We start from the raw sequence: 69,753 nt of genomic DNA, 5'->3' as shown, positions 1-69,753 counted from the left end.
GCACAAACCATATGACGGGGGAGAAGATGTTCACCTCCTACGTCAAAAACAAGGATTCCCAAGATTCAATCATATTTGGTGATGGGAACCAAGGCAAGGTGAAAGGTTTAGGCAAGATTGCAATTTCAAATGAGCACTCTATCTCCAATGTGTTTTTAGTTGAGTCTCTGGGATATAATTTACTATCTGTTAGTCAATTGTGCAATATGGGATATAACTGTCTATTCACTAATATAGATGTGTCTGTCTTTAGAAGATGTGATGGTTCACTAGCTTTTAAGGGTGTATTAGACGACAAACTTTATTTAGTTGATTTTGCAAAAGAGGAGGCCGGTCTAGATGCATGCTTAATAGCTAAGACTACCATGGGCTGGCTGTGGCATCGCCGCTTAGCACATGTAGGGATGAAGAACCTTCACAAGCTTCTAAAGGGAGAACACGTGATAGGTTTGACTAACGTGCAATTCGAAAAAGATAGACCTTGTGCAGCTTGTCAAGCAGGTAAACAAGTGGGAGGAGCACATCACAGCAAGAATGTGATGACCACATCAAGACCCTTGGAGCTGCTACATATGGACCTCATCAGACCTGTCGCCTATCTAAGCATAGGGGGAAGTAAGTATGGTTTAGTTATTGTGGATGACTTTTCCCGCTTCACTTGGGTATTCTTTTTGCAGGATAAGTCTGAAACCCAAGGGACCCTCAAGCGCTTCCTAAGGAGAGCTCAAAATGAGTTTGAGCTCAAGGTGAAGAAGATAAGGAGCGACAATGGGTCCGAGTTCAAGAACCTTCAAGTGGAGGAGTACCTTGAGGAGGAAGGGATCAAGCACGAGTTCTCCGCTCCCTACACACCACAGCAAAATGGTGTGGTAGAGAGGAAGAACAGGACGCTTATAGACATGGCAAGGACGATGCTTGGAGAGTTCAAGACCTCCGAGCGTTTTTGGTCAGAAGCCGTGAACACGGCTTGCCACGCCATCAATAGGGTCTACCTTCATCGCCTCCTCAAGAAGACGTCGTATGAGCTTCTAACCGGTAACAAACCCAATGTATCTTACTTTCGTGTATTTGGAAGCAAATGCTATATTCTAGTGAAGAAGGGTAGAAATTCTAAGTTTGCTCCCAAAGCTGTAGAAGGGTTTTTGTTAGGTTATGATTCAAATACAAAGGCGTATAGGGTCTTCAACAAATCATCGGGTTTGGTTGAAGTCTCTAGCGACGTTGTATTTGATGAGACTAATGGCTCTCCAAGAGAGCAAATTGTTGATCTTGATGATGTAGATGAAGAAGATGTTCTGACGGCCGCTATACGAACCATGGCGATTAGTGATGTACAACCACAGGAACAAAAGGAGCAAGATCAACCTTCTTCCTCAACTATGGTGCATCCCCCAACTCAAGACGATGAACAGGTTCATCAAAAGGAGGCGTGTGATCAAGGGGGAGCACAAGATGATCATGTGATGGAGGAAGAAGCTCAACCGGCACCTTCAACCCAAGTTCGAGCGATGATTCAAAGGGATCATCCCGTCGACCAAATTCTGGGCGATATTAGCAAGGGAGTAACTACTCGATCTCGATTGGTTAATTTTTGTGAGCATTACTCCTTTGTCTCTTCTATTGAGCCTTTCAGGGTAGAAGAGGCCTTGCTAGATCCGGACTGGGTGTTGGCCATGCAGGAGGAGCTCAACAACTTCAAGAGGAACGAAGTTTGGACACTGGTGCCTCGTCCTAAGCAAAATGTTGTGGGAACAAAGTGGGTGTTCCGCAACAAACAAGACGAACACGGGGTGGTGACAAGGAACAAGGCTCGACTTGTGGCAAAAGGTTATGCCCAAGTCGCAGGTTTGGACTTTGAGGAGACTTTTGCTCCTGTGGCTAGGCTAGAGTCCATTCGTATTTTGCTAGCATATGCCGCTCACCATTCTTTTAGGTTGTTCCAAATGGATGTGAAGAGCGCTTTCCTCAACGGGCCAATCAAGGAGGAGGTGTACGTAGAGCAACCCCCTGGCTTCGAGGATGAACGGTATCCCGACCACGTGTGTAAGCTCTCTAAGGCGGTCTATGGACTTAAGCAAGCCCCAAGAGCATGGTATGAATGCCTTAGAGACTTTCTAATCGCTAATGCTTTCAAGGTTGGAAAAGTCGATCCAACTCTTTTCACCAAGACTTGTGACGGTGATCTTTTTGTGTGTCAAATTTATGTTGATGACATAATATTTGGTTCTACTAATAAAAAGTCTTGTGAAGAGTTTAGCAGGGTAATGATGCAGAAATTCGAGATGTCGATGATGGGCGAGTTGAACTACTTCCTTGGGTTCCAAGTGAAGCAACTCAAGGACGACACCTTCATCTCTCAAACGAAGTACACGCAAGACTTGCTGAAGCGGTTTGGGATGAAGGATGCCAAGCCCGCAAAGACTCCGATGGGGACCGACGGACACACCGATCTCAACAAAGGAGGTAAGTCCGTTGATCAAAAGGCATACCGGTCTATGATAGGGTCTTTACTTTATTTATGTGCTAGTAGACCGGATATTATGCTTAGCGTATGCATGTGTGCTAGATTTCAATCCGATCCTAAGGAGTGTCACTTAGTGGCGGTGAAGCGAATTCTTAGATATTTAGTTGCTACGCCTTGCTTCGGGCTTTGGTATCCAAAGGGGTCTACCTTTGACTTGATTGGATATTCAGATTCCGACTATGCTGGATGTAAGGTCGATAGGAAGAGTACATCGGGGACGTGTCAATTCTTAGGAAGGTCCCTGGTGTCATGGAATTCTAAGAAACAAACTTCTGTTGCCCTATCCACCGCTGAGGCCGAGTACGTTGCCGCAGGACAGTGTTGCGCGCAACTACTTTGGATGAGGCAAACCCTCAGGGACTTTGGCTACAATCTGAGCAAAGTCCCACTCCTATGTGATAATGAGAGTGCTATTCGCATGGCGGAAAATTCTGTTGAGCACAGCCGCACAAAGCACATAGACATCCGGCATCACTTTTTGAGAGACCACCAGCAGAAGGGAGATATCGAAGTGTTTCATGTTAGCACCGAGAACCAGCTAGCCGATATCTTTACCAAGCCTCTAGATGAGAAGACCTTTTGCAGGTTGCGTAGTGAGCTAAATGTCTTAGATTCGCGGAACTTGGATTGATTTATAGCATACATGTGTTTATACCTTTGATCATGTTCCTTATGCATTTCGTTGCTTATTGTGGTGCTCAAGTTGTACAAGTACTCCTCGGACCTCACAAGTCCTTATGCATGTGATGCACGAATTTAGGGGGAGGTGTGTTACAACTTGACCCTTTGAGACTAACCATGTGCGTGAGTTTGCTTGATTTAGTCTCGAAGGTGAATTGAAAGGGAAAAGGTGGACTTGGACCATGCAAGACTTCCACTGCACTCCGATGAAAAGAGTAACTTTTCCAAGTTCATCTTTATACTCTTATTGCCTATTTGCTCTTCGTTGAAGATTTTGGTGAGGCAATGGGGTTAAAGGGCCAAGATTAATCCCGTTTTGGTGCTTGATGCCAAAGGGGGAGAAAATAAAGGCCAAAGCGATAAATGGATCAACTACCACTTGAGAGATTTTGAAAATAGTAGAATAGAGCTTTTGGTTTGTCAAAACTCTTTTATTATCTCTCTTGTCAAAAGTTGGCTTCTTGTGGGGAGAAGTGTTGATTATGGGAAAAAGGGGGAGTTTTTGACATCTTGAATCAATTTTTTCTTGGAATGACTCTCTTTATGTCTTAACATGTGTGTTTGACTTAGAGATAGAAATTTGAGTTTGATTTGCAAAAACAAACCAAGTGGTGGCAAAGAGTGATCCATATATGTCAAATTTGAATCAAAACAATTTGAGTTCTTATTTGAATTGATTTTGTATTTGTTCTACTTGCTTTATATTGTGTTGGCATAAATCACCAAAAAGGGGGAGATTGAAAGGGAAATGTGCCTTTGGGCCATTTCTAAGTATTTTGGTGATTTAGTGTCCAACACAAGTGCCTAAGTGTAAAATGGTGGACAAAGTACAAATCAAGGATAAAGGTATGTTTCTCAGACTTAGTACATTGTTTTAGAGACTAATGTATTGTGTCTAAGTGCTGGAAACAGGAAAAATCGAATTGGAAATGAGATGGCTTTGTTCAGCCAAAGTCTGCTCAGTCTGGGAGCACCGGACTGTCCGGTGGTGCACCGGACAGTGTCCGGTGCGCCACGCTGGCTCGAGCGAACTGGCCGCTCTCGGGAATTCACCGGCGACGTACGGCTATAATTCACCGGACTGTCCGGTGTGCACCGGACTGTCCGGTGAGCCAACGGTCGACCGGGCCAACGGTCGGCCGCGTGATCTGCGCGGGACACGTGGCTGAGCCAACGGCTAGAAGGGGGCACCGGACTGTCCGGTGTGCACCGGACTGTCCGGTGTGCACCGGACATGTCCGGTGCGCCAATGGCTCTCTGGCTGCCAACGGTCGGCTTCGCCGTAGAAGGAAAGAAATCGGGCACCGGACACTGTCCGGTGTGCACCGGACTGTCCGGTGCGCCAGACGACAGAAGGCAAGATTTGCCTTCCAGGAATGCTCCCAACGGCTTCTAGCTGCCTTGGGGCTATAAAAGGGACCCCTAGGCGCATGGAGGAGAATATCAAGCATGCTCTAAGCATTCCTAAGCACTAAGACATCGATTCCGCGCCTTTGATTCTTTACGATAGCAATTAGAGCTCTAGTTGAGTTGTGAACTCATTGAGTTGTGTTGTGAGCTCTTGTTGCGACTTGTGTGCGTGGTGTTGCTGTGATTTCTTGTCTTGAGTGTGTTGCTTATCCCTCCCTTACTCCGTGCTTCTTTGTGAACTTCAAGTGTAAGGGCGAGAGGCTCCAAGTTGTGGAGATTCCTCGCAAACGGGATTAAGAAAAGCAAAGCAAAACACTGTGGTATTCAAGTAGGTCTTTGGACCACTTGAGAGGGGTTGATTGCAACCCTCATGCGTTGGGACGCCACAACGTGGAGTAGGCAAGCGTTGGTCTTGGCCGAACCACGGGATAACCACCGTGCCATCTCTGTGATTGACATCTTTGTGGTTGTAAGGAAAATGGACCCCGGGCCATTTGGCTAATTGAGTTTTGGTGTTTGATGAACAACACAATCTGTGAACTAATAAGTTTTCTAGTGTTTGTGTTTGTAGTTCACAGGATGCGAAGAGAATTGGACCAAGGCAATGAGGATGCAACACCTCAAAAGAAGACATAAAAAGATGCACAGGAGTCCAATACTCAAGAACAAAGAAGCCCGAAGAAATCAGCGAAGAAATCCAAGATAAGGGCTGTCAGCCAGCGCCTGGTGGCGCACCGGACATTGGTGTCCGGTGTGCACCGGACTGTCCGGTGAGGCACCGGACAGTCTGCGCAGAGAGGCCGCAGACAGGCGCTCTCTAGCTGCAGCACCGGACTGTCCGGTGTGCACCGGACTGTCCGGTGTGCCAACGGGCAGACGGCAACGGTCGGATCCAACGGTCGACTGCTACAGGCGCCAACGGTCGGCTGACGTGGCGTGCACCGGACATCTACTGTGCAGTGTCCGGTGGTGCACCGGACTGTCCGGTGCACCCGACGACAGAAAGCTGCTGCTTTCTGTCCAACGGCTAGTTGGGGGTGTGGGGGCTATAAATACCACCCCAACCGGCCATTCTCATGTGTGAGAGCCCAAGAAACATACCAAGACACATAGTGCATATTTCCAAGAGCTCAAACACCCAAGTGCTTAATAGAATCACTTGGTGATTAGCGTAGGTGCTTTGCGAAGTGCTTAGGTTAGTTAGACCGCTTTAGCGCTTGCTCTAGGTGAACCCTAGATTGTTGAGTGAGTTTAGATAAACCTCACAACCCCTCGGCTCTTGCGTGAGTCGTTGTAATTGTACCGAGTGGGGCGAGAGTCTTGCGAGACCGTGACAACCGCGTTTGTGTCACGGCCGCCACCGTGTACCGGAGGGAACGAGGCCCGCGGCGTTTCGGCCGGAAGCTCGATAGTGGAGACGGCGGGGAGCGTCCGAGAGGAGCCGGAAGCGGAGCACCACTTGCGTGTGGAGAAGGCCCGCGGCTCTCTACGGAGTTACTCGACCGAGGTGCTTGGCCCTCGCGTGGGCTTCCCTTCGCGTAGGGGCACCAACGAGGATTAGTCGGGACCTTGCACGGTTCCGGATACCTCGGTAAAAATACCGGCGTCATCCACGAGAGTTTGCTTCTCTACTTTGCTCTTTAAGTTTCCGCATTTATATTAAGCATTTAAGTTTCAATCTTGTATTCATACATATCTAGTGTAGATTGAAACTTAGCCTTTGCGGTAGAGATAGCAACACTTAGACAAAACCTAGTTTGCACATTCTAGTTTGACTATTTGCATAGGATTTGCTCTAGGGATTTAATTGTGGCCTAGTTTAGCGAAAGTTTTAGAAGTCCTAATTCACCCCCCCCCCCCTCTTAGGCGTCACCCGTTTCCTACAAGTGGTATCGGAGCCCGGTTTGGCTCATTTGAAACGCTTTAGCTTCACCGCTAAAAGAGCCGACGCTTTTTGGAGGAAGGGATGGATACCCATAGGCCACCACACTTCGACGGCACTAACTTCCCATATTATAGTGCTAGAATGGCTTGTTACCTAGAGGCTGTTGATCTAGGTGTTTGGAGAGTCACTCGTGACGGGATGAAACCCCTCAAGAATCCCGAGAAACCCACCACGAGTGAGGAAAAAGAAATTCATTTAAATGCTAGAGCCAAAAATTGCGTGTATGAATCTCTTAGCATGGATATTTTTAATCAAGTATTTACCTTAAAAACTGCTAATGAGATTTGGCTAAAATTGCATGAGCTCCATGACGGCACATCCAATGTCCGTGAGCAAAAACATTGCCTTGTCTTAAATGATTATAATTCTTTTGCTATGAAAGATGATGAGCTTGTTAGAGACATGTATTCTCGTTTGAATCTAATTATCAATGAGCTCAATTCGATTGGCATTAATAAGCTAGGTGATGCGGACATTGTGAGGAAGATTATTTCCCTGCTACCACAACAAAGATATGGGAGCATCATCACCATCCTTCACAACATGGAGGACTTGAGCAACATGACCCCGACCATTGTGATTGGGAAAATCGCGGCTTTTGAGATGTCGCGAAAAATGAGTCGGGGAGAGGAGCCAACATCCTCAAGGCCATATGCTTTTGCATGTGATGAAAGGAAGGGCAAAAAGAAGGCTCCCACTCCAAGTTCCTCAAGTGAAGAAGAGGAAGAAGAAGAAAGTGATGATGATGAAGATAATCAACCATGCACATCATCCTCCGAGGACGAAGAAACAATCTGACGCGTCGGAAAGGTAATGAGGATGATCCGCAAGATTAATCTAATGGGTGTGCCCCTGCAGGTCGAGGATCTTCTCTTTAACATTGACAGGAAAAAGCAAAGGAAGAGAGGATATGCTTCGCATGTGGGGAGAAGGGCCACTTCAGGGACAACTGTCCAAATATGGCCAAGCCCAAAAAGGAGAGGAGCAAAGGCAAGGCGCTAACAAGTGTTAGAACTTGGGATGATTCTTCAAGTGGAGATGAACCTCCAAGGACGCGCAGCCACCGGTCCTCGTCACGATCATCACGGTCATCACACAAATGCCTTATGGCAAGAGGTAACAAAAGCATTCCATCCTCTAGTGATGAAAGTAGTAGTGATGATGAAGGTGAGGGAAAGCCCTCTCTAGATGAGCTTGCGGAAGCCGTTGAATTTTTCCAGGATGTTTGCACTAAGCAAAAAGCTCAACTTAAAACTTTGAAAAATAAGTTGGTTAGCTCTCAAAATGATTACAAAGGTTTGCTAGAAAAATTTGAAACTTTTGCAAACTTAAATAGTGAGCTATCAACTAAAATTGAGCTATTAGAATCTAGTGCTCCATCCACTGCTACCGATGACAGCCTTATTAAAAAGAATGAAAAACTTAAGGCTAAGTTAGCTAGCTCCCAAGAAGCTATTGAAAATTTGCTAAAGAAAATGGAAATTCTTAGCATACACAACAATGAGCTAACTATTAAGCTAGAAAACATTGGTAGCACCCCAGCAGCATCTTTAGTTGAAATACCTGAAATAATTAAGAAAGATGCCTCTACTTCCTGCTTTGATTTAATTGATGATTCTAACCTCTGCAACCAAGTCGTTGTTGAGAATATTGTTGTAGAGACATGTACGGATGAGGTTGCAAAGGAAAATGAACAATTAAAGCAAGAAGTGGCTCGCCTTGGCAAGGCTTTGTATGACAAGAAAGGCAAAGCCAAACAAATCCAACCTCCACAGGATAACACCACTGCGGGAGTGAACAAGCCTATGGAGGGAGAAACTGTGATTTGTAGGCTATGCCACAAGGAAGGCCACAAGTCTTTCCAATGCAAGGCGATGACCGGGGATAAACAAAGACAAAAGCTCAAGCAAAAGCCATCAAGCAAAATCTCAAACACCTACATCAAAAAGGTGAACAAAAAGGATGCTACACCATATTTGATCAAGAAGAAAAATAACGAAAAGGTGATAGCAATCAAGGCCAACAAGCAAGCCAACAAAGGAAAGGGGGCCAAACGCATCTGGGTGCCAAAGGAGATAATTTCAACCATGAAAAGCATCAAGAAGGTTTGGATCCCGAAAGGGAAGTGAGTGGACCGAAGGTCCTCGGGAAATTTGGAGACTTGGCTAAATTGGGATGTATATCATGGGATACATCATATTGGCTCAAGTTTATTGCCAAGTGGGTTAGTGAAAATTTTGGACCCAAATTTCCCACCCATGACTAAGGTAACTAGTTTTATTGTATTTCTCGTTTTTAGATATGCGTATCTATTTATCTTTTATCTAGTTTACCTTTCTTGCCTAGTATTACATTTGTTATGTACTTTTGTTCAAAATCATGCATACTAGGTAAATCATATGGTAGGATTGCTAGTTTTTAATTCATATACTTAAGCAAACCTACATGGCTTAAAATGTTTAGTTAAAGCACGGCACATAGCTTTTATATCACACCATAGTAAATGATGCATCAATTGAAAATTTTGATTCCTACAAGTTGCATCATTTAACTTATATGTGCCAAAGTTTGGATTATGGATAATTTGCCCCTCTTGATATCAAATCAAAGTGCATGTCTCCTTCAAGTATTCACAACTTGTATGCACACCTTTAGGGGGAGGTTACTCTATAATCTAACACTTTGAGACTAACACCTTTTCAAGTCTATTTCATGTGATAGTCTCATTGTAAGGAAAATGAAGTCCCCGGAGAAAGACAACAATCTTCCACTGCAAAATCTCCAAGAACTCTCATGTCTCTCAAGCTTGCCATTGATCTTCAATTGGTATCTTTTGAGACTACATTCAGTATCATTTACATGTCTTCTCCAAAATTTGATTAGACTATATCTCATATCATTTGCTTCCATGTTGCTAAAAATGCATAAGTAGTTAACTCATATTCTGTTACCTATGCATAAGGGAAGTTAGTCTTTTCAAATCATGTCTTGCACCTCTAATTTTCACATGCTTTTTCCTAAGTAGAGGATCTCTGTCAAGGGGAGTATTTCTTCATCTCTAAAGGGGGAGAAAAACTCTTTCTAAAGGAGACAACTCATTTAGGGGGAGTAATCTTTTGAGGACTCATACAAGTGGTATCATTCACATAGTTTAATTTAATATCCTTCTAGTGATATCATTTGATACAATTCTTGATGAGGGCAAGCTTTTATTTACTTCCTTCATGCTTTTAATGTCTTCCTTTTCGGTGGTTGATGCCAAAGGGGGAGAAGTTTAGGGACCAAAGCAATGAAAACTATATCAAACACCAAACACCACCAATTTAAAATTTTATATCTCCAAATGACTTTTTCAAGTGGTTTTGGTTATTTGGTCCAAAAATAGGAAGTAAGTGAATTATGGAGTTAGGGGGAGGCTTAAGTCCATAATATCACATTGTGGGGACAATCATGCATCTTAGCAAGTAGATTGCATATTTTCACTCAAATACTTGTATTATTTGCTTGCTTTGGTTGTGTTGTCATCAATCACCAAAAAGGGGGAGATTGTAAGGAAAATGGACCCCGGGCCATTTGGCTAATTGAGTTTTGGTGTTTGATGAACAACACAATCTGTGAACTAATAAGTTTTCTAGTGTTTGTGTTTGTAGTTCACAGGATGCGAAGAGAATTGGACCAAGGCAATGAGGATGCAACACCTCAAAAGAAGACATAAAAAGATGCACAGGAGTCCAATACTCAAGAACAAAGAAGCCCGAAGAAATCAGCGAAGAAATCCAAGATAAGGGCTGTCAGCCAGCGCCTGGTGGCGCACCGGACATTGGTGTCCGGTGTGCACCGGACTGTCCGGTGAGGCACCGGATAGTCTGCGCAGAGAGGCCGCAGACAGGCGCTCTCTGGCTGCAGCACCGGACTGTCCGATGTGCACCGGACTGTCCGGTGTGCCAACGGGCAGACGGCAACGGTCGGATCCAACGGTCGACTGCTACAGGCGCCAACGGTCGGCTGACGTGGCGTGCACCGGACATCTACTGTGCAGTGTCCGGTGGTGCACCGGACTGTCCGGTGCACCCGACGACAGAAAGCTGCTGCTTTCTGTCCAACGGCTAGTTGGGGGTGTGGGGGCTATAAATACCACCCCAACCGGCCATTCTCATGTGTGAGAGCCCAAGCAACATACCAAGACACATAGTGCATATTTCCAAGAGCTCAAACACCCAAGTGCTTAATAGAATCACTCGGTGATTAGCGTAGGTGCTTTGCGAAGTGCTTAGGTTAGTTAGACCGCTTTAGCGCTTGCTCTAGGTGAACCCTAGATTGTTGAGTGAGTTTAGATAAACCTCACAACCCCTCGGCTCTTGCGTGAGTCGTTGTAATTGTACCGAGTGGGGCGAGAGTCTTGCGAGACCGTGACAACCGCGTTTGTGTCACGGCCGCCACCGTGTACCGGAGGGAACGAGGCCCGCGGCGTTTCGGCCGGAAGCTCGATAGTGGAGACGGCGGGGAGCGTCCGAGAGGAGCCGGAAGCGGAGCACCACTTGCGTGTGGAGAAGGCCTGCGGCTCTCTACGGAGTTACTCGACCGAGGTGCTTGGCCCTCGCATGGGCTTCCCTTCGCGTAGGGGCACCAACGAGGATTAGTCGGGACCTTGCACGGTTCCGGATACCTCGGTAAAAATACCGGCGTCATCCACGAGAGTTTGCTTCTCTACTTTGCTCTTTAAGTTTCCGCATTTATATTAAGCATTTAAGTTTCAATCTTGTATTCATACATATCTAGTGTAGATTGAAACTTAGCCTTTGCGGTAGAGATAGCAACACTTAGACAAAACCTAGTTTGCACATTCTAGTTTGACTATTTGCATAAGATTTGCTCTAGGGATTTAATTGTGGCCTAGTTTAGCGAAAGTTTTAGAAGTCCTAATTCACCCCCCCTCTTAGGCATCACCCGTTTCCTACAGTGGTTACTGTGTTTTGTTGAGACTCCTCTCTAGCCACTTGGCGATTATTGTGCTAACACTTAACCAAGTTTTTGTGGCTTAAGTTTCAAGTTTTACAGGATCACCTATTCACCCCCCCCCCCCCTCTAGGTGCTCTCAATCTCTAAGATTGGAAATTGAATCATCACAAACATTTGAATCAACCTTAGCAATTAGTCTAGCATTCTCATTTCTAAGGTTGGCAATAATATCATGGCACGTGCTTAGCTCACTAGATAATTTTTCACATTTTTCTACCTCTAGAGCATAAGCATTCTTAACCTTAACATGCTTCTTATTTTCCTTAATTAGGAAGTCCTCTTGGGTGTCCAAGAGTTCATCCTTCTCATGAATAGCACTAATTAATTCATTTAACTTCTCTTTTTGTTGCATGTTTAGGTTGGCAAAAGGGTGCGCAAATTATCTTCCTCATCACTAGAATTATCCTCATCACTAGAGGTTGCATATTTAGTGGAGGATTTTGATTTTACCTTCTTCCTTTTGCCGTCCTTGGCCATGAGGCACTTGTGGCCGACGTTGGGGAAGAGGAGTCCTTTGGTGATGACGATGTTGGCGGCGTCCTCGTCGGAGGAGGAGTCGGTGGAGCTCTCGTCGGAGTTCCACTCGCGACACACATGGGCATCGCCGCCCTTCTTCTTGTAGTACCTCTTCTTTCCCCCCTCTTTCCCTTCTTGTCGCCGCCCCTGTCACTGTCACTTGATAATGGACATTTTGCAATAAAATGACCGGGCTTACCACACTTGTAGCACACTTTCTTGGAGCGGAATTTGTAGTCCTTTCCCCTCCTTTGCTTGAGGATTTGGCGGAAGCTCTTAATGATGAGCGTCATTTCCTCATTGTCGAGCTTGGAGGCGTAGATGGGAAGTCTACTTGATGTAGACTCTTGCTTCTTCTCCTCCGTCGCTTTGAATGCGACCGGTTGTGCCTCGAGCGTGGAGGAGTCGCCTTGCTCGATGATTTTCTTTGAGCCTTTGATCATTAGCTCAAAGCTCACAAATTTACCTATAACTTCCTCGGGAGACATTAACTTATATCTAGGATCACCACGAATTAATTGTACTTGCGTAGGATTAAGAAATACTAGTGATCTTAGAATAACCTTGACCATTTCATGGTCATCCCATTTGGAGCTCTCGAGGTTGCGCACTTGATTGACCAAGGTATTTAGCCGGTTGTACATGGCTTGAGGGTCCTCGCCTTGGTTGAGTCGGAACCGACCGAGCTCCCCCTCGATCGTCTCCCGCTTGGTGATTTTGGTCACCTCATCTCCTTCGTGCGCGGTCTTGAGTACGTCCCAAACCTCCTTGACGCTCTTCAACCCTTGCACCTTATTATACTCCTCTCAACTTAGAGAGGTGAGGAGTATAGTGGTGGCTTGTGAGTTGAAGTGCTCGATTTGGGCCACCTCGTCCTCATCGTAATCTTCATCCCCTACGGATGGTACCTGTACACCAAACTCAACAACATCCCATATACTTTTGTGGAGTGAGGTTAGGTGATATATCATCATATCACTCCACCTAGAATAATCTTCACCGTCAAACGTCGGTGGTTTGCCTAATGGGACGGAAAGTAATGGAGTATGTTTAGGAATGCGAGGATAGCGTAGGGGAATCTTACTATACTTCTTGCGCTCTTGGCGCTTAGAAGTGACGGACGCGGCGTCGGATCCGGATGTAGAGGGCGAGGAAGAATCGGTCTCGTAGTAGACCACTTTCTTTACTTTCTTCTTCTTCTCGCCACTCTTGTACGATCGAATGTGTGAAGGGGATCCATCCTTCTTGTTGTTGGCGGACTCCCTTGATGGAGCCTTCCCGTGGCTTGTAGCGGACTTCTCACCGCCGATCACCATCTTCTTGGCGTGATCTCCCGACATCACTTCGAGCGGTTAAGATCTAATGAAGCACCGGGCTTTGATACCAATTGAAAGTCGCCTAGAGGGGGGGGGGTGAATAGGGTGAATCTGAAATTTATAAACTTAAGCACAACTACAAGCTGGGTTAGCGTTAGAAATATGAACGAGTCCGAGAGAGAGGGTGAAAAACAAATCGCGAGCAAATAAAGAGTGAGACACAAGGATTTGTTTTACCGAGGTTCGGTTCTTGCAAACCTACTCCCCATTGAGGTGGTCACAAAGACCGGGTCTCTTTCAACCCTTTCCCTCTCTCAAACGGTCACTTAGACCGAGTGAGCTTCTCTTCTCAATCAAACGGGACACAAGGTCCCCGCAAGGACCACCACACAATTGGTGTCTCTTGCCTCGGTTACAATTGAGTTGATCACAAGAAAGAATGAGAAAAAGAAGCAATCCAAGCGCAAGAGCTCAAATGAACACAAGTCACTCTCTCACAAGTCGCTATTTGATTTGGAATGAACTAAGGACTTGGGAGAGGATTTGATCTCTTTGGTGTGTCTTGTATTGAATGCTATAGCTCTTGTAAGGTATGGGAAGTCAGAAAACTTGGATGCAATGACTGGTGGGTGGTTGGGGGTATTTATACCACCAACCACCAAACTAGCCGTTTGGTGAAGGCTGTTGTCGCATGGCGCACCGGACAGTCCGGTGCGCCACCGGACACTGTCCGGTGCACCTGCCACGTCACCTGGCCATTGGAGCTTCTGTCTTCTGGGCCACTGGACAGTCCGGTGGTGCACCAGACAGGTCCTGTAGACTGTCTGGTGCGCCTTCTAGCGCGTGCCTGACTTCTGCGCGCACTGTAGCGCATTGAATGCCGTTGCAGGTGACCGTTGGCGCTGAAGTAGTCATTGCTCTGCTGGCACACCGGACAGTCCGGTGAATTATAGTGGACTGGCTCCCAGAATTCCCGAAGGTGAGCAGTTCAGAGTTAGAGTCCCTGGTGTACCGGACACTGTCCGGTGGTGCACCGGACACTGTCTGGTGGTGCACCGGACAGTCCGGTGCGCCAGACCAGGGCACACTTCGGCTGACTTTAACTCTCTATATTTGAATCCTTCCTCGGTCTTTTTATTGGTTTGTTGTGAACCTTTGGCACCTGTAGAACTCATAATCTAGAGCAAACTAGTTAGTCCAATTATTTGTGTTGGGCAATTCAACCACCAAAATCAATTAGGAAAAGGTGTAAGCCTATTTCCCTTTCACATTCCCTCCGCCGGAGACATGGGGTCCATCTGTCATACTGTCGGTGGGCAGAACAGGGACCGACCGAGACGAGGCCTCGTCAGCGGCGATGGTGGCGTTGAGAGCGAGAGTGCGGGACGGTGCCGAGACAAAGTGTGGAGAAGAAGGAGAGCGCAGCCATGAGATTCACCAAAAGTTAGGGTCTTAGCTCTTGGCCACGCCCATCCACGCTTGGCACTTGCGCGATGGTGGGCCTTCCTTTGCCTGGCGGACTGTGGAGGTAAGAGGTGACGCCATCTGCCATGCCTTGCTGTGACGGAGCTGCTGCATCACGGTGGCTTGGTGAGATGACCTAACCCTAGCCGAGATGTGAGAGAGGATGAAGAGAGGCAGATGGAGAACGATATTTGGGATTCATGTGGGAGCGCTCGGAGATGGGATCGCCGATCGTGGGTAGTAGCGACATCAAGCAGGTGGATGAGGGAGAGGTTGCGTCTGCGGGATTCGCGGAGGCGGGCGGTCCGCGTTCGGTAGTGGCGGGATTCGCGACGGCGGTCGTGCTTCGTGCGGGCGCTTCGCGACGTGTGGCGTGCAGGTGGTAGGCGAGCGGTTCGGTAGCGACGGGCATGCGGGAGTCGCGGCGGCGGGCGTGCGGGATTCGCGGAGCGTGCGCTGCGGCGGGCAGCGAAGCGACGGATAGGCGGGCGGGGGCAGTCTACAGTACCTCCTTATTAGTTAGTAGAGATAAACAGAGGCTATAATACCATAACAACTATTTTTTTACTATCATATATATCAACTAATTAAATAATTGGATGTACCATAACAACTATTTTTTACTATTATATATATATATATATTAACTAATTAAAATAATTGGATGTATCATAAAAAAACATGAACAGTAAAAAAATAGAAGTAAGATTATTATTTTAAATAAAATGTCTTCTAACATTTGTAGATGCAAAATTATTAATGATGGTTTTAATATTATCATCTAACAATTTCTTCTTAATATATAAAACCTCATTTAACTTTTTTTAAACATTGTTTGAAAGTTGATGACATAGTTATTAGTATTATAAATAATATCCGATAAGCAATATATATGGGAAGAATCTTATACCCATAATAATATTATGGTAAAAGAATAAAAGAATGGAGAATTGGAGATGTGTATAGTTAATAGTTTTATAGAGATGGGGATGTGGCGTCAAAATCTCTGGTGGGACTACTCAAGACCGTTAATCCTCCGGACCCACACCCACAGCCTCGCCCGGGAAATAGCCGTTGCGCGCAGGGCGCGTGCGGCGTGAGCCCACGGCCCACACCCACCCACCAGGGCAACCCCTCTATGAAGCCTGGGCGCGCAGTGTTCAAACCTCCCGACCGTTGGAGACCCCAACCCCTAAATGCAGTAATGCTCACCCGCAACGTTCTTCTCCCAATCGGTTCCACCTGATGCATCCCCCGCCGACTTCCTTCTTCTTCATCATCGTCTCTTCATCGCTTCAGGAGGCCGCCGCATAATTAGAGATAGGACTTAGAGATATAATAACCCCCAGCTCCTGATCCCCAAGCCCTAGGCGTAGGATTCCACGTCCATCGATGGCGCTGGACACGGGGACGGCGGCGGGTATCGACGAGGCGTACGAGTTCTCCGCGCCCAGGTTCTTCGACTTCGTCGTCGAGGAAACGGAGGAGGCCGTACGTGCCGCCGAGAGCTGGTTCGAGGCTGCCCGCAGCCACGCCCCCTCGCGTATGTACTCGCGCGCTGCCGAGGCCTTCCTCGTCGATCGCCGATTGTTTCCTGATCTTTTTTCCCTGTTCTGGATTCTAGCGTTCAACCCAAGGATCAAGGAATCGAGGGCGGAGGTCAAGCTCGCGGTCCTCTGTGATTTCGCGCAAGCCGAGGAGCCGGCTCCAGAGGTAAATAAACAGAAGGAGCCAGCTGACGAAATGTCGGGGCCGCCTGCGGCTCAAGAAGAGAGAGATGAATCGCCCCCGTCTCTGGAGTTCCTCTCGGCGACGGACCTTTCTGTAAAATGTGAGCTGCTAATTGCTAACTCTGTCTTCTTTGATTACTTCGGGTCCGAAATTGCGGTATCTTAGTTCTCACTTCGACAATGTCATGACTTCAGCAGCAGATGGTGGTTCTACCAGCACGCTTAAGATGCAGACGCGTTATCCTGCCCCTCCTACCAATGTTGCCCCTGCGAGTTCGACATGTGACAGCTCTTCAGTGAATACTGATGCGCGCACGCCGAAGATGCAGGTAAACATGTGCAGAGCAGGTCCTACGGCTGCTTCGACGAATGTCAAGAGGAGCGTGATGATCAAGTAAGATTCAAGCTCGTTTGTGCATAAAGGAAAATCTTGAGATTGTTTCTGTTGTCTGAGTTGTTGGCTTTTCAGGGGTGGCCGTGATTTGGTGGGGACTGGAAAGGCAGCCACTGCTGGCGCTGAAATTGCTCAAGAGAACCAAGCGGTGAAGAGGCAGAAGCTCGATGATGGGAGAGCCAGACAGGTAGGGATGAAAACGGTCGGGAACGGTCGGAAAAATACCTCTACCGTTTTCATTTTCATATTTAACTTGCGGGACGAAAACGGGATACATCGGTAACGAAAACGAACGGGATAAATACGGGAATCGAAAAACGATAGGGTCCGGTCGGGTAAACACCGAAATCGGACGGGAACCGGTATTTTTGTTCGGTAAAATCACACCATGAAACCATATATTTAAAACTTAACAAAAAAATTCTAGTACACGCATAGACTATTATAACCAATGCTTATTTGCTCACATCTCTCAACAAACATAAGACACATTGTTCATGGAGAGGAGCCACTTGCTATTATCTTTATTATTCTTAAAAATTTCTAATGCGTCTTCATCCTATTAATGCACAAAATAAGTCAGCTGAAAAATTCTAGTGTTGCATCTTCATTATTCTCAACATCCTATTAGTGCGTCTTCATCCTATTAGAAAATTCTAGTGCTGCATCTTCATTATTCTCAACATCCTATTAGTGTGTCTTCATCCCTGGAGGCCTGGACGGCGGAGGCTGGCAGCCCCTGGAGGTCTGGACGGCGGAGGCCTGGCCACCAGGACGGCGGAGGTTGGGTGCCGTGTTGCCTGCTGGTGCAGCGAGGAGCCGTGGACAGCAGAGCAGACCCTGCACGGCGGAGGGCAGAGGGAGAGGTCAGAGGGAGAGGGACGACGGAAGGACCGCCGGAGGCTGGGACCTGGGACTGGGAGAGGAATGTGCTGCCGACCTGCCGTGCTGGGCGACGGGCGTTTGGACTTTGGAGAGAGGGCGGCGGCGTGTGGATCACTAGGTTAGCTGGTTAGGTTTGAGCTTAGATGGGCTGGGCCTAGTGTTCCCGAATTATAAAATATGGTAACAAAACGGGATCATCCCGATTAAAAACGGTATCCCGGTTAAACGGTCGGAAAAACAGCTCTACCGTTTCCGTTTCCGTTTACCGTTTTGTATATCTCATTTTCGTTCCGTTTTCGTTTTTTACATCGGGTTCGAAATCGATCGGGACAAAACTAACAAAATCGGTTATACGATAACGGTCGGTTCGGGATTTTCCCATCCTACTTTCATCCCTACAGACAGGTAAGGGGATGAGAATAGATACGAACTTGTAAGCTTCATGCCACTGGTGTTGTGATTTTATTTGTTAATTTTGTTGCTCTTGTGCTCAGATACTCAATGTCAAGACTAAGGTGCTGCCTCATAAGGCGAGAGCTGATTTAGCTGGAAGCGAAATGAGGAGGTCCCATGAGGATATGCGCTCTGCGAAGGTAAAAATTCCTCTCCTACTAGGGAAGTATTCCAGTAGTGGGCATTGGATAGAGGTAAAAAGGTGAAGCGTTACTAATATGAATTGTGTGGCGATTTTAGGAAGCAGATCCATATGTATCAGCTGCAGAATTGGTTAAGAAGTTTGAATCAGGGACCAGAGAGCTTAGCATCACTCACAGTAGATGTCGTTCTCATGTAAGTATTCATTTCCCATATCTGTTGTACACTAGCTTGTCATTATTACATTATTGCAACTCCATTTCACCACTCACGTGCCTATGAGATTTACCAACATGCATATATTTATTATAACTGTAATACTGAATCAGGAATTCAGTCTTGATTCTTGAACCTTGATAAGTAATTAAGTGGTTTCACACCCAAATTGCTTATGCGTTATGCAGGAGGATGCTGCATCACAGCGAAGCCTGCGAAGGCCTAAGCTTATGTTAACTAGACCTAAGGAACCTGACTTCCAGACTTCCCAGAGAGTTCGAACAGTAAAAGTGAAGAGCTCTGCAGAGATAGAGGAGGAAATGTTGGCAAAGATACCCAAGTTCAGGGCACGGCCATTCAACAAAACGGTAAAAAAAAAGATATTTTGCTTACATGAAAGAAGACTATCTTGGTTTAACTGCATGCTGACTAGTTGCTGCCTTTTGCCTAAAGATTGCTGAAGCCCCTTCGTTCCCTCCACTTCCAAGGAGAACCCCACAGATACCTGAATTCAATGTGTGTATTTTATCATAGTGCAAATTCATGAATAAATTGCTCTTTTCGTTGATAAATTCATTTGTTTATTTGCATCGACTACAGGAATTCCATCTTAAAACAATGGAGAGAGCAAGTCGATATGCGGACACCTGTTCAGAAGTTTCTTGTGCAGATACTATCCAGGTAAGTTCCTAGTTGCCTAGCTGCATCATAGGATGCTAGTTATTATTTTTCCTATAAAGTTCAACCTTTCGATCTTGCAGAGTCAAAATAAGACACTGAAATCGAGACAAGCAAAGCCACCACAACTTCATACAGCAATGAGAGCTCGGCCACCAAGGTTTGCTTTTGCCACACATTTGATAAACTAAAGTCATTTGGTTTATTCCTTTTCCACCCGAGTCATGTTGGAGCCTTCGGTGTTGGGTCTATCCTTGAGACTTGAGTCATTTTAGCAGACATAAGTCATTTTTTAATGCTAGATTCTAACATCATCTTTCAACAGTGTGAAAAGTTTTCAGGAACTTGAACTGGAGGAGCTGGAGAAGGCCCCCAAGTTCAAGGCCAAGCCATTAAACAAAAGGGTATTTATCTTGATTAGATAAATTTGATTAGGTTATGAGTTTGGAGCTTCAATTTTGGGCTTTCTTCATGTCATGCAGATTCTTGAGAGCAAGGGAGACATTGGTGTATTTTTCCATCCAAAGTCTCAGGTCACAGCTCCCAAAAAATTCCATTTTTCTACCGATGTTCGCTTGGGCCCTCCATCAGTTGCTGACTTATTTGACAAGGTATTTACCAACAGCCATATGGTATTTGGCAAGGTATTTATCTTATTAAAGCTTGTTTTCCCTATTTTGCAGCTCTCTCTTCACTCTGAATGTTCTTCAAACAGCAACAGACAAGATGTGCCCAGACGCACCATACCAAACCCTTTCAATCTACAAACAGAGGTTCGTGAGATGTGATTGTTTTTCGAGTTTCTCATCATGTTTGCGCAACAGAATAATTATCCATCCCTTGTTGCAGGAAAGAGGTCATTTAAAAGAGAGGCAGCTAGAAGCACATCTCTTACAAAAGAAGATGGAGGAGGAAAAGGCCAGGGTTCACAAAGCTAATCCTTACCCATACACCACGGACTACCCGACGGTATGCGAAAATAGTACTCTGAACATTTTCAGTTGGCACCATATCTTGATTCATCCTCTCTAACACAATCCTTGTTCAGATGCCACCGAAACCTGAGCCGAAGCCCTGTACAAGGCCAGAAGGCTTTCAACTAGAGAGTTCGGTGAGACATGAACTAGAGCAGCGAAGGCTGATGGAAGAAAAACAGAGAATGGAGAGTGAAGAGGCTCAGAGGAGAATCTTCAAAGCTCAACCTGTAATGAAAGAGTGAGTAACACATGCAACCATTTCTACGTAAGGATTCATCCTTTATTTTTCCGTGAGCGAGAGAGAGATATAGACAGCCTTTTGTAATGTTGTCACAGGGATCCTTTCCCACTTCCGGAGAAAGAGCGGAAACCTCTCACCGAAGTTGAACAGTTTGTGTTGCATGTTGATGAGAGGGCAGTGCAGAGATCAGAATTTGATACATTGGTCAGTAGGAAACCCTCCGTGCTTTTCTCGCTAGAGTATGCTTGTAGTTGTTGTATAAAAAAAATGATCGTTTGTTTTGTGTTCGATGCAGATAAAAGAGAAAGAAAAGACTTACAAAAGGTTGAGAGAGGAGAACGAATTCGCGCACAAGGTACAGACATCCTCCCTGCTCCTTAAATGCTCCAACAGTTCTTTTTACTTGCTCCTGCTGATCGACCGATGCAATCTTTTTTGTCTGAAGATCGAGGAAGAGAAGGCATTGAAGCAGCTGAGGAGAACCATGGTGCCACATGCTCGGCCGCTCCCCAAGTTTGACAGGCCATTCCGACCACAGAAGTGAGTACAGCAAAAACAAAACAAAACTCTCTCTCTCTCTCTCTCTCTCTCTCTCTCTCTCTCTCTCTCTCTCTCTCTCTCCCTCTCTCTCTCTCTCTCTCTCTCTCTCTCTCTCTCTCTCTCTCTCTCTCTCTCTCTCTCTCTCTCTCTCTCTCTCTGTGTGTGTGTGTGTCTCTTTAATGTCCAGCGTCTCGATCTCACAGACTGGCGATTTGTGTTCTCACAGATCGACGAAGCAGGTGACAAGGCCGAAGTCGCCACAGCTTCAGGTGGATGAGCGAGGGGCGAGGAGGCACGCTTTGATCAGATGATCACCGCCGTTGTTTATCTATCTTGTACTACACTGATTGTCATGCGCGGTCAAGATCATATCTCAATCTTGCCGTCGATCTGTTGTTGGTTACTAGATTCTTTCTTCTGCTGACCAGTGACCATATGTAGAGCAGGCCAGGCCCTAATAACAGCAATCTTTGTCAGCACAACGCAGCTGACACGGTGTATGCCCTTGCCCTGTGTGTGTTTGTGTGCCAGTGTGTGTGTGTATGTTTGTGTAAGTGTAATATGATTACCTCGATGGTGAGACTTCTTAATCCGATGATGGCTTGATATAGAGCTTGTGTTGACCCGTCTGGAACGTCCGCCGGCAGCGTGCCATACGCACGCGTGTTTTCTTTCTTGCATTCAAATAACTTGACCAGATCGAGAGAGAACATTTCATGTCTTCGAGTCCCCACCTCCGAAACAGATCATTTTAAATGCAAGGGCTTTACACTGCTCGCGAGTTGAGTCTGAACAGATTGTTCTTGACTGCAAAGCCGACTGCAAGTACTCCCTTTGTCTGTATGTACACTGCAAGTACTACTCCCTTCGACGACCAAACTGGTGTAAATTAAATTAAGATGTACTTTAATCGTGACTTTATCTTCTGATAAAATATGAACAACATTTATACAAGGTCACCTGATGATCAATATGAGCCCCCAAAGGGCAAATTTTGTAGGGGCAAGCAGCAACCATTAAACCTCTTGTCCATCCCTTCCACTAATCTTTACCACCTTCTTCCGTACAATGTCAAGCTGCAATACCAGCAACAAGATGTAAAAGGAAAAACATTCACTACACAGTGACTCATTTTCTAGTTGCACATCTGAATTAGATTATTAAATATCCTATTTTAAAAGTCATGCACATAAAAATTTATATTCACCCACTCAATCACAAAACTTTGTTGTAATGAAGACATGCAAACATGAAACAATGGCATTGTTATATCTTTCCAGCAGTAGACAGGATTGATTGGTGCAAACGTGCAAGTAGGTCTCTTGGGCCGTTAGATCTAACCGTGGTTTGTCAGGAATTTTTATAAAGCTATACAAAGTGGTGGTGGGAGGGTTTAAGTGCTACAAATATGACATACGGTTAGATATGATCTAACATACCAAAACATATGATTGCATGCTTGCATCTAATGATCGTTTACATAGTAGTCGTTGCCAAGTAGATAGTTCTAGAAATCCAGTTACCACATGTGATGATTTTATAGTAAAATAAAAAATGTGATATAAAGTAGTGAAAATTTCTACCATAAATTACTATAACGGTAGCAAAGGCAGGCCGAGGCAAACCATTCCGAAGCCTATCTTGAATAATTCACTCTGAAAGCACCAATTATGATCTTTATTTTCTTTTTTGTCATTGTTGTTTCTTGAAATCAGTTTCTTGTAAACATTTTTTCTTCTATAATATTATATATATATATAGGGAAGAGGTAATGGAAGCTCTGGGCTTCCGTTGGTGGGCGAAGCCTCAGACAGGAGGCCGATCGGGTCGCGTTCGGCCCACTGGACGCCAGCTTGCGTCAGCCATGCAAGGATAGCCACGTATCCCGGCTGAGACGCGACATGCAATATACGTACGCATAAATATATATACAAATGTACATAACTCATGCATATCTTTTATGCCACGAATCACGGGAACGAATATTTGCATGTGCTTGCCAGTTACGACTGCATAACGTTGTGATACATGATAGCGTAAACCATGCAAACATTTAAAATCTCCCACCGGTTTTGAGATAAGGAAAGACGTGCTCTTCGTGCGCGTAAATAAAGGCGCAGTTACGGGAGGAAACAAATACGCACGCATAAATATATGTAGTAATGTGCATAAATCATGCATAGAAGGGATCTTTTGTACCTTGACTCACGGAAACGAATATTACCATGTGCACACCGTTTACGACTGCATAACGATGTGTAACATGATAGCATAAACCATGCATTATATAAATCTTGACCGGTTTGATATAAGGAAAGACGTGCTGCATAATCGCGTAAATAAAGGGACAGTTACGGTTCGAGGAGCATTAGTAGAAGGAAATAAATTTTAATTTACAGCCGCAGTTCGCGGGTTCTGCTCGGGCGGATTCTAGCGTAAAACGTGAGTTAAAACATCGTAAATGAGTACGAAATTTAGCGTAAATCATATATCTGTTTTGTAACAGCAAATGAAGCCCAAAATTACGGCGTGAAAATCGCGTGCACCTAATCGTGCGCGGGTTCTGGCTAGGGCAGATTCCGGCGTAAAACGTGAGCTAAAACATCGTAAATGAATACGAAATTTAGCGTAAATCCTATATTAGCTAAAACAGCGTAGATTGATCACGTTCGATCGTGCACGGATTTTGGCTTGGTCAAATTTCAGCGTAAAACGTGAACCAAACAGCGTAAATGGGTACAAATTTTATCGTACATCATCAATCTGTTTCGTAACAACGAATGTGGCCTAAATTACGACGTCAAAATCGCGCTCCGGTCGTGCTCGGGTTCTAGGTCAGGTGGATTTAAGCGTAAGACGTGATTCGAAACAGCGTAAATGGATACGAATTTTAGCGTAAATCAATGATCTGTTTTAAAACAACGAATGTGGCACTTGCTTTTTAGTGGAAGCGTAAAATGCAATAAGAAAGAACCCAAGACAAAATCTTTTTTTGCCGACCTATACATGCGACATGGGGGTGAATTAATAACTGAACGAACCCAAGACAAGAAAGAAAACGATGAAGCCAATTGCTGTTCCTGAATCTTGATCCGTCACGCTCACGTCCGGCCATGGAACTGAGGTTAGAAGAGTAGCCACTAGACAATACAGAGGGCACGATGGTCAGAAGAACAAGAACTTGGACTTGGAGATGCATCTGAAGGGGAGCACGGTGCTGTTGGGCCAGAAGAAGCGGAGCTGGCACGCCAGGCGCGTCCACTGGTCGACGCCGACGATCCCCACGACTTTCCATCGCGTCCGGGCCTCCCCATCCACCCGGTACGGCACCACGCCGTCGCGGAGCGCGGCCTCCATGGCGGCGCTGTCGGCGTCGCCCAGCGGGGCGCCCTGCGCGCGCGCCACGTACGCCAGCGGGAGGACACCCCTGGCGGGCACGCGGAACGGGTAGGCGCGGAGCACCGCCAGCCCGCCCGCACCGCCACGTACGGCACGCGGGGCTGCAGCAGCACCACCACCACAAGGACGACCACGACGCCCAGCAGCACCACGACCACCAGCAACAGCACCACCGCCGCCCACTCCGCCGCGCCCGACCGGTGCCTCCTGAAGCTGTACCGCCGCGGACGCTGAGGCTCCTCCTCGCGCCCCCTCCACGACCGCCAGTCCGCCGGCTGGAGAGCGCCGCGACGGCCGGGGCTCTCCTGCTCACGGGCGCCTGCTCGCACGCCCGAGGGAACCGCCGCCGCCGCTAAAACCTAATCCCTGGCGGCGTGGGGGTGTTTTTATAGTGACGGCGTGGGACTGGATAATTGTGAGCGCGTGGGCAGGATCGTGGGCCCGATTCACGTAATATGCGCAGACTATATTTGCATAAACTGATACACACATTAGCATAACTCGTATTATAATTTAGCATAAGCACAGGTAGGTACAATAAGCCAAAAAGGGTCTGGTGCGGTCTGCACACCTGGTCAGGGCTTCCTGTAGTTAAATAGAGCTCAGGGCTCTAAATACTATATATATATATATTAATAAGCAAGGGGCTACTCGGGAGAAAAAGACCGCCCCCTCCCGAAATATATTAAGAAGAGACCGAAACATGTTCTCGGACGAAAAAATCCCCGAATCCTAACCCTCCATCACTAGCGAGTCGTCATCGCTCATTTTGCAATGACTCAGTCGGAGGGTGTCGTACAGGACATAACCCGAAAGCGAGCGGGCATAGCGAGGAGACTTTTTTTAACCAAGTTTGAAATTTGTCCTTTAGGGGAATCGAACCCGGGACCTGGAGGTGCTGTTCAAAAGCCTTAACCATTACGCTAGAGGCACTTTCGCTAACTTAGCTAATAATAATTACTCCCTCCGGTTTCCTATTAGTTGTCGTTTAGGACAACGACACGGTCTCCAAAATATAACTTTGACCAATGTTTTTTTGTTAAAATACAAATGAACTCTTAATACATTTATACTTTTATAAAAGTACTTTTTATCACAAATTGACGCATATAAATATTAGGTTCCAAAACTAAATAACAAAATAGTTATTTGTAGTCAAAATTTTATAAGTTTGACTCGAACCTTATCCAAAACGACAACTAATAGGAAACCGGAGGGAGTAGGTTGATAAAAACATACCAAAAGAAAACGTGTTTGTTATAGAGAATTAGCAAAATTGAGTTTGGAATAGAGATGAAGTTAGAAAGATAATGCATCATTAATTATAGTGTTATGGATAGTCTGAGTCAATAACAGCGGTTACAATCGAAGCAGACATTATAGTGTTTTTTTAAAGTCAATAGGGAGGCATATTTAGGAAACTATAATTTTGGATAGATTCTTTCCATATAACATACCTTTTTTATTTGTCCTTATAGCTTCTTAGCATTCATATAATTTCCCAGCATCGTTGTCAAACGAAAACATTTTTGTGCCTCTGCAGTTCCATCGTATGCCACAAAGAGTAGTTTATACCTGCTAAACAAATAATGCATAGAGTATAAAACACGAAGACATTTGTGAGTATAAAACACGAAGACATTTGTACTGCTTACTTTATAGATCATTTGAACAACAAAGAAAAATTCAGCGAAAACAATCCCAACAAACGTTAGGGAATCGATACCAAGGCCCCAAAAGTTTCTTGTGAACATGTTGCATGGTATTCACACATTAAATTTCACCCATCACTATATCTGCCACCCAGGCAATTGAATCCTCACGCCAAGACATTAATCAAGAAATTCCACTAGATTTATAACCTAGATTAGTCCCATCAGAAAGACAAAAGCGACAATATCAAAAGGCGCAAATAAACAAGTCATTCAAAACCTCATAAATCCGAGCAAAATTATCACCTGGGTTACTCCAATTATCATAAAAAATTATAGTTACATATGAAAACTTGGAAGAGTAGCTATCAGTGAACAACCCAAACGTTATGCGCTAAAAAATCAGCAAGATAGATGAATACCCGTATGTTACTATGGTTTCTATATATCACATAAGTCGACGATGTTTAAATGCGATATTGCTTTATTCCAAATGCTAACATAAACTATGTGAAACAAACAATCATACAATGGAAGGGCTTGCTCAAATAAAATAGATATAATCGAAAGATGGTTCGCTGTGATTATCTGGTGGCATAAATACAACTTGTTGAGCCCCAAATTGAGCGAGCGGACGGTCCGGCCCTGAGGCCGGACGGTCCGCGGTCCGGACAGTCCGCGCCTGTGGGCCGGACGGTCCGCGCATGCGCAGAGCAGTTTAGGGTTCCGAGTTTTGTGCTATGTTTGTTGGCTAGATTTGCGGAATTAGCTCGGAATCCAGTCGTGTAAAGGGTCCAGCCCCCCTCCTCTATAAAAAGAGAGGTCTACGGCCGATTTGTAATCAACAATCGAACCTTCAATCAATACAATTTACATTTTATCCTAGGAGTAGTTCTAGTCTAGTTTAGGTTTAGCTATCCAATCCCCAAGTTCTTCGTCTCTCTTCGGCTCTACGTCGATTAGAGGAGTCTAGGTCGGCCGGCCCGAGCCTAGACACCACCTAGGATCTCTCCTCCCCGACGGGGTCCCTCCCGGGAGCGAGATCCAGACGCCGTCGGCGACTCCCGCCGCCTCTGCGTACGCGCGGACCGTCCGGCCCCCAGGGCGCGGACCGTCCGGCCATCAGGCAGAGAAGCCCTAGCCGCGCACCAGGCCGCGGACCGTCCGGCCCCAGGCCGCGGACAGTCCTCCCCTGCGCAGAGAGTACCACCGCGCCTCGCACCAGGCCGCGGACCGTCCGGCCCCGCGCGCGGACCGTCTGCCCCTGTGCAGAGGGCACCGCCACGGTTATTGTTGAGTGTTTGACGCTCCGGAAAGGCATCAACATACTTTTTGGCGACTCCGCTGGGGAAAAACACATATAGACCTATCAAATCGACCCTCAATGGCCGGTTCAAGGGATAGCTCTGATATTTCTCCAAGCAACATCATAGAGCCGACTTGGGAAACCTTGCCGGCTGACGAGCAGCTCCAGTTCGAGGAGCACAAGGAGCGGATGATCCAGGAGGCGAAAGCAAAGTTCTTGGCCAACTTCAAAGTGGACAGGAACAACAAGGTCGTCCGACATCGGGCGACGGATCCGGCTTCGCTCCAACCCACGCCAGATATCCCCAATGTAAGTAATACCAACGATCTGCAATCTCTTAGAAATTATGTAGAAGATCAGCGTGAACAAATGCAGAACATCATAGGGGGTATGCAAAGCGATCTTAAGAGACTAGTACGTGCATTTGATAAATCTAATATCACAAATTTTCCTTCGCACGAGGTTGAGTTAGGAGGTAACACGTGTAACACATCAGCTACAAGTTGTCACGACCAGTCACAACCCCTTTATGGGATGCCGATGGACACATACCCTGAGCAACCGCAAATCGGCAGCAAATCAGCCGATCTGCGCATGCCCGGACCGTCCGCACGTGAGCGCGGACCGTCCGGACCAACAACAGTCGGGCCGATTTTTAATGAGTTACCTAGATATGCGCCCGAACCACCACACACGACACAGAATCTAAACTACCCAGTCGGACCGTCCGCGTACAACGACGGACGATCCGCACATAATCACGGACGGTCCGGGCCAATGTCCAGACAGTCCGCGCATGAATCTTTTGAGGAGGATTATTACCTGAATCCTCGCCCGTCGCAGCAACGCTTCCATCACACTATGCAATGCACCAGCCCATTAATTCAGGATCCAGAGCACAGGAAAGCTTTCCGGCCCCACCTAGAAGGCCGGAAAGAAACGATCAAACCTATGAGCCATATAGGGTAAATGGAAATGCACCACGTAACTCAAACCAATGGGGGGAAAGACAACATGCTAATATCTAGCCAACCCCACTTATGTTTGACCAGAGAGCCGGTGGTCTCGCACCGGCTGCCATTGATATAGTAAGGGAAGAAATAGTCGGGGCGTTTCGAGATAAGCTCGGAGTAAGCATGGTCCCTGGGGGGCAATCATATCGGAAACCTTATGACAGCCGATTTGATCACCACCCATACCCACAGGGAACCAGGATACCCGAATTCACGAAATTTTCGGGTGATCAAGGAAAGAACACACGTGAACACATAGGCCAATTTTTAGCACAATTAGGAGAGTTGGCCGACACAGAGGCATTTCGTGTACGTTTATTTTCATTATCTTTAACAGGAACTGCGTTTGCATGGTACGCCACTTTACCTCCTAATTCCATTTCATCATGGGGGGATTTAGAACAAAAATTTCATGATCATTTTTTCTCCGGTGACTATGAGTTGGATTTGGTAGACTTAGTGTCATTACGACAAGCAAAAGATGAATCGATTAATGATTACATCCGGAGATTCCGAGATACAAGAAACCGATGCTTCCAAATTCATTTAGCAGAAAAACAGCTAGCAGGATTAGCCTTTAATGGTTTACGATATTATTTAAAAGAAAGATTAGAAGGCATCCAATTTTTTACGCTAGCACAGTTACACCAGAGAGCTTTGGCTAGCGAAAGCCGGAGCAAAGAAACTGCTAAAACAATGCGTCACAACGTACATATAGTAGAATGCGACCAAAGTAGCTCGGATGACGAATCAGCGGAAGTGTATGCTGCTGAAATGGTTTGGCCAAAACAGGCCAAATCTTTGGCTTGTCCCTCCTTGCAGCCGGTTCAAAAGAAACGACAAGAGGAGGTTAAGTTTACGTTTAATGTCGGTAAGTGTGATAAAATATTTGACGAGTTACTCAAAAATGGCAATATTAAAACAAATCACACTGTTCCATCCGCCGACGAGCTAAAACGTCGTGCGTACTGTAAGTGGCATAACTCATTTTCTCATGCCACTAATGATTGTAATGTATTTCGGCGACAGATTCAATCGGTAATTAATGAAGGACGATTGAAATTTCAAGAAATGCAGGTGGATACAGAGCCCTTTCCGATGAACATGATTGACTTCGAGGGCAAGAAAGTCCTAGTTCGGCCAAATACAGCCGATAAAGACAAAGGCAAAGAGACAATCATCGGCAATGCTAAAGAGGCCGATGAGGATCGTAAAGTTTCTTGCAGAAAAGTGGTGGCCGAGAAGACTTCCGATGGAGGGGAGACCCTAAAGGTGACCATCACAGCCTCCAATACTGGGGGGCAAGCGTAGGCAGGGAGACAGATGCAGGAACCCGTGCTGCGTATCCCGGACGGTCCGGCACGTAGGCGCGGACGGTCCGGGACCCCACCGGACGGTCCGGAGAGCTCCGGCGGACGGTCCGGCCGTACTCATGATTCACAACGTCCACGTACTTTCAAACCACGACGACCAGAGATAGGTACGTGGAAAACAAATACATTCAAGGCAGCTGGTCGGTTGGTTAAAGCCGGCCCAACTTTTGATCAATTATTGTCTAAATACGTAAAAAAGAAGGCCGGCCCCAGTGACTGGCCAGCAAAGCGACCCCGCTCACCCATTCATGAGCAGCGTCAGGTCAGGCCGATTGGACCACCCCACCAATCGGAAGAAATGAAAGGTCATACTGTACAAGTGAGACCTAACATATCTGCATGGACACCTCCACCTCCATATCCACCTATGCCATATCCATACACATATTTACCTCCGCCATATGTCCCAAATCAAATGTGGGGCATGCCACCATATCCATTTGGGATGCCACAGTACCCCGCCTGGGGGGCACCCCAAACATCTGTTTTTGACAGGTTGACGCCACCAGTACAAGACCGATTGAGCACTGCTCAATCCGGTCACCAGGCACAAACCCAACAGGATTGCCGGACTACTCGGCCTTCCAGGCCGACCAATCCGGCAGGCGGGCATATGCCTGCAGCAACTCAAAAAACAACAAAAAAGGACATCATCAAAATAGGCACTGCAGATGTTGTCATACAAGAAGATAATAAAGGGCCGATGATTTTCGGCGAATCGGCCAACACAACCGAAAAGGATACAGCTACCATCAAAACAGCCGATCCAAAATACTCCATGCCTCGATGGTGCCCAGCGGGATTGACACGATCCCAAAAGAGAAAATTACAGCGCCTAAGAGCAAAGGAGAGCCAGGAGAAGGAGGCGGAAAAGACATTTAATGACACACATCCACTATACCCGCCACCGCAAAAGAAATGGAGACCGAAGGCCGTTGAGAAAAAACAAACGGCCACAGAAATAGAAAGTCAATCTGCACCAGGCGCGGACCGTCCGGCCACTGCGCGCGGACCGTCCGCCGTTCACCAGGAAGTCTCTGGACAACCTAAACCAGGCGCGGACCGTCCGGCCCCCGCACGCGGACCGTCCGCCGTTCACCAGGAAGCCTCCAACGACACGACAACATCAATGGAAGAGGACGACCTGCTGGGAGAAGACCTGGTCGACTACGAGGCTTCTCCAGAACGCCCAGGTATGGATGTAAATATTATTACATTTTCTGCCGATTGTACTATTATCGGCGACGATGAACCTGTTGTTGCCCAGTTTGATTTTGGTCCTAAAGAAGCCGCCTTTACTAAACCAAAAGAATCGGTAAATCATTTAAAGCCGCTCTTCGTGCGCGGCCACATTGATGGGATACCGATTGCTAAGATGTTGGTAGATGGAGGGGCGGCTGTAAATCTAATGCCTTATTCATTATACAGAAAATTAGGTAAACAAGATGACGAACTTGTCAAAACCAACATGACCCTCAGTGGTGTTGGAACTGATAGTTCGATCAAAGCCAGGGGAGTCACGTCCGTTGAATTAACCATCGGGACTAAGACCCTTGCTGCTGCATTCTTCGTCGCTAATGTAGAAGGAAATTACAGTTTAATTCTAGGCAGAGATTGGATTCACGCCAATCAATGTATACCTTCCACATTACATCAAATGCTAATACAATGGGTAGGCTATGACATAGAACAAGTACATGCTGATGTATCGGCCTGCATCGCTGTGGCCGATGCCCCTGTACTCTAGACTTATGAGACTGCTACATGTCTCACAGGAGTAGATTTTTCTGATTATCAATTCATAAGTATAGATAAGAAAGGCTTCATTCCTGTAATGCTAGAGCCGATGGAGAATCGGCTAAATCCTAAATAAAGTTTAAATGATGAATACACACAAAATTCATGAGTCTCTGGCCACGGACAGTTCGGCTTCCAAGGCCGGATGGTCTGGTCTTTCACAAAAGGGTTCGGACTTTAAGACCGAACATATATCACAGCAAAAGGACAATATTACGGATGATCTGGTCCCCAAGACCGGAGAGTCCGCCGTCACACAAAGATCTTCTAATTCCTCTGTGGGGAACATGATAGAGGAATTCAGAGATCTTGATAAACTAGGACAGGGGTTTACATCGGCCGATCCTTTGGAGGAGATTGACATAGGAGATGGTAAAACTCCAAGGCCGACTTTTGTAAACAAGACCCTGGAGACCGATCCTAGAGATGAGATGATCGGTCTATTGAAGGAATATTCAGATTGCTTTGCTTGGAATTATACTGAGATGCCTGGATTAAGCCGAGAGATCGTAGAGCATCGGCTGCCTATTAAATCTGGTTTCAGACCTTTTAAGCAAAGAGCTAGAACATTTCGTCCAGATCTTCTCCCACGCATCAAGGACGAAATCCACCGGCTACTAGAAGCTGATTTTATCAGACCTTGCAGATACGCAGAGTGGGTCTCCAATATTGTGCCGGTGGAGAAGAAGGAGTCAGGTAAACTTAGAGTATGCATTGATTTTCGCAATTTAAATAGAGCAACTCCTAAAGACGAATATCCCATGCCCATAGCCGACACATTAATCAATAATGCATCAGGAAATAGAATTATTAGCTTCCTTGATGGTAATGCCGGATATAATCAGATTTTCATGGCCGAAGAAGATGCGTCTAAAACGGCCTTTATATGTCCAGGCTTCATTGGTTTATTTGAGTGGGTTGTCATGACATTTGGTTTGAAAAATGCTGGTGCTACTTATCAGAGAGCTATGAATTTGATCTTCCATGAATTGTTAGGAAACACTGTGGAAGTTTACATTGATGATATTGTAGTCAAATCGGCTGAGTTTAGTTCTCATATAGCTGATTTGCGCAAAGCCTTTGATAAAATGCGTCAGTATGGTTTGAAAATGAACCCACATAAATGTGCTTTTGGAGTGTCGGCTGGTAAGTTTTTAGGATTTGTCATACATGAACATGGTATAGAGATAGACCCTGACCGAATCAAGTCTATTCGGAATGTGGGACCTCCGACCTGTAAGGTCGAGGTACAGAGGTTTCTCGGCAAGGTGAATTATTTATGAAGGTTTATTTCTAACCTAGCCGGGAAGATTGATGCGTTCACCCCTATTCTTTGGCTTAAGAATGATGCCGAATTCGCTTGGGGGGCAGAACAACAAGAAGCATTTGATCTTATCAAAAAATACTTATCTTCGGCCCCCGTATTAAAAGCACCACGAGCAGGAGTACCATTCCGATTATACATTGCAGCTGAGGATAAGGTCATTGGGGCTGTTCTGACACAAGAAACTGAGGGGAAGGAGCATGTGGTGACATATCTAAGCCGAAGGTTGGTGGATGCTGAAACAAGGTACACTTTTATTGAAAAGTTATGTCTATGCTTGTTTTTTGCATGCACCAAATGTAGATGTTATTTACTGTCTAGTCATTGCACTATTTCTGGTCAAGCCGATGTGATCAAATACATGTTGCATAACCCAATTATGAGTGGTAGAATTGGTAAGTGGGCTTATGCACTCATAGAATATGACTTGGCCTATGAACCATTGAAATCTATGAAAGGCAAAGTCATAGCGGATTTCATTGTAGAACATCGGGTTAATGATATTCATGAACTAGACATGTCATACCTCACTATTACTCCTTGGACTTTATATTTTGATGGATCGGTTTGCAATGAAGGGCAAGGAATTGGCATTGTGCTTGTTTCACCAAGTAATGTCTCCTTTGACTTCTCTAGCCGATTGAAAACTTATTGCACTAATAATCAAGCTGAATATGAGGCCCTCCTATTCGGCTTAGAACTTTTAAATGGTATGGGAGTAAAACATGTGAAGGTATTTGGTGATTCTCAGCTGGTTGTCCAACAAGTGTTAGAAGAATATCAATGTTTTGATGGTACTCTAAATAGTTACCTTGAGAAATGTTGGAGCATAATTCATTCTTTTGACGAATTCAGTATTCGGCATATCTCTAGAGTTGAGAATCATAGAGCTAACGATTTGGCACAAGATGCATCAGGTTATCGGATAAAGAGAGGGAAGTTTCACAAAACTGAAAATCTGATAACCAGTGCAGAGCCAAATTCCCAGGTCGCGGACCGTCCGCATGATGGCGCCGGACCATCCGGGGTTACCAGAAATGTTCTCTTAATCGATTCGGCTGACAATGAAGCCGATGCAAGAGATTGGAGGACACCTATACTTAATTATTTACGAAATCCCAATATCAAAATAGATAAGAACATTCGGCGAACAGCTTTCAAGTATGTTTTGATGAGTGACGAACTTTATCGCCGAACAGTCAATGACATCCTGCTTAAGTGCTTGGGCCCAGATGATGCTATATTAGCCATGGCCGAAGTACATGAAGGGATTTGTGGTACTCATCAATCAGCTCCAAAGATGAAGTGGTTGTTGCGAAGGTACGGTTTTTATTGGCCTAGTATGATAGCTGATTGTTTCAAGTACTACAAGGGTTGCCAAGTGTGTCAAAAATTCGGCGACCTACAGTTGGTCCCTGCAGCCGAATTACATCCTATTATTAAGCCTTGGCCGTTCAGAGGATGGGGATTAGACTTTATTGGAGAAATTCATCCTCCATCATCAAAGGGGCATCGGTTTGTGTTAGTTGCTACTGACTACTTCACCAAATGGACTGAAGCCGTTGCTCTAAAGAACATGACACACAAGGAGGTAATCGAGTTTATAACTGAGCATATTATTCATAGATTCGGCATTCCCCAGACCTTAACTACAGATCAATATACTTCTTTTATGTCAAAGGAGGTACGTGAATTTGCTGAATTATACAAAATTAAGCTGCTTAATTCATCTCCATATTATGCTCAGGCCGAGTCTAGCAATAGGACATTGATTAATTTGATAAAAAAGAAAATATCTGATAATCCTAAACATTGGCATAAGATTTTGTCTGAAGCTTTATGGGCTCATAGGATATCTAAACATAGGGCTACTAAAGTATCTCCTTTTGAGCTTGTCTATGGGCAGGAAGCAGTGTTGCCTGTGGAAATAAGTTTGAATGCTGTCAGGTTCGCCAGAAAAAATGATCTAACTGCTACTGATTATTATGATTCAATGATTGATAATATTGATGAGGTGACCGACAATAGGATGATAGCTTTGGGAGCAATAGAAAAGGACAAGATCATGGTAGCCAGGGCCTACAACAAGAAGGTCAAAGCAAAATCATTTCAAGTAGGGGACCTGGTGTGGAAGACCATTCTGCCTCTAAGGAATAAAGACCGGAAGTTCGGGAAATGGTCACCAAGCTGGGAAGGTCCTTATAAAGTAAAACAGGTGATGTCTGGCAACGCCTATTTACTACAAACATTACAAGGCAAGGACTTGCCTAAGGCTTTGAATGGGCGTTTCCTCAAACAGTACCATCCTAGTATGTGGCAAGATGCCTAAGAGAACCGATGTAATCACATCGAGTTAGTTGCTTTTGGTTTGCTCAGCTCCACCAAAAGGCAGGGGGGCATATGTTGAGCCCCAAATTGAGCGAGCGGACGGTCCGGCCCTGAGGCCGGACGGTCCGCGGTCCGGACAGTCCGCGCCTGTGGGTCGGACGGTCCGCGCATGCGCAGAGCAGTTTAGGGTTCCGAGTTTTGTGCTATGTTTGTTGGCTAGATTTGCGGAATTAGCTCGGAATCCAGTCGTGTAAAGGGTCCAACCCCCCTCCTCTATAAAAAGAGAGGTCTACGGCCGATTTGTAATCAACAATCGAACCTTCAATCAATACAATTTACATTTTATCCTAGGAGTAGTTCTAGTCTAGTTTAGGTTTAGCTATCCAATCCCCAAATTCTTCGTCTCTCTTCGGCTCTACGTCGATTAGAGGAGTCTAGGTCGGTCGACCCGAGCCTAGACACCACCTAGGATCTCTCCTCCCCGACGGGGTCCCTCCCGGGAGCGAGATCCAGGCGCTGTCGGCGACTCCCGCCGCCTCTGCGTACGCGCGGACCGTCCGGCCCCCAGGGTGCGGACCGTCCGGCCGTCAGGCAGAGAAGCCCTAGACGCGCACCAGGCCGCGGACCATCCGGCCCCAGGCCGCGGACAGTCCGCCCCTGCTTAGAGAGTACCACCGCGCCTCGCACCAGGCCGCGGACCGTCCGGCTCCAGGCCGCGGACAGTCCGCCCCTGCACAGAGAGTACCACCGCGTCTCGCACCAGGCCGCGGACCGTCCGGCCTCGCGCGCGGACCGTCTGGCCCCGCGCGCGGACCGTCCGCCCCTGCTTAGAGAGTACCACCGCGCCTCGCACCAGGCCGCGGACCGTCCGGCTCCAGGCCGCGGACAGTCCGCCCCTGCGCAGAGAGTACCACCGCGCCTCGCACCAGGCCGCGGACCGTCCGGCCCCGCGCGCGGACCGTCCGCCCCTGTGCAGAGGGCACCGCCACGGTTCTTGTTGAGTGTTTGACGCTCCGGAAAGGCGTCAACACAACTGATTGCTTGTAGAATCTGTGTCTGCAAGTCTGCAACAAATACATAATGAAATAATTCTCTAAAGTAATCCGTATCACATAAAACCTATGGCATGTGTTCTGAATACGACACACTATGCTAGCATACCTGAATCACTGTGAACAACAGAGGTCATGCATTGCAGGCATCGACTGTGGCGCAATCGCCTCTTATTTGCAAGCGTGCAAACGAGCGTTCCCATTCCTTAGATTGATGGCCTATGGTGGATTGAATTTTAGCACATAGGCCCTCCCACCAGCGTCTGATGTTTTTTCCTATTAACCCCTTGAGTTCATTGCATCAATCTAATCCAGTTGAACATAACAGACCGAACAGAACGCCTAAGTCGTATCCTCACACGATCCCGTCAAGACTGTAGGGGTGAAAATCCTTTCCTTCCGCCCTATTCTCGTAGGATCTCGTCGCCCTCTTGAACAGAATCTCGTCACGACTAGCCCCTACCCGATGCCATGTAAGGGCTTGTTCGGTTAGGGGTGGATTGAGGAGGATTGGAGGGGATTAAATTCCCTTCTATACAAATTTAAATAGAAGATGATTTAATCCCCTTCAATCCCTCTCAAACCCCTTCAAACCGAACAAGCCCTAAGGTGAACCTATCCTACCTGGTGCCATACAATGTGGACGTGACGAGCCCTTGCCTGATGCTAGCAATCAAATTGGTGATCGAACAACGATGTCAGAACAGGAGCCATCAGAACAATCAGTCCCTGCCGCCAAAGTCTCAGATCAGCCCAACGTCAATGATATGTTCCCTCCGCCTTTTTTTTGTCACACGACATCATCTCCATAGAGGAAGTAGATATTCGCGGGCTTCTGAATCCTGGTTCTAAGCCTGATCAACAAAGAGACGACGTCGAGCAAGGTAACTCTTGTGACCTGTAAGGTATGCGTGCAATGTTATGACCTGATGTGTATGCCATGATTCACTTGGTAATTAAGCCCATGTTGGGACACTGAAGAAGAAAAAAGAAATTATTCTTAAGGTGATATGTTTTTGTATATTGATTCGTACATTGAGAAATTGGGGATACTTGTCATCCTAATATCATGTATTTTTTCAGAGAGGGATGCTACGTGATGATGTGGATGCATCACAAAAAGATGGACACATAATTGCAAAAGGTAGCATTTATTCTTATATGATCTATGTTATGAGGTTGAGTACTTTTTTTGTAATTAACATTTAGTTTTCTATTTTTCAGAAAATTTATTATTGGAGAAGTCCACTGGTGCCCATGAATGATGTCATGAGAAGGAAGATGTCAAGCGCCTATAACAACTTTGAAGATAATTTTAAAATGGCCAAGACCTCGGAAGACGGCATGAACCTATTAATAAAAAATTGGAATCTCTGTCATTGTTGTTTCAGCCTACATCTCGCGCCAAATAGGAGGAGCAAGAGAGTTCTATTGGGATGTCCATTCTGGAGAATGTACATGTCCATCCACCTAGTGATATTCGTTCAAAGGGGAAGTGCAAGAAAATAATATGGCATCTGACAAAAACAAAAAGAAGCATAGTCCATGTACAAGCAAATGCACAATATGCAAACATCTTGGACAGGATCGACAAAATTGTTCGAAGAAAGGATCAGCAACACCATAAGTTTTTAGTAGCATCGGTTTAAACTTTTTGTCTTATATACAAATCTGTCATATATTTTCTATGGATTTTTAGATAAAGCGGTTGTTTTTGTATAATATGGTTACATAAGTTTAGCAGCACCATATGTTTGTTCAACATACGCTAATGGTCAGATTACAAAAGTACTACATTAATTTTCCATGTATCAAAATTGTACATAAATTACAAATGGCACAATACAAACATAGTGATAAGTTACAACAATTTAGTACAAAGCGCTGAGTTTTGATTTTTGAAATGGCACATTGCCAATCTCTGATGAAAAAAGTTGTGCATTGACATCTATTGGAATTACAAAGCACATCTGAGAGAGGAGAACTAACTCATGGTGGATCATCTTGTCATATTTGTTAACAACTAATGTGAACCTATAACACTCTGATGATCGCAATAACTCAACGCTTCGCTGATACTTCCAGTTAGCTTTACTGCCACCAGAAGTAGGGATACATAATAAGCAAGCAACCATAACTTCAGGTTCTTGTATTGACACCTGCAAAAAAGATTTCTTAGATTGGGGCCTGGAGTGCCCAGCAACAATTGGGTGATGCCGAGAGTGCCAGTTGCAGCAATGAACAAAGGCGTTGATGATGTAGGGGAGGCGGGGTCTTGGATGACATCGGTCAGGGGAGGCGATGTCTCGTCCATGAGTGATTGGGGCGAGCACGTCATCGTCGTGGACCGGCTGCAGGCGACAAGGGGGCGCACGGAGATCTCAGTGAGGTAACGATGGACCATGGCGCGTGACGCAGCTCGCCCCGACGACTCACGCTAGGTCTCCCTGGCGCCCGGCATGGGGCACTCCATGAATGAATAACCGGAGTGTCGCTTCCGGTGGAACTGCCATGGACGCCCGCGGAGCTGACGACTCTGTTCGATCTGTTCAAGGGATGATGCTTGTGGAAGAGCTTATGTACTAAAATTCAATCCACCGTAAGCTATCAAACCAAAAAATGAAAATGCTCGTTTGCACGCTTGCAAATAAGAGCCCCTTGCACCACAGTCGACGATCAGGACCGAACACGGAGAAAAGCCACACTCTGCGACTGCTCACGCCACCACCTTTGTTTGTTTGAGGAAATTCTAAGCACCACCTGGCCAGGCTGAAACTCTAGCGCGACTGGCTTTTTCCACGGCCCGGCCCGTCAAATCCATGTACTGTACTCGTTGTCGCGGAGAACGCGCCCCTGCCACCTCCGCGCGGGCACGGCACGTCGTAGTAAAACCCTAGAAAAACAGTAGCCCACCGCGCCGGCGAGCCGAAGCGAGCGCGGAGCTAAGGATGCCGCGGACCACCGTGGTAGAGAGCTCCGGCTGCCCGCCGCTCCGCGCCCTCACCACCGACATCCTCGGCCTCGTCAAAGGTAGCCAGCGACCCTCCCCCTTCCCCTCCGCCGCCTGCCCCCTCGTCGTCTTTTCGCTGCTACGTAGCACTGACTCCACCCATTTCCCGGCTGGTTGCAGTCGTCGAGGCCCACGCGAGGCCGGCGGGCGCCGCCAAGGTCGTCGAGACGTGGGGCGCGCCTGACGCTTCCCGTGCCATCGTTGCTGCCTCCCTCGCCGATCGTGCCGCCGACCCCGTGAGCGTCCCTGCCCGTGTCTCCTTGCTGACTGGACTACTGGAGACTTTTATCAGATCCATTGATAATCAAGGCGTGCCTCTAATTTGCGCTATGTGCCGCTCTTCTGCAGGTCTTGGCTGTGGCGAGGAGGAACGGCGTGGTGAGTAGCTGCTACTCTTTGGACATGGGGCGCTCACCACTTGCGATGTCCCGACTAGCGAATGATTGAGGTGATTTCGTGTAGGTTGAGCTGCTGAATCCCTTGAATGGAAGTGCTCTGGCTGCTGTCAAGACCGCGGGGTCAGCGCCAAATGACAGTGGCGCTGAAGGTGATCCCCTCGCCGCACTGCATCTTTTCGCAAGACAGACTTCGGACTCGATGTAAATTTTCATTCTGAAATTGTTCCATCTGTTATCATCCTAGGGTTTTAGTTTATGCTATGCCCCATCTTTATGCTTACACATACTGTGTAAGATTCATGGTTCATTCATGTTAGTAGCTGGGGGCCAAGCTATGTTGACCCAATTGTGCATTGCAGCTTAGGCACATTTCTTGCCTGCACGGAGAAGGGGAAAGCTTCTATCAGGTCCATCACGAAAGAAAATGCAGATTCGGGTTCGGATGTTGGGCCATCAGCCACATGGGATGTGTGCAATGGGGCCAATGTGCAATTTTGCTCAGTAGATCATGGCGAAAGCTATGTGATATTTGGAGGGTGAGCTTAAAGAATCTGAAATGGCGTTTATCTGTTTTATTTCAAAATTTGTATTTGAGCGTTATTGCCTTTGTTCATCATACTTGCTATTTGACATGAAAACCTTTAAGCAAATTTCAAGTTTCATAAATAATGGTTCCGTTTGTTGTAGGAAAGGCATAGAAGTGAACTTGTGGGATATCACATCTAGTAGTAAGACATGGTCTGCTAAATCTGTAAGCACTCATTGACTTCTTTAATTTATCTTTGATACTAATATAGATACCTTCATCATTTATTAAATGATTTTCTTCCTTTGTTTCATCTGAAGCCCCGAGCAAATAGTCTTGGCATATTCACTCGACCTTGGTTCACTGCTGGAACCTTCTTGTGCAAGAATGATCATCGTAAAATTGTTGCCTGCACAAATAATCATCAGGTAATGTAAACTGATGCTTGTATCTCTTGCTATGAAAGAAAAAAACTCCAACAGATTGAACATATTTTGATCAAATAGATTATCATGTGCCTGAGCTGCAAGGATGCTAGTTTTTTGCTTCGAAGTTTATGCGTATTTGTTTAAATGCATGACGTTTTTAAGCTGTGAGTATCTCCATCAGATTTCTCATGTCATATCTTCTATAAGTTGTTTTAAGGGAGTACTCTAAAGTCAATTTAGGATATAGGAGAGTACTGCCGCAGCAGATTACCTAAACTTGTCTCATATTTTTTAGGGATATAGGGGAGAAGAATTATCTCCTTTATTTTGGAGAAATTATGCTTCTTTTAGGAGATCTCGTAAAATTATAGATATAGGAGATCTGTTGCAGCTCCTTCCTCTCCTAAACCCCAACTTCTTAGATATAGGAGATTGGATAGGATCTGATGGAGATGCTCTAATATGCCAGGCTAAGAACTCGCCCAAAGGCATACCTCCAATGTGACAGGCCTACAGATAGCTAGCATCCTTCTTACACTTTTATTCTTGCTTTGCATAAACTGGTTAACCAGGTCCTCACATCAACCTTCACAACCCACTTGGTGACTCAGGCATCTATTAACTGACTGGGGGGTTGTACTGGGAAATTTATTGCACTTGTGTCATTACAGTCTTGTAGGCAGTAGATTAGCAAGGCATGTTCATGTAAAGGCACCGGTATCTCTCCATATTTTGCTAATGAATGATGATGATGATGATACTCATTTTATGCGAACGTTGTTTACCTTTTCAGGTCCGCTTATATGATACTGCATTGCAAAGAAGACCTGCCGTCTCTGTTGATTTTAGGGAGTCACCAATCAAGGCAGTTGCTGCTGATCCAAATGGGCATGATGTCTATATTGGCACAGGAACAGGGGACCTTGCTTCTTTCGACATGAGAACAGGTAAGATGCTGGCATGCTGCTATATGCTAGTACCCTCTTCTTAATCAGAATTGAAAACTTGATCATATGACACATTCTTTAGAATGTTATGTTAGTTCAGTTTCTATTTTTTGTAGTGTTGGATTGTTACAACTGGCAATGCACCTTCTGTTCCACTGTTGCTACTTAAGTTTTTCTCTCTTTTGTTAGCCTGTAGTCTGCATCTAAGGTGGTATTCCAACTAAAACAATGCTGACCTACATGTGTACTGATAGGAATATACATTGTGGGCAGGCTGAACATGGGCTATAATTTGTGTAAAACTGTTGCTTAGATAGTAGTTAAGGATAGAAAATAGGTTATTAGTAACACTTGTGTAGAACTGTTGTTTAGATGGTTGTTAAGGAGAGAAAATAGGTTATCAGTAACACTAACAGGAAGAAAATGGTTGCAAGTATCACATGTGCAAGCGGCGATGAGCTAAATTTGACCGTTTTATTATCAGTACTGTTACTTCAATTTTTATCTGATACTAAAATTGCAAAATCAACATTTCCCCCACATTTTAGGGAAATTGCTGGGATGCTATATTGGCAAATGCAGTGGAAGTATTAGATCTATTGTTAGGCATCCAGAGCTACCTTTGATAGCATCTTGCGGTAAGACTACCTCCAGAAAGGCTTAGATTCTTTCTACTGGGATGCCTGTTTCACTTGGCATTCTAGATAGTTTCTGTTACAAATTAAAACATCAAGTTTCAGAATTATGAATAACTCAGGAAATGTTTGTCTTTGTAGGACTGGATAGCTACTTACGTATCTGGGACACAAACACAAGACAGTTGCTATCTGCTGTAAGTTCGAGAACTGCTGAGGGCTGACATAACATTCAAGCACATATTGGAGTTAATTTTGTTTTGCTGCATTACGAACTAATTTTGGGCCTCCATTTCATTTCACAAACAAAATGAAGTAACTTGGTGGTCACTGGCAGTTGATAGTATACTTGTTTCAAATGTCTACTTCGATGTAAATGAATGATTTCTAATATATTTTAAGCTATTTCTATGATTAACTAGTTGTCTTGTTTTGTTCTCATGCAGGTCTTTCTGAAGCAGCACCTTACAACGGTGGTCCTTGATTCACATTTTTCTGTTGAAGGTTATTATCTATTCACAACAGTTGTCACTGCACATCAATTGTTTGTTGTTCGTAGTTTCAAATGCAATTTCTTAGTTTAGAAGAAGTTTAACAATAGGCAATGTAAACAATCACATACCTGAATAACATGGTGGTTGAGATGGCAGCCCCCTTTTGTCATTAGAACCTTTTTAGATTGTAAACCTGAAATGGCATTTTTCATTAATCCCATTTTCTCCAAGGGCATCTGCGTGGTCCCATGCTAACACTATTATTGCTCTAGAGCCTGGAGAGATGAAATTCAAGCAATTGGAGTCTTTAGTGGAGGCGGAGGCTGAAGTCCGAAAAGAAAAGAAGAAAAAGAAGAGCAGACCAACTGAAGAGGACGAAGAACAAGTTGGAGTGGTCGACCATAGTGATAATAATGGTGAAATGTATGCTAGAAAAGAAAAAAAGAAAAAAAAGAAAAAGAAGAGTAGAACTATTGAACGGGACGAGGAGCCAGACAACGATGGTGAAATGTGCAGTCCCAAGAGAAGAAAATCTGTAGAAAGAAGCAAATGCCTGAAGAAGAGCAAGAAACAGCAGGTCGCATAGAACATAGAACAAGTACCATTTATCTCAGTATTTGCATTCGCTTGATTTTGCAGAATTACACAATTTTGTGCTGTAGTTGTTTTGAACAGTATATTCCTTTTGAAACTATGCAAGGGAATTTCGCCGTCCATTCTACGAGATACTTTTTTTTATGGCTGCAACTGCATATGCGTCACTAGGGGCGTGTTTTATTTGTGGATATTTCTGGTGAAAGTATCTGGTCCACTAGTTGGGTTTTGTTGCGTTTTGCTGATTAATAGGAGCACTATATTATTGTGACTAAATTAAAATGTATTTTGCAGAGGTAAATTAAGTTAGGTAAAGTAATAGTATTTGTTTGTAATTATATGGTTTTTGTGTTCTTATTGATAGAAGTTATTTAAGGGTTTGTTCGTTTTTGCGTTAATCCATGTGGATTAGGTGGGATTGAGTTGGATTAAATCTATAGCAAGTCAAAATCTATCCCAATCTTACCCAATACACTTCAATCCACATCTCAATAACTGAACAAGGTCTAACTTCAATCCACATGGAATCTCAATAACCGAATAAGGTATAACGGGTTTTTAAGTATTAAGAAGCAAGCAAGAAGATTAAGTATTAGCTAGTTATAAATTACAATGGAGTTGATGAACATATATGTTAAGAATAGAATCTTTATTTTTTCTTAAGAATCAATCTATTGAGAACACTTGATCCTTGTGTGTATTTGTCGGCGTTTCGAGACAGGGGGGTCCCTAAGCCGACGAGTGAGTGTGCTGCGTGCCCCAGCCCAGATGGGTCGAGCGCGTGGGCGAGCGCGAAGGGGGGAGAGGCGAGGCGGCCGGAGCCGAGCGTGAGAGAGGTGGAAGTCCCGCGGCCTTCGTGTTCGTCCCGCGCCCAGGTCGGGTGCGCTTGCAGTAGGGGGGTTACAAGCGTCCACGCGGGTGAGGGAAGCGAGCGGCCCCAAGAGAGCGCCTGTCCCGTCCTCGGTCCCGCGCGGCCAACCTTCTCTGAGAAGGCCCTGGTCCTTCCTTTTATAGTCGTAAGGAGAGGATCCAGGTGTACAATGGGGATGTAGCAGAGTGCTACGTGTATAGCGGAGGGAGAGCTAGCGCCCTAGGTACATGCCAATGTGGCAGCCGGAGAGATCTGGGCACCCTGCTGGCGTGATGTCGTGGCTGTCGGAGGTGCGGCGGAGCCTGATGGAGGGACAGCTGTTGGAGCGGTCGAGTCCTTGCCGACGTTGTCCTGCTTCCGTAAGAGAGCTGGGGGCCGCCGTCGTCATAGAGCTTGTGGAGCGCCATCATTGCCCCTCTCGCGGAGCTGGCCGGATGAGACGCCGGTCTTGTTCTCCGTGACCCGAGTCGATTCGGAGTGGGACGATGATGACGTCTTCTGTTGACGTGGCGGTCTGTGCTCTAGGCAGGGCGACGTGGGGTTTCCTCCGAAGCCGAGGTTGAGTCTGCCTTCTGTTGCCGTGGCCGAGCCCGAGCCTGGGGGTCGGGCGAGGCGGACGTCGTTCAGCCGAGGCCAGGGCGGAGTCCGAGCCCTGGGGTCGGGCGAGGCGGAGTTTCGTCGTCTTCCGGGTCTTAGCCCGAGTCCGAGCCCTGGGGTCGGGCGGAGCGGAGTTCGCCGTCTTCCGGGTCTTAGCCCGAGTCCGAGCCCTGGGGTCGGGCGGAGCGGAGTTTCGTCGTCTTCCGGGTCTTAGCCCGAGTCCGAGCCCTGGGGTCGGGCGGAGCGGAGTTCGCCGTCTTCCGGGTCTTAGCCCGAGTCCGAGCCCTGGGGTCGGGCGGAGCGGAGTTCGCCGTCTTCCGGGTCTTAGCCCGAGTCCGAGCCCTGGGGTCGGGCGGAGCGGAGTTCGCCGTCTTCCGGGTCTTAGCCCGTGTCCGAGCCCTGGGGTCGGGCGGAGCGGAGTTCGCCGTCTTCCGGGTCTTAGCCCGTGTCCGAGCCCTGGGGTCGGGCGGAGCGGAGTTCGCCGTCTTCTGGGTCTTAGCCCGTGTCCGAGCCCTGGGGTCGGGCGGAGCGGAGTTCGCCGTGGCGCCTTTGGCAAGGCCTGATTGCCTGTCAGACTCACTCTGTCGAGTGGCACTGCAGTCGGAGTGGCGCAGACGGCGCTGTCCTTCTGTCAGACTGGCCAGTGGAGCGGTGGAGTGACGGCGGTCACCTCGGCTCTGCCGGGGGCGCGTGTCAGGATAGAGGTGTCAGGCCACCTTTGCGTTAAATGCCCCTGCAATTTGGTCAGTCGGTGTGGTGATTTAGTCAAGGTTGCTTCTGAGCGAAGCCAAGGCCTCGGGCGAGCCGGTGATGTGTCCGCCATAAAAAGGGGGCCTCGGGCGAGACGGAAGTCTCTCGAGGTCGGCTGCCTTCGGCCGAGGCTAGGCTCGGGTGAAGCGTGATCGAGTCACTCGTGTGGACTAATCCCTGACTTAATCGTGCCCATCAGGCCTTTGCAGCTTTATGTTGATGGGGGTTACCAGCTGAGAATTAGGCGCCTTGAGGGTACCCCTAATTATGGTCCCCGACAGTAGCCCCCGAGCCTCGAAGGGAGTGTTAGCACTCGCTTGGAGGCTTTTGTCGCACTTTTTTGCAAGGGGACCAGCCTTTCTCGGTTGCATTTCGTTCCGGTGGGTGCGCGCGAGCGCACCCGCCGGGTGTAGCCCCCGAGGCCTCGGAGGAGTGGTTACACTCCTTCGAGGTCTTAATACTTCGCTTAACGCTTCGGCTGGTCTGGTCGTTCCCTCATGCGAACTGGCCGTAGCCCGGGTGCACGGTCGGGGCCCAAGCTCTCGGGCTGGTATGTTGACGCTGTCAACGATTTGGCCGGAGCCGGTTTTTGCGAGAGCAGCCCCCGAGCCTCTGCACAGGGCGAGAGGACGATCAGGGACAGACTCGGCTTTTTACATACGCCCCTACGTCGCCTTTCCGCAAGGAGGAGGGGGGGAGTGCGCCATGTTACCCTCGATGGGCACCGAACATGGTGTCTCCGGTGAGCTGCAAGCGGGTAATCCGAGTGGACGTCCGTGCCCCGTTCGTTGGGGGTCGGCTAGGGGCCCAGAGGCACGCCCAAAAGTACCTGCGGGTGATTTGCCGGACCCGGTCCCCTGGCGACGGGGTCCGAGGGCTCGATGCCTCCCTCCGATGGGATTCCGTTACAAGATCGTTCCCGCTGGTCTCGGAAATGTCCTAGGGTACCTCGGGAGCGCAGCCCGAGCCTCGGTTATGTATCGAACGTACCCCTGGTCATCCCTCGCTCGGTGTCTGAGGCGACTGTGAACCCTTCGGGGGCCAGCCTTCGAACCCCTGATCAGTAATGGGCGCGGAGCCCGAGTAGCCTGAGGCGGCCATGGAGCCCTTCGGGGGGCTGGCCTTCGAACCCCTGACCAGTAGTGGGTGTCGGGCCCACGCGATCTGAGGCGACTGTTGAACCCTCGGGGGGCCAGCCTTCGAACCCCTGATCAGTAATGGGGGGCTCGGAGCCCGGTTCCTTCGCGGAGAAGGATCCCTTTCGGGGTATCCCCCTTTCCCGGTCCCTGTTGCAAGAGATAGAGAAAGAGGAAAACGGAAAAGGATACGAAATCGGACGACGTGGCGTACCTTTTCTGTCGCGGTTGTTACGGCGAAGGTGAAGCGTCGCGCGCTCCTCCTGCCAGAAGCGCCGCGTGTCCCGCCGCGGAGTTAATGCGACGGGGCGAGTGGTTGGCGGGGCGGCCGTTGCGCGCGTGCGATCCGTTCGAGGAACGGGTCACGGGTGCACCGTCTTCACGCCGTGAGAGGAGGCTCTCTTGCTGTCTCAGGATGGGACGTGAGCCTGGCTGACGACGTGACCGCTGCGCCCGCCCGCCTGCCACCGCTATTACTGCCGGCCCACTTTCGGTCGCTTTGACCGACGCGCCAGTCTGGCGCTGTTGGGTCGCCTCGAGTCGTGGCATAGGCTTCGCAACCGAAGGGGCGCGATGGTGGCACAAGTGGCGGTGCGGTTGCTTGCATGCAGCAACTGGCGCGCCGGTTGCTCGACGCGTGGGCCTGGGGCCATGGCTGCCGCTGCAGAGGTCGTCGCCCCGCAGGCCCGAGGTCGCTCGTACCCTCGGGGACGGAACCGGAGTCCCGTTTGTGATGGCACCTTGGATGCCAGTGTTTTTGTCCATTGTGGCTGTCGAGGCCTGAACGTGTATGTAATTTTGGCACGGAGCCGTGTTTTTTCCTCATTTTCGAGCACTAAGTCTCGCCTGTTTGATTATCTGAACCGCTTTGCCAAGCATGAGTTGCCCCGTGCCCAAGTGACGGGTGAGGTATCCGTATCCCGAAGGTGTAGGAATCCCTCGGCCCGTTCGGCCTTGTTATGTGAGGCTCCTCTAGCTTAGTTGAAGAGACCCCTCGGCCGCCCTTCGGTGGATCGAGGCCGGGGGTAGCGATATCAGTACGAACGGAGGCGGAGTTGGCTCGAGAATGGGGAACCTGGTTGGCCGGAGCCTAGCTGTGTTGTCCGTTAGCGGAGCCGACGCCAAAGTCGGTCAGTCGAGGCCTCGGATCGGGCTGGCGCCCTTGGAAGCCGGTTGACCGAGGCCCCAGGGGTAACCGGTTGAGCCGCCTGCTCGGGCCGGATTCCCGGAGGGGCCCCTGGACCGCGGCGCCGCCCGAGGCTGGGTCGGGCTTTGCTGAAGACGTCGTCGATGCCGAGGGTGCTACGGCTCCCTTCGGCGTGAAGACCCGAACCTGCAGGATCAGATCATCTTGTAGCGTGTGCTTTCTGCGGCCGCCGAGGCCAGAAGAACACGCCCTCGCCGCGCTCGCGAAGCTGCGTCCTTTTTCCTCCTGTTTCGAGCATCTGGACTCTGTCGGTAACAGGGATGTTTGTGTGAGCGAGAGTTGCTTTTCGCGGAAGGGACGAGTGAGGTATCCGTATCCCAGAGGCGTGGGAATCCCTCGGCTCGGTCGGCCTTGCCGCTTACGCGTACTTTCACCCGTCCATGAGGCCCTGTCCCCGACTCAGTCGAGAAAGCTTGAAGGACTGCTTCGGCAGGAGAACTTCCGAACGTGAAGACTTGTTCGGTCCACGAGGTCGCTTTATCCGAGCGCAAGTTACTTATCGCAGAAGGTGATGAGTGAGGTATCCGTATCCCGGAGGCGTAGGAGTCCCTCGGCTCGGTCAGCCTTGGCTGCTTACGTGTACTCCGTCGTTTCCAGGATCCGCTTTTCGAAGTAGTCAAGAAGCACGAAAGAAATCCTGCCAAAAAGAGATCCTTTTTCGAGGAAAAATTCGACGCAGAGGGGGTCTCCCCCCTTTTAGCCCCCGAGGGAGGGTCGGGCTTTGCCGAGGCTAGGCCGACCCTTCCTTGACGACTAAACTTTGCGTAGGTGCGAGGTATATGAACAACTTGAAAACATCTTTAAGGGTAGAAGCGACGTAGCTGTTTGATGTTCCAAGCGTTGCCGTAGATCTCGCCTTGATTGTTGGCCAGCTTGTATGTTCCGGGCTTCAGAACTTTGGCGATGACGAATGGCCCTTCCCAGGGGGGCGTGAGCTTGTGCCTCCCTCGGGCGTCTTGTCACAGCCGAAGCACCAGGTCGCCCACCTGGAGTTCTCGGGACCGGACCCCTCGGGCGTGGTAGCGTCGCAGGGACTGTTGGTACCGCGCCGAGTGTAGCAAGGCCCTGTCCCGAGCTTCCTCCAGCTGGTCCAGCGATTCCTCTCGGCTAGCTTGGTTGCTTTGTTCGGTGTAGGCCCTCGCCCTCGGGGAGCCGTATTCCAGGTCAGTGGGCAAGATAGCTTCAGCCCCGTAGACCAGGAAAAACGGCGTGAAGCCCGTGGCACGACTCGGCGTCGTCCTTAGGCTCCAGACCACCGAGGGGAGTTCCTTCATCCATCGCCTGCCGAACTTGTTGAGGTCGTTGTAGATCCGAGGCTTGAGCCCTTGTAGAATCATGCCGTTGGCACGCTCTACTTGCCCATTCGACATGGGATGAGCCACAGCGGCCCAGTCCACCCGGATATGGTGATCCTCGCAAAAATCCAAGAATTTTTTGCCGGTGAACTGGGTGCCATTGTCGGTGATGATGGAGTTCGGGACCCCGAAGCGATGGATGATGTTGGTGAAGAATGCCACCGCCTGCTCGGACCTGATGCTGTTCAGAGGTCGGACCTCGATCCACTTGGAGAATTTGTCGATGGCGACCAGCAGGTGCGCGTAGCCCCCGGGCGCCTTCTGCAAGGGGTCGACGAGGTCCAGACCCCATACAACAAAGGGCCAGGTGATGGGTATTGTCTGCAGAGCCTGAGCGGGCAGGTGTGTCCGCTTCGCATAGAATTGGCACCCTTCGCAGGTGCGGACAGTTCTAGTGGCGTCAGCCACCGCCGTTGGCCAGTAGAAGCCTTGCCGGAAAGCATTTCCAACAAGGGCTCGGGGTGCTGCGTGGTGGCCGCAAGCCCCCGACTGTACTTCTTGCAGCAGTTCCCGACCTTCGGCGATGGAGATGCATCGCTGGAGGATGCCCGAGGGGCTGCGATGGTAGAGCTCCTCTTCGTCGCCCAGCAAGACGAATGACTTGGCGCGTCGCGCTACCCGCCGAGCCTCGACTTGGTCGAGGGGTAGCTCTCCTCGACGGAGATATTGCAGGTACGGGGCCTGCCAATCTCGGTCTGGCGTGGCCCCGCTCTGCCCTTCCTCGACGTTCAATGCCCCGCCCTCGGGGGCCGAGGGTACCTCGGGCTGAGCCGAGGGTACCTCGGGCTGAGCCGAGGGTACCTCGGGCTCGGGCGAGTCGTCAAGCTTGACGGAGGGTTGATGCAGATCCCGGGAGAAGACGTCCGGGGGGACTGTCGTTCGCCCCGAGGCTATCTTAGCCAGCTCGTCTGCGGTTTCGTTGTAGCGCCGAGCGATGTGGTTGAGCTCGAGCCCGAAGAACTTGTCTTCCAGGCGCCGAACCTCGTCGCAGTAGGCCTCCATCTTCGGGTCGCGGCAGTGGGAGTTCTTCATGACTTGGTCGATGACGAGCTGCGAATCACCGCGGGCGTCGAGGCGTCTGACCCCTAGCTCGATGGCGATCCGCAATCCGTTGACCAGAGCTTCGTACTCGGCCACATTGTTGGACGCCGGGAAGTGGAGGCGCAGCACGTAGCGCACGTGCTTTCCGAGGGGCGAGATGAAGAGCAGGCCCGCGCCGGCCCCCGTCTTCATCAGCGACCCGTCGAAAAACATGGTCCAGAGCTCCGGTTGGATCGGAGTCGTCGGCAGTTGGGTGCCGACCCATTCGGCCACGAAATCCGCCAACACTTGGGACTTAATGGCCTTCCGAGGGGCGAACGAGATCGTTTCGCCCATGATCTCCACCGCCCACTTTGCGATCCTGCCCGAGGCCTCTCGGCACTGGATGATCTCCCCCAGGGGGAAGGATGACACCACAGTTACCGGATGGGACTCGAAGTAGTGTCGTAGCTTCCGCCTTGTCAGGATCACAGCATACAGCAGCTTTTGAACTTGTGGGTAGCGGATCTTAGTCTCGGACAGCACTTCGCTGATGAAGTAGACCGGCCTCTGAACGGGCAATGTATGCCCTTCCTCCTGCCTTTCGACCACAATCGCGGCGCTAACCACCTGAGTGGTCGCGGCGACGTAGACCAGGAGGGTTTCTCCGTCTGCCGGCGGCACCAAGACTGGCGCCTTTGTAAGGAGTGCCTTCAGGTTGCCGAGGGCTTCCTCGGCCTCAGGGGTCCAAGCGAAACATTCGGCCTTCCTTAAGAGGCGGTACAAAGGCAGACCTCTTTCGCCGAGGCGTGAGATGAAGCGGCTCAGGGCCGCGAGGCATCCCATGACCCTCTGTACCCCTTTTAAGTCCTTGATGGGTCCCATGCTGGTGATGGCCGCAATCTTCTCCGGGTTGGCTTCGATGCCTCGCTCGGAGACGATGAACCCTAGGAGCATGCCTCGGGGCACCCCGAAGACACACTTCTCAGGATTGAGCTTGACTCCTTTCGCCTTGAGACACCGGAATGTCACTTCAAGGTCGGAGAGGAGGTCGGAAGCCTTCCGTGTCTTGACTACGATGTCATCGACGTAGGCCTCGACTGTGCGACCGATGTGTTCGCCGAACACATGGTTCATGCACCGCTGGTACGTCGCGCCTGCATTCCTCAAGCCGAACGGCATGGTGACATAGCAGTACATGCCGAACGGCGTGATGAAAGAAGTCGCGAGCTGGTCGGACTCTTTCATCCGGATCTGGTGATACCCCGAGTAGGCATCGAGGAAGGACAGGGTTTCGCACCCAGCAGTGGAATCCACGATTTGGTCGATGCGAGGCAGAGGGTAGGGAACCTTCGGACATGCTTTGTTGAGACCAGTGTAGTCCACACACATCCGCCATTTCCCCCCTTTCTTCCTCACAAGCACAGGGTTGGCAAGCCATTCGGGATGGAATACCTCTTTGATGAACCCTGCCGCCATTAGCTTGTGGATCTCTTCGCCAATCGCTCTGCGCTTCTCCTCGTCGAATCGGCGCAGAGGCTGCCTGACGGGTCGGGCTCCGGCCCGAATATCCAGCGAGTGCTCGGCGACATCCCTCGGTATGCCGGGCATGTCCGAGGGACTCCACGCAAAGACGTCGGCGTTTGCACGGAGAAAGTCGACGAGCACTGCTTCCTATTTGGGGTCGAGCCCGGAACCGATCCGGATCTGCTTGGTGGTGTCGCCGCTGGGGTCGAGGGGGACGGCCTTGACCGTCTCCGCTGGCTCGAAGTTGCCGGCATGGCGCTTCACGTCTGGGACCTCCTTGGAGAGGTTCTCCAGGTCGGCGATGAGGGCCTCGGACTCGGCGAGGGCCTCGGCGTACTCCACGCACTCCACGTCGCATTCGAACGCGTGTTTGTACGTGGGGCCGACGGTGATGACCCCGTTGGGGCCCGGCATCTTGAGCTTCAGGTAGGTGTAGTTGGGGACGGCCATGAACTTCGCGTAGCATGGCCTCCCTAGCACGGCGTGGTAGGTTCCTCGGAACCCGACCACTTCGAACGTCAGGGTCTCCCTTCGGAAGTTGGAGGGTGTCCCGAAGCAGACTGGGAGGTCGAGTCGCCCGAGGGGCTGGACACGCTTCCCAGGGATGATCCCGTGGAAGGGCGCAGCGCCTGCTCGGACGGAGGACGGATCGACGCGCAGAAGCTTGAGGGTCTCAGCGTAGATGATGTTGAGGCAGCTGCCCCCGTCCATCAGGACCTTGGTGAGCCTGACATCGCCGACAACGGGGTCGACGACGAGCGGGTATTTCCCCGGGCTCGGCACATGGTCGGGGTGGTCGGCCCGGTCGAAAGTGATGGGCTTGTCGGACCAGTCTAGGTAGACTGGCGCCGCCACCTTCACCGAGCAGACCTCCCGGCGCTCTTGCTTGCGGTGCCGAGCCGAGGTGTTCGCCGCATGCCCTCCATAGATCATGAAGCAGTCGCGGACCTCGGGGAACCCCCCTGCTGGGTGTTCTTCGTTCTTGTCGTCGTCGTGGGCCCTGCCACCCTCGGCGGGTGGCCCGGCCCTGTGGAAATGACGCCGAAGCATAACGCACTCCTCGAGGGTGTGCTTGACGGGCCCCTGATGGTAGGGGCACGGCTCCTTGAGCATCTTGTCGAAGAGGTTTGCACCTCCGGGGGGCTTCCGAGGGTTCTTATACTCGGCGGCGGCGACAAGGTCCGCGTCGGCGGCGTCGCGTTTCGATTGCGACTTCTTCTTGCCTTTCTTCTTGGCGCCGCGCGGAGCAGACGCCTCGGGGGCTTCTTCCGATGGGCGGCCCTGGGGCTGCTTGTCCTTTCGGAAGATAGCCTCGACCGCCTCCTGGCCAGAGGCGAACTTGGTGGCGATGTCCATCAGCTCGCTCGCCCTGGTGGGGGTTTTGCGACCCAGCTTGCTCACCAGGTCGCGGCAAGTGGTGCCGGCGAGGAACGCGCCGATGACATCCGAGTCGGTGATGTTGGGCAGCTCGGTGCGCTGCTTCGAGAATCGCCGGATGTAGTCCCGGAGCGACTCCCCCGGCTGTTGCCGGCAGCTTCGAAGGTCCCAGGAATTCCCGGGGCGCACGTATGTGCCCTGGAAATTGCCAGCGAAGGCTTGGACCAAGTCGTCCCAGTTGGAAATCTGCCCCGGAGGCAGGTGCTCCAACCAGGCGCGAGCAGTGTCGGAGAGGAACAGGGGGAGGTTGCGGATGATGAGGTTGTCGTCGTCCGTTCCACCCAGTTGGCAGGCAAGGCGGTAGTCCGCAAGCCACAGTTCCGGTCTCGTTTCCCCCGAGTACTTTGTGATAGTAGTCGGGGGTCGGAACCGGTTCGGGAATGGCGCCCGTCGGATGGCCCGACTGAAGACCTGTGGACCGGGTGGTTCGGGCGAAGGACTCCGATCCTCCCCGCTGTCGTAGCGCCCCCCACGCCTGGGGTGGTAGCCTCGGCGCACCCTTTCGTCGAGGTGAGCCCGACGATCGCGTCGATGGTGCTCGTTGCCGAGGTGGCCCGGGGCCGCAGGCGCGGTGTTGCGCGTGCGCCCGGTGTAGACCGAGGCCTCCCGCATGAATCGGGAAGTCGCGGCATGAGGTTCCGAGGGATATCCTTGCCTCCGGGATGCAGTGCTCTCGGCCCGCCGGGCCGCAGCGCCTTCCAGGAGATTCTTGAGTTCTCCCTGGATTCGCCGCCCCTCGGTGGTTGACGGCTCCGGCATCGCGCGGATGAGCATTGCTGCGGTCGCCAGGTTCTGACCGACCCCGCTGGATGCGGGCGGCGGCCTGATCCTGACGTCGTTGGCGACGCGGTGCTGGAGACCTTGGGGCAGATGACGTATTTCTCCGGCCAGGGGTTGGCCCACCCATGCCTGTCCGACGTCCCGACGGATCGGCTCAAGCGCTCCTGTTCCCTCGTTGAGCCTGGCCTGCGCCTCGCGGACTTGCTCGAGTTGTGGGTCGTAACCCCCCGCCGGAGCGGGGACCACAGCTAGCTCCCGTGGGATGTCGGCGCGAGGCACCGGCCTAGGGAGATCACCATCCTCCGGCATGCCAAGATGGTTGCCTTCGGTGGGATCCCCTAGCTCGATGTGGAAACATTCGCGGCTTGGGCCGCAGCTCTCGTTGCCAAGGCTGTGGCTTCCATCGGAACAGTCGGATAGACAGTAGTCACATGCGGTCATGAAGTCCCGCACGGCACTGGGGTTGCCAAGTCCGGAGAAATCCCAACCGATGCTGGGATCGTCATCTTCCTCGGACCCAGAGGGCCCGTAGGTCGAGACGTCCGTCAGTCGGTCCCAAGGCGACCGCATACAGAACCTCAGTGGGGTTGCACTCGCCTCAATGAGAGCGCCCGCCAAAACGAGGTCGTTTGGCGGGTTGAGGCCGAGTCGAAATGACGCAAGATGGGAGTTAGTCGTTACCTTTTGGTCGACGAGGAGCGACGTAGTCACATCGGGGACTGGTTGCGCCGTCATCTCTGGTTCGAGGGCGACGTCCTGCAGGCTTTCCGCGAGCGCGCCGGCGTCGTCTTCTTGCTCGGGGTCAGCGTGCCGCGGGGGGACGGCGCTTGCCTCCGTCTCGAACGCGAGGTCGACGTCCGGCGTGCCTTCCGTCGGGGCGTCGGGGGCGTCGATTCGCTCGACGGCCGGCGAAGCGTGGCCTCCCGTCTGGCCTTGACGGCCCCGCCTCCTCCTCCGTTGGCGGGGGAGAGAATGGAGCGAGCCCGAATGTTGCTCTTCCACCACGCGGGGTAGACGTCGTCGATTCCGCCGCCGGCGGGCGGGTTGTCGGCCGCCATTGTCGTAGTCGCGCGGCGGTGGAAGAAGTGTCATGTCGTAGCTGCCGTCGAAGGACATGAACTCAAGAGTCCCGAAACGAAGCACCGTCCCGGGCCGGAGAGGTTGCTGGAGACTGCCCATCTGGAGCTTGACGGGGAGCTGTTCGTCAGCACGCAGCAGGCCCCTACCTGGCGCGCCAACTGTCGGCGTTTCGAGACAGGGGGTCCCTAAGCCGACGAGTGAGTGTGCTGCGTGCCCCAGCCCAGATGGGTCGAGCGCGTGGGCGAGCGCGAAGGGGGGAGAGGCGAGGCGGCCGGAGCCGAGCGTGAGAGAGGTGGAAGTCCCGCGGCCTTCGTGTTCGTCCCGCGCCCAGGTCGGGTGCGCTTGCAGTAGGGGGGTTACAAGCGTCCACGCGGGTGAGGGAAGCGAGCGGCCCCAAGAGAGCGCCTGTCCCGTCCTCGGTCCCGCGCGGCCAACCTTCTCTGAGAAGGCCCTGGTCCTTCCTTTTATAGTCGTAAGGAGAGGATCCAGGTGTATAATGGGGATGTAGCAGAGTGCTACGTGTCTAGCGGAGGGAGAGCTAGCGCCCTAGGTACATGCCAATGTGGCAGCCGGAGAGATCTGGGCACCCTGCTGGCGTGATGTCGTGGCTGTCGGAGGTGCGGCGGAGCCTGATGGAGGGACAGCTGTTGGAGCGGTCGAGTCCTTGCTGACGTTGTCCTGCTTCCGTAAGAGAGCTGGGGGCCGCCGTCGTCATAGAGCTTGTGGAGCGCCATCATTGCCCCTCTAGCGGAGCTGGCCGGATGAGACGCCGGTCTTGTTCTCCGTGACCCGAGTCGATTCGGAGTGGGACGATGATGACGTCTTCTGTTGACGTGGCGGTCTGTGCTCTAGGCAGGGCGACGTGGGGTTTCCTCCGAAGCCGAGGTTGAGTCTGCCTTCTGTTGCCGTGGCCGAGCCCGAGCCTGGGGGTCGGGCGAGGCGGACGTCGTTCAGCCGAGGCCAGGGCGGAGTCCGAGCCCTAGGGTCGGGCGAGGCGGAGTTTCGTCGTCTTCCGGGTCTTAGCCCGAGTCCGAGCCCTGGGGTCGGGCGGAGCGGAGTTCGCCGTCTTCCGGGTCTTAGCCCGAGTCCGAGCCCTGGGGTCGGGCGGAGCGGAGTTTCGTCGTCTTCCGGGTCTTAGCCCGAGTCCGAGCCCTGGGGTCGGGCGGAGCGGAGTTCGCCGTCTTCCGGGTCTTAGCCCGAGTCCGAGCCCTGGGGTCGGGCGGAGCGGAGTTCGCCGTCTTCCGGGTCTTAGCCCGAGTCCGAGCCCTGGGGTCGGGCGGAGCGGAGTTCGCCGTCTTCCGGGTCTTAGCCCGTGTCCGAGCCCTGGGGTCGGGCGGAGCGGAGTTCGCCGTCTTCCGGGTCTTAGCCCGTGTCCGAGCCCTGGGGTCGGGCGGAGCGGAGTTCGCCGTCTTCCGGGTCTTAGCCCGTGTCCGAGTCCTGGGGTCGGGCGGAGCGGAGTTCGCCGTGGCGCCTTTGGCAAGGCCTGATTGCCTGTCAGACTCACTCTGTCGAGTGGCACTGCAGTCGGAGTGGCGCAGGCGGCGCTGTCCTTCTGTCAGACTGGCCAGTGGAGCGGTGGAGTGACGGCGGTCACCTCGGCTCTGCCGGGGGCGCGTGTCAGGATAGAGGTGTCAGGCCACCTTTGCGTTAAATGCCCCTGCAATTTGGTCAGTCGGTGTGGTGATTTAGTCAAGGTTGCTTCTGAGCGAAGCCAAGGCCTCGGGCGAGCCGGTGATGTGTCCGCCATAAAAAGGGGGCCTCGGGCGAGACGGAAGTCTCTCGAGGTCGGCTGCCTTCGGCCGAGGCTAGGCTCGGGTGAAGCGTGATCGAGTCACTCGTGTGGACTGATCCCTGACTTAATCGTGCCCCCTTTGCAGCTTTATGCTGATGGGGGTTACCAGCTGAGAATTAGGCGCCTTGAGGGTACCCCTAATTATGGTCCTCGACAGTATTAAAAGGGGGTGACATACTTGCGTGGGTGCTCCAACGAGGTCTAGTGCATAATCCGCTGTTGAACCCATGTTGAGTTAGCAGTGCAGCAGTGCCCGAGGTGTGGTATATAGTTTGATCAACTCTCTCGAAGGTGATTAGCACTTCTGGGCTAGCCCAAGAACTTGGGAGTGACCGGTTTGACGACAAACACATTTCTCATTGTAACCTTTTGCTTCCTCTTAGACTTATAGGAATGGGGTTCTCTAAAGTTGTACATTTTTCTTGGTCCGAGTCATTTTTCTTGTTTGACTCGAGCTTCTGTGACTAGGACTCAGAAAATCTGAGGACCTTCCCAGTGAATTTCTTAAAGCCTTGTTCAGTTACACATGAATCAAAGGAGATTGTTCAGTTACACATGAATCAAAGGAGATTGAGGGGGATTAAAATCTTTCTTTATTCAATTTTGACTAGTAAGAGATTTAATTCTCTTCTGACCCAACAAGATCCAACATGAAAATAATCCTTGGTCTTATAGTTGCCCTTCGAATAATAAATGCAATGTCCGTTTATAATCTTCTAAGATTTGTCTTGGTTAGAGGCAGGACGTTGCTATCGAGCCTCTCGTTCAACTTTTTGCTGTAAATTGACTATCTATCTTACATTTCTTATCTTTGCTTTTATCTGGCACGATTCTCTATTCTTTCTTGTCCCTAACTTTCTTGCTCATAGCATACTTGTGGGCAATTTGAAACATGGATGCAAGGATGGTCGAAGCCTTGCGCACAAGCTTCATACACCTCATGATCGGTTGCATGCGCGTGTCTATCCAGCCTCTTTGCGTGCCTTGACCAAGAGGCGCCCCCTGTTTGGTTGCGTGCATACGCGAGGCCAGGGTTACATCCGTAGTTGCAACACGGGCTAAAATTATCTCTTCTAGCTGCATGCGAGATTTGCACTAGGCATCCGGTTTCCAGGGGGGCTAGCTGACCCGACCAATCATACGATAGTTTGCGGAAAACATAAATAGCCGTCACAACGGGAGGCCTATGTGTGTGGTTGCCTTCAAGGCTTCAATGGATGGTCAGGGTGATACCAACCATGTCCACCTTGAAACGTGCCTTGTGGAGCTGTGGTCATATAGGGTGCCACCCCCCCCCCCCCCCCCCCCCCCCCCCCCGAGTCTTCTGACAGTGAGGATGTTTCAGATCTAACTGAATATTCCATTCATTTCATTGCACAATGAACTCCTGCAGAATATAAAATAGCCGGAAGACAATCAAGATGGAACACATGCTGGTGGTTAAAAGCCGTTTCCAAGGGACAGGAAGAATGGGAGATCAAAGTTTATGAGTTCCTTTGAAGCTTCACCAACCAACTCTATAAACAGCTTTCATATGAACATTTTCTCACCTATAGACTATTATAAACTTAACTCTATATGGCATGTGGTGGAAGATCATGGCAATCTCACCACAGCAATCATGCGGTGGAACCCGAACAAAAACAGTTTCTCCGCCCACCTGCCAACGAGGATCGTGACTCATGTGACTGCCAAACAGCCAATCTGCGTGGGATAGCTTGCAGGGTGGAGCAGCTTCAGGTCGCCGTCCCAGGCGTCGGCTGAGTCGGCGCCACTAGTCTCGGTTTCAGGGAGGAACTCGTCGAAATCGGCCAACGATTTCAGCTGGCTGCTCAGTGAAGCTATCGTCTTCTGGCAGTCGGCCAGTTTCCCGGCAGCCTTGGCCAGCTCTGTCTCCTGTAAAAAAAAAAAACAAAAACATTGGACACCCGACACCCTTTCTGAGACAACCAATCGCTAATAGTAATAAGACACAAGATGAATGGCAACGAAGTGCCGATTTTGTTCCATGGAATGGAGGTTACCTTTCTTATCTGAATATCTTTGATCGCCGAAGATTTCACTGGTTGGTGGCCAAGAAGAGATCTGCGGGAGAACTGTTCCTCCATCTTCCGACATTTTACCGCAAACTCAGATGACCGTGCCCTCTCTTCGTGGATCTGTTCCTCCAGCAAACTCGTCTTCCCGCGCAATTCCTCGGCCTCTTTCTCTCCGAGTTCAAACCGGGTAGCCAGTTCTTTCTTCTCGGTTTCAGAAGCGCCCAGCGCAGATATGTAAGCTGACGACAGGTTCTTCTGGGACTCCAGCTTCTTCTGCAACAGGCTTATGTCCTCCTTCAAGCTGCTGATTTCGTCGTGTCTCGACTGGAGCTGAGACTCCAATTCCGCCGTCACTGGCCTCTGTTTCTCGATCACATCCTCGAGCGTTTTAACCTTCTCGTTCAGCTCAACGATCCGTGAGTTTGAAGACACAAGCTGGGATCTAAGCTCCTCCAGTTCTTGGCACCGCATTGCGAGTCCAGCGGACGACGCTTTCTCTTCCATGACTTGCAGTTCCAAGCTACTAGCCTTGTTTCGCAGGGAAGCGATTTCCTCGCGTGCCGACTCCAGCTCGAGCTCGACGCCCTTCTTCTTTGCTTCCAGAGCATCAACGCCATGGCATTTCGTCGCCAGTCGGATCGACAGGGCCTTCTCCACCTCCAGCTTCCTCTCCATCAGGGCGATCTTGTCGCTGAGCTTCTTGGCTTCGGACCGTGACGTCTCCAGCTGAGCGTTCAGCTCCCTCTTCTCTGCCTCCAGCGTCTCCATGTCCTGGTACTTGGCTGCGAGCTCAAGTGTCAGCGCCTTCTCAGACTCGAGCCGTTCCTCCAGGATGCGCCCCTTGTCCAGCAAGCCCGCGATATCGGCACGGGCGAGCTCGAGCTTGCCCTCAAGCTCCCTTCCCTTCGCCTCAGCAGCTTCCGCCTCCGCCTCCATGGCGTGTTTGTCGCCATTGGCATGGTTCAGCTGCCGCTGTAGCTCAGCTGATCTCTCCTCTGCCACCATTACCCGGCGGCGGCAAGTCCTCAGCTCGCGCTGAGCCTCGTGCAGCGCCTTCTCCACCTGCCCGCTCGCGTCCTCGACGGCGTCGCCTTTCGACGAGCCGTTCGCGGAGGCGAGCTTCTCCATCTCGAGGAAGTCGTCCATCACGTCGATGTCCGCGGCCACGAGGCTCGCTGTCCTGGTGCTCGCGCCGCTCTTGTCCTTCTTGAACTGGTCGAGCTCCGTGACGAGGGCCGAGGCCCATGAGTCGGAGCAGTCCGACTGGCAATCCGTGAGCGACTCGACGCAGGCCGAGCTCGGAGAACGCCGGAGCTCGACGTTCACGGAGGACGCCCTCCGTTGTGCCGCGGCCTGCAGCCTCCTGCACTCAGCTTGGAGCTTGGCCACCTTCCTGATGCCCTCCAGCTGCTGCTTGCTCGCCGTCTCCGCCGCCCGCCGGTTGAGCTCCTTCTCTATCGTCCTGAGCTCCAGTTCCTCCGTCTTGGCGAGCAGCTGCAACTTCAGCGCCGAGTTCTCCTTCTCCAGGGCGGCTAGCCTGCTGGAACGGGTGTCGCCGTCGGTGGCGCCCACCACCGAGCGCTCGGACTTGGCCTCCAGCCTCGCCGTGAGCTCAACGATGCGCAGCTCGAGGTCGGCCTTGTGGGACTCCCACTGCCGCGCTTGCCGTGCCAGCGCGTCCTGCACCGTCTGGTCCTGCTCGTCCTTGGCGCGCCGGAGCTGCCGGACGCATTCCTTGAGGGCGCCGTCCAGGTGGACGAGCCGGTCCTCCAGCGCGGAGTTCTTGGCCGTTGCAGCGCTCAGCTGCGCCTTCAGCGATGAGATCTCCTTCTCGGCCTTCTCCCATCCTAGTAGTACAAAGGAAATAACAGTTACTATTTTCAGAAGAAACAGCAAATACCTGATTCATTCCAGAGGGATCGTTACCTAGAACAGCCTCCTCTGCAACTTTGGAATGCTGCTTCACGAGATCATCCTTCGCACGGACATCCAGAACTACGGATGATAGCCTCTCACTCAATACCTTCACCTTCACGTCGTTATCGTCCTCCAGTTCCTTCGACGTGATCTCCGGCGACCGAGTCGAGTTTGGAGAGCTCTTGGCAGAATCCTGATCAAGAAGCCAAAACAGTAAACAGTCAAACATCCTGCAGGTTAGCTTTCTTATTTTGCAGCAACTAGAGAAGAACACGACCCATCTCAAACTTGGTTGACCACTATGAATTTGTGTTCATAGGATTTGAAATACTAATACACAACGGTGTGATGGGTGAAAGATTTGAAGCCAAGACCGTCAAGTTTCTAAACAGCAGGACTAGCAGTACCTGGTCTGACTGTGCCACATTGCCATTGGAGACTGCAGACTGCAGACAGAGAGAGAGAGAAGGGGCTAGCTCCGGTCAAAGATGGTGAGCAATGTCACCCAATAGCAACATTTGGGCTGTGCGGCCTGTGCCACAGGCGTGCAGTAGTGCAGCTGCAGTACATGGAAGAACTGGAGGAACAGCCAACCAACCAAAGAGACGCATCCTGCTAATGCGTCGCCATGATTTTATTTGTCGGAGGAAAAGCGAGTCCCAAGTCCAACCAACACCAACACATCCCCATTTTGTTCATGGGCAGGCAGGGCCGGCAATGGCCAGGCCAGGTAGGGGGGGGCTTGCCCTGCCAGCCAAGCGTACCCTGGTATGGAAACCACCAGGACAGTCACACTGCCGGCCTCGTCCTCTACCCTGCTAATGCATGATGGAGTCCTCACATGATCATGAACAGAGGGATGTGGTCAGCACTGTAGCTTTGCTGCTCCCTCCCCACAGCAATGAGCAATGCGTGCAGGAGGAGAGCATGAGAAAACTGAGAATCTTGCTGGCCCTCAGTGCCATGTGGGCTAGTAGACGATGGCTACGTACGGTCAGTGCGCCTTCGCCCAAATGACTGATTTGCTGTTAGGAGGTCTACGGCCGTATTTCGCGCGAGTACCCTTTTTTTGTCAGGCGACAAGTTAGGCATGTACACAGCACAAATTGCTGAAACATATCTGAAGGTTCAGTACAAGGGTCTCTATACCGCCACAGCCACAGGGCCAGGAACAGCGAGGAATTTGTCCTCCAGCAGACCATTGTACTGTCATCTATTTCATTCCCTATTTTAAACACAGGCTGGACTGTCTCGGACAGGAACATAGAAAATAATGATTTGCTTTTTCTCTTGCCTGATACTGTGTATGTATCGTTTTGCCTAATCTGTTAGAACATGGCGACATTTACTTATATAAGCCCATATGCATGGTTGAATGGAGGTATCGATTTATGATAAACAAAAACTAAGGTTTCAGGTTCAGCTTCCGTTCAAGGAGCAATATTTTTTTAAAAAAAAAAAAGAATTCATCATTTTCTATGTTAGTGTTGTTGAAAAAGATCAACAATTTATTTTAATTTAATTGTATGATAAATTATTTACAGAGGATCAAATGGAGGAAAATAGGAAGGAGAGGTAGTTATGATAGTTGGAAGGAAAACAATATTTTACGGTGGGATAGAGGAAAATGCTGCAGATGGAAGCAAAATAGAGGGAGAAAGTACACATATGTGGAGTAAAAGTGATATATAGGAGAAGAAATTTAAAGAGAACCACTACTAAGAGCCTTATATTATATGTAGCGGTTCCCTCTAATTTTTTCCTCTATACCGTTCTATGCAGCTACATCATCTAAATTCCACCCCGTACTTTTTTTTCCTTACCGGCAACGATTCTCTCTAAATTCTTCTCCTATACTCACTATAACTATAAAATATTATTTTACATAACTATTCATCATCCAATATCATTTTTCTCCAACTAACAAATAATGGTGTGCACGGAATCCAAACAAAGAGGGCAGCAACAGTTAGCTATGGCTATGGCGTGAAGCCGTGTGCACCAAGGGGGAAGAGGAGTCCGTATTGTTTAGACTGTCTACAGCGGTTACCTCTAAATTTCTTCCTATATACCTCACTTTTATGCCACGTCGTCAAGATTCCACCCTCTACTTTTCCGTTTCCTGCAGCGATTCCCTCTAAATTCTCCCTTATATCCCATCACAAGTATAAAATATTATTTTCTATACCGATTTATCATCAATTATATTTTTTTCCTACTAACTATTGATGTCGTCACAAAACCCAAGATCAGCATAGTGTATGAGAAGGCCTGTTGCCGCACCCAGATTCATCTGGCGGTTCACTGCGCCTCCCGCTAGCACTATAACTCGTAGAGGAAGTGCAAAGGGCAGCGATACAAGCCAAAGTGTGTCCTTGTTGCCACTATGCAGAGGGGAGGGGGGCACTTACGGTAACAGTTGCGGACAGTCTTAGAGATGCATTGGTAACTTGCCCTAACACGTGAACGGGACAAGGGATGATAATAGATGGTTGATAGCTATAAGAAATGATTGTCTGGTTTTATGTGCAAATTAGTAATTGTTAGTTGGAAAAAATGATAATAGATGATGGATAGCTATAAAAAATGATATTTTATTGTTATAGTAGAATATAGGGAGTTTAGAGAGAACTGGTGCAGAAGATAAAAAAAAAGATAGGGATAAAATTTTGGCTATGTGAGGTAAAAATGGAATATAGAAGAAGAAATTTTGAGAGAATCGTCCCAGACAGTCTAGACCCAACAGATCTGGCACGGGATGAAATAAGCCCTCACATGCACTGCACATGCTACGTGACCTGTGAACTGAAGTGTTGCAGTTGCAGGACCGGGAAAGTCAAATGAACGCTCTGCAGCGCGATGCTTGCTTGCTTGTGGTTCACTCCTACACTGGGGATTATTAGACTGCTACTGTTGTCTGATCTACACCTCTCGCCTCCCTGAATCCGTCAGTATCTGAATACGCGCCGGAAACGCGGGGAAAAGAACTTCACGGTGGCGGCTTGCTTCTAAAAGTGAGTACGTACGACATATTATGGAAATGTAGGATTCACAGAGCAAGAAGAACGTTTCTGCATAGCTCCTAATATTTGCAGGGTGAGAGAGACGAAGGGCGAGGAGAAAAAAACTGCGCACCTGTTCATCAGTAATCTTCTCGGACGCCGAGGTCTCGGTCTCCCCGGGGCTCTTGTCCGTCGACTTGCGCCGCCACAGCCAGCTCCGACGGTCCATCCCCTACGCGCGCGACCCAATGCCGATGCTTCCGTACGCTATCTACTTTCGTCCCCTCCACCGCCAGCGAGCGCCGGAAGAGTACAAGTTGACGGTCTTCGCTGAAACCAAAATAGACCCCAAACAAAAAAAAAAAGTTGAGTCACACATATCCAGCAGTTAGTATCCACGCGATCCGAAGCAGGACCTTCAAGAACACGAACTAATCCAATGCTTGTTGGGTCCGTGGAAAAGAAGAAGAATAACAACAAGACGCCTTTTAACAGTTTTATTTTATCTTCAAACGTAATCGCCTAATTCAATCGCAGACCACTCCTCATGTTCGTGCGCGCGCCCTCCTTCGCACAAACTGTACTGTACCCGTCGATCGAAACCGAGAGAAGGAGCAGAATTACTTGGCTTATTGGGTCCCCAAGCAAGAAAGCAAAAATCACCAAGAAACCACACAATTCGGATATACCATACCACTATGCTCCGCCGCTCGCAAATCGAACGAACAGAGCAGAGTCGATGAGAAAAGAAACCGAAGAGAGCGCCGAGGAGTAGAAGAAGTCCTTCGTCTCCATGAGACGGGAAGAGAAGTTCTCCTCAGTCCTCACCTTCACCTCGGCCGCGCGACCCGCGCCGCGAGGACGACGACAGAGGCAGCCAAGACCCACGCGGAGGAGGCAATGATGGATGGCCCCGCTCAGCCGCGCGCCCGCCCAACAGGACCCGGGAACCAGGCGGCCGCCCAACAGGACCCGCGCCTTCTGTTCCGTCCGTCACCGCCTCCCGGCTCCTACTACTCGGCGCTGCACAGCCCCAGCCCCAGCCCCAACTCCTGTGCAAGGGGGCATGTCTCCCACTGCGGTTGCTCCCGTCCCGAGCCCGACCCGAGAATCCTTACACCGCGCAGGCTCTTTTAAAACCGGCCGTCGGCTCCGAGGTCTCGGACAGGCGGACAGACAGAGGAGAGCGACAAAGCGAGGAAGCCGTGGGCGTTTCAGAATCAGAAATGGAGACTTCGTGGACGCCGCGACGCCGACGTACACGGCGACGGCCCCTTCCTATGCGTGTGCTGTGTTGCACTGCAGACGAGTGCGCTGCAATAAGTTTGCACGGTGTCCATAACGTTTTGGTTTCTTCCTCTTTCTCGATATATATTTCTGGGAGGGAAAAAATTATATTTATAGGAACCATTTTTTTGCATTATGCATGTACTTTCATTGACAGGATGGGCACATGATACTTTTATGGTGGAGTTATTGGGTTTTCTTTATGCCATTTAAGTCCATGGAGAAAATCAAACGGGAGTGCTCATGTTTTTCCCCCAACTATTTAACTTCAAGTTTTAATGCCGTAAAAGATAACATGGAATGGAAGACCCAATGTGCGTGTTTGTTTAGGCTTTAGGCCACCATCAGGATCAGCTTTTAGCTACCAAATGTTTTGTTTTTCAGTCTATTTGTGAGAATCATTTATGTGAAAACTGTTTAAATCAATGTGAATTTAGAATCCGTCGAGTCATCACGACAGGAGAAATCCATCGCTTGCTAAATCATAAATCGTACAGACTCCTTCATTTTTCTCCACACACAAACTCCACGATGTCCAAATTATCGTGAGAGTTAGATTATCTAGGAATCCAAAATCTCTATAAAAATGTTATCCCATGAGCTCCTACACCATCTGTAGTGTTGCTTGGAATTTTTGGCGAATTTTTGTTTGAAGTTTCATGTCAGGTTGTTCCGAAATTCGAATGCTCCTATGTTGTCTATTTAAATGCACTAGAGCTAATAGATAAAAAGTTGCTAGTGCAATTAGTTGTCTAACTATTAGCTATTTTTAGCTAAGTTGGGTCAGTTAATGAGCTAATGGATAGTTGAGGGTGTAGCTGATAAATGTCGATGTCTCTAGTTAATTTTAGCAACTAACTATTAGATGTGTTGTTTCGATGTCTAAGACAATTTTCGAATGTTTTATAGCTAATAAATACTCCATCCGTCTCATTATATAAGGCGTAACTACTACTGACTTAAAGACCAAAAAATTCATTTAATTCTTTCTATACCACTGCATCAATGTACGTGTGCATAGAGAAACCATGTCTTATATTGTGTGACAAAAATAAAAAGTAGGTACGCCTTATATTATGGAACGGAGGGAATAGATACTAAAATTAGTTAAAGATATCAAAACAATCTAGCTAATAGCTAAAGATATATAAACACCTCCGGCCAATAGTTCAACTAACTATTAGTTGTGCTCTCAACTATCCATTATTCAATTTGCTTGTTTAACCCAACTATAGTAAGCTAGCTAATTTCGCTGAGAATCCCCGTTTCGAGTTCCAAACATACCCCCCACAAAAAAGGTTTGGGTAGGTGACTTCTCCATTTGTACCGTAAAACTAAGAATAAAGTTTCTTTAGATACGAGAATTTTTCCCGTATTAGGGTTAGTTTGGGAACTCTATTTTTCTATGAGATTTCTATTTTCCTAAGAAAAAATGAACTAGTTTTCCTTACATGCCGTTTGGATTCCTTCATTTTAGAGGAATTGTTTAGAATTTGAGATTGCACCACTTTCCAAAGTTCAGATATAAGACTATCTCAAATTCATGGGATGTAGAATGAGAAATGATTTTATGCATTAGTAGAATTTGTTTTTATTTTGTAACTTACATGACACTCTTTGTCTTACTTCTCTATAATAAAAATATAGGACATAAATATCTCTGACATCTTTCTAATAATAATATACAAATATATTTTATATAAAAGCGAATTAACTTAACTAATATATACTTAAATTATTATTATTAGAATGAAATTCAATTCCAATGATTCAAACGGAGTGTTAGGAAAATGAATTTTCCTTAGAAAAATGTTGTTCTCAAACCAGCCCTTATATGTTTTTATGTGAAAAAGAACTGATACTTGTGAAAGTTCTATATGGTTTTGCTAAAATTCCTGTATTTAAAAGGAGGTCTAAACATGTTGCTGTTGCTAGGTAGCTAGTTACAACAAATGTCACATGAGTAGTAATTAATCAGGCTCTCAACTTCGGACACGCTGCTGTCTAGCCCGGCTGTCCAGCGAGGGCGACACGCCGCCTCGCGTTGCACAGCTAGCCACCACATGAATCGATCTCCGTCCCCGCTGTCTTCTACAAGCAAGGTGATTAGTGACCTAGTGTCGACGTGTAGTCACTGTCCTGCAGAGCGCAACCAATCTACGCACCGCACGGGCAGCGACATAAATCCGCATATTGTTTTCGCAGCAGGACACGGACACCCCAATGGTAATAACACAAGAAAGATACTTGTGCGGAATTTTAGTGTGACCTTAAGAAAAAAACAATAATTAGTGTGACCAATACATATGACATAGAAAACCGACGAACGCTGACGTCGGAGTCGTCGGGTTGGCATGCATCTCGTGGTGGGGGCCTACGAGACTACGAGAGCGCCTTGCAGGAGGAGGAATTTAATTTTTGGGAAAGGGGAGGTAGATAGACGGTGGGGTCAAAAAGTGTAAGGTCACAATCCGACGTGTCCTTTTCCGGAAATCTTTTCTTTTGTAATAAGTAAGGAGACAATCAGAGATGTACGGGTTTGAATCGACCCATCTTTGTTTATGGTCTTCCTTCCGATCATCCTAGCTAGCTTAGCTTATCCATGACAAGGTCCCTTGAGGCCTTGACGTGTATTGCCTGCCAACCATCGACTGGCAGCCTCTTCAGAATTTTGGAGGTTTAAAATGTAGATCGTTGTGGTCGTTTCAAAGCTCATGCCGCTCGAGTGGACACGTGTACATGGCCGATGGCCCAGAGATATCTGTGCTAGCCTTAGCCTGCCCTAAAATCTTCTCGGCATGTGTCGTGTATGTATCCATCAACATCTACTTAAATGGAGGGCCCACGTACGGTTGTTTAGTTAGGACTAGCACAGCAAATTAAAGATCATCAATAGTCTAATATGTGAGGTATATTTAGATTACCTTGACTGTGTGTCGATCGTGTCTCTCACTATCAATTTCCGATGTTAGATTGAGCAACACAGCAATTTCTTTCAGCCAACTTGTTACTTACTACTCTCCGCATTGCTCAAGTTATGATCGTCAAGGTCAGAAACATAATACCTGTATCAGTATATTTGTATTCAAAGTGTCTCTAAGATGATATTGATTTTTTTTAGCAAACAGCACATTAAACTGCATGAGAAATTAAGAGCCATTTTTGTCCGACTAAAATACGTTTATTATTTCGGGATGGATGGAGTCGGAAATAAAAATAAAATATAAATCAACGACATGAAAGAAATAAGAGATCTCTAGGCTCTCCAGTCTTTTGATGATATAAGCCATTGAACTGATTGAAAAGAGACGGGCAAAAGCACCTTAGGTGCGGTTTGGAAACAAAGTTTTTCTGCAGTATTGAAGTAATATTGCAGTATTGGGAAATATTGTGGTATTGTATACTTTGAGGTGTTTGAAAACTCATCTGAAATCTCTGTATACTAAACTGTAATATTGTTAATACTGCACTTGTTTTACAGTTTTTGAAACTTTGGTCTCAACCATAGTTTTTCTGGCTCGGTATTGCTCTGGTCGATTGGTTCAACCAAAGTTTTTCCCAAACATCTTGATGTATTGGATACTATAGTATTCGAAAATTAAAGTATTGTAAATTACAGTAATAACATAACTAAAGTATATTATAGTATTTAAAAAACTGCGGTTTTAAAAAACTATGTTCCCTAGCGGGACTTTAAGGGTCAACAAAAGCGGTGAAACTCTGCCATCAAGCTTGGACGGACTAACTCTCCTGCGATGCTTTTTTTTTTTTGCAATGTATGTTATCTTTATTTATCAAATATCACTATTGAATTATATGCTTTGCCATACATCGGTTTGTTATTAATAATTTCTAAAACTTATGGTTCCAAAGATATCGGTGCGAATTAATCTATCCCCTCTATTTTAGATTATTTTTTTTATTTTTTATAATATATTTTTATTATATATCTAGATATACTCTATACTTAGATATTGCCTTTTTGTTCATCAAGATATGATGACGTCATCGAACTTTTTAAAAAAAACTAATCACTCGTTTTATTCCAAATATTTATTCAAAAATATTGAAATTCAAGCTACACTCTAACAACATTAAGTTCAAACGATAAACCAAATCATAAATAAATAATAATTCACGATTTTTTAATAGAATGAGTGATAAAGTTTTGGAAAAAAGTCAACGATATATTTATGAACAAAGGTAGTATATAGAAAAACAATGTGTATCTAAAAAAGACACAAAAAAATTAAAGTTTGGAATGATACTGTACTTTTTTACAATCCTTGTAGCAATGTAGATATGAGAGATATCAACATCCACAACATAAAATATGTTGTTTCTCAAAAGACGTCGGTAGTATAAGTGTTTTTGTTTGTGGCCTCCACCATCAAAAGACAGAGGCATGTATTGAACACCTAATATGGCAGTACTAGTACCATGTGGACGATCTTGCATAGTAGCCCGGACAGTCCACATCCTGAATGGTCTGACGTGTTAGCTTCGATGGTCCGTGCGCCAAACGGTCCGTCATGTTAGCCCAGACAATA

The 69,753-nt window shown here is 48.8% G+C and overlaps 3 protein-coding genes, 1 long non-coding RNA gene and 1 pseudogene across 8 annotated transcripts; 3 read left to right on the top strand and 2 right to left on the bottom strand.

The window, feature by feature from the left end:
• Nucleotides 1–15,971: 15,971 nt before the first annotated feature.
• LOC103647702 (protein TPX2) lies at nucleotides 15,972–21,753 on the top strand. Of its 2 annotated transcripts, none has more exons than XM_008672213.4 (19): nucleotides 15,972–16,418; nucleotides 16,500–16,706; nucleotides 16,801–16,999; nucleotides 17,075–17,186; nucleotides 18,379–18,477; nucleotides 18,578–18,673; nucleotides 18,883–19,062; nucleotides 19,148–19,210; nucleotides 19,295–19,375; nucleotides 19,456–19,532; nucleotides 19,698–19,776; nucleotides 19,855–19,983; nucleotides 20,056–20,145; nucleotides 20,222–20,341; nucleotides 20,421–20,587; nucleotides 20,686–20,794; nucleotides 20,886–20,945; nucleotides 21,036–21,130; nucleotides 21,357–21,753. In XM_008672213.4, exons 1-19 carry the CDS (start codon nucleotides 16,268–16,270, stop codon nucleotides 21,439–21,441), a joined length of 2,199 nt encoding a protein of 732 aa, XP_008670435.1. In that variant the 5' UTR covers nucleotides 15,972–16,267; the 3' UTR covers nucleotides 21,442–21,753. The 2 variants fall into 2 exon arrangements, with proteins under 2 accessions (XP_008670435.1, XP_008670436.1); XM_008672214.3 differs by having other exon boundaries at nucleotides 16,042–16,418; nucleotides 16,804–16,999.
• A 14,993-nt stretch (nucleotides 21,754–36,746) lies between these two features.
• Nucleotides 36,747–38,094, top strand: LOC100279710 (uncharacterized; annotated as a pseudogene). The gene is made up of 3 exons (NR_157255.1): nucleotides 36,747–37,379; nucleotides 37,458–37,518; nucleotides 37,599–38,094. The product of NR_157255.1 is annotated as an uncharacterized protein (transcript).
• Nucleotides 38,095–38,183: 89 nt separating this feature from the next.
• On the bottom strand, nucleotides 38,184–40,717 carry LOC109944075 (uncharacterized). The gene is made up of 2 exons (XR_002267346.2): nucleotides 40,584–40,717; nucleotides 38,184–38,533 (listed from the first exon to the last, which is right to left on the bottom strand). It is a non-coding gene; the product is annotated as an uncharacterized lncRNA (long non-coding RNA).
• Nucleotides 38,525–43,550, top strand: LOC103647701 (WD repeat-containing protein 74). Its single transcript, XM_008672212.3, has 12 exons — nucleotides 38,525–39,404; nucleotides 39,505–39,620; nucleotides 39,733–39,762; nucleotides 39,847–39,983; nucleotides 40,142–40,318; nucleotides 40,470–40,533; nucleotides 40,629–40,736; nucleotides 41,530–41,683; nucleotides 42,232–42,321; nucleotides 42,460–42,515; nucleotides 42,765–42,822; nucleotides 43,085–43,550. The coding sequence occupies exons 1-12, from the start codon at nucleotides 39,323–39,325 to the stop codon at nucleotides 43,396–43,398; spliced, it is 1,386 nt and encodes a 461-aa protein (XP_008670434.1). The 5' UTR covers nucleotides 38,525–39,322; the 3' UTR covers nucleotides 43,399–43,550.
• Nucleotides 43,551–58,376: 14,826 nt separating this feature from the next.
• Nucleotides 58,377–65,254, bottom strand: LOC100383401 (uncharacterized). 3 transcript variants are annotated; one of them, XM_008670206.4, is made up of 5 exons: nucleotides 64,611–65,254; nucleotides 64,050–64,246; nucleotides 60,924–61,107; nucleotides 58,983–60,844; nucleotides 58,377–58,854 (listed from the first exon to the last, which is right to left on the bottom strand). In XM_008670206.4, the coding sequence occupies exons 2-5, from the start codon at nucleotides 64,143–64,145 to the stop codon at nucleotides 58,639–58,641; spliced, it is 2,358 nt and encodes a 785-aa protein (XP_008668428.1). In that variant the 5' UTR covers nucleotides 64,146–64,246; nucleotides 64,611–65,254; the 3' UTR covers nucleotides 58,377–58,638. The 3 variants fall into 3 exon arrangements, with proteins under 3 accessions (XP_008668428.1, XP_008668429.1, NP_001349004.1); XM_008670207.4 differs by having other exon boundaries at nucleotides 64,050–64,241; nucleotides 64,745–65,254; NM_001362075.1 differs by having other exon boundaries at nucleotides 58,430–58,854; nucleotides 64,745–65,013.
• Nucleotides 65,255–69,753: the final 4,499 nt, after the last annotated feature.

Source organism: Zea mays, chromosome 2, assembly GCF_902167145.1.
Source record: "Zea mays cultivar B73 chromosome 2, Zm-B73-REFERENCE-NAM-5.0, whole genome shotgun sequence".
NCBI lineage: Eukaryota > Viridiplantae > Streptophyta > Magnoliopsida > Poales > Poaceae > Zea > Zea mays.
Note: the sequence above shows the minus strand (reverse complement) of the source record. Positions and strands in the feature narration are given on the sequence as shown.

Coding starts and splice junctions, on each gene's coding strand:
- LOC103647702 (XM_008672213.4), top strand. CDS start 16,268: ATGGCGCTGGACACGGGGACGGCGGCGGGTATCGACGAGGCGTACGAG. Junction 19,063..19,147: donor CACGGCCATTCAACAAAACG/GTAAAAAAAAAG, acceptor TTTTGCCTAAAG/ATTGCTGAAGCCCCTTCGTT. Junction 21,131..21,356: donor AGGCCATTCCGACCACAGAA/GTGAGTACAGCA, acceptor GTGTTCTCACAG/ATCGACGAAGCAGGTGACAA.
- LOC103647701 (XM_008672212.3), top strand. CDS start 39,323: ATGCCGCGGACCACCGTGGTAGAGAGCTCCGGCTGCCCGCCGCTCCGC. Junction 40,534..40,628: donor AGACATGGTCTGCTAAATCT/GTAAGCACTCAT, acceptor TTTCATCTGAAG/CCCCGAGCAAATAGTCTTGG. Junction 42,322..42,459: donor ACCTTTGATAGCATCTTGCG/GTAAGACTACCT, acceptor TTGTCTTTGTAG/GACTGGATAGCTACTTACGT.
- LOC100383401 (XM_008670206.4), bottom strand. CDS start 64,145: ATGGACCGTCGGAGCTGGCTGTGGCGGCGCAAGTCGACGGACAAGAGC. Junction 61,108..64,049: donor AGAAGATTACTGATGAACAG/GTGCGCAGTTTT, acceptor CTTCTTGATCAG/GATTCTGCCAAGAGCTCTCC. Junction 60,845..60,923: donor TGCAGAGGAGGCTGTTCTAG/GTAACGATCCCT, acceptor TTGTACTACTAG/GATGGGAGAAGGCCGAGAAG.